Consider the following 57,830-nt stretch of genomic DNA (forward strand, 5'->3'; position numbering starts at 1 on the left):
TCTCTGTCTGTCTTGGGTCTGTTTTGTTTTGTGGACAATACTGACTTTGGTGGAATGAGGATCAGACTCAGTATGAAACAAGCTTCGTGTGTCCTGTTTTTTGTTTCAGCAGCAAGAACTCATGTTGGTTCATGAGAAGATATCCCAGGGGAATCACCGAAGGCTTAGAATCTTAGAATCCTAGAGTTGGAAGGGGCCTCCAGGGTCATCTAGTCCAACCCCCTGCACAATGCAGGAACTTCACAATTACCACCCTGTTTCATGCCCAATAAATTGAAGAAAAGGGGAGAGAAAACACACACACACACACACCAGGATCCCTGGCCAAACTGGCCTGGAGAGAAATCACTGCCTGATCCAAAATGGCGATCGGCATTACCCTAGGCTTGTAAGAAAGGACCACAAGCAAGACCCCCTCTAAGCCGTGGAGTCTTGGGAGCAAGAATTCTACTTTGTGAGCGACTGGCATTAATGTTGTGAGCTACTGCATAAGTTAGTTTGTTCTGGGCGCATTTTTCTTGCGCTAAGGCAAAAATGTGTGAGCCAGAGGCGTGAAAAGTGTGAGCTAGCTAACTAACTAACTCAGCTTAGAGGGAACATTGGCCACAAGAGCTAAGCACTGAGGCAGCCCTCCCTCTCATGAGCTGCCGAAGTTCACAGAATCGGCATTGTTGTCAGGTGGCCATCCAGCCTCTGTTGGATGTATATTAAATAACCAGGCTGAGAGAGCTCCTGATGGACTTAACCATTCTATGCGCTGTTGAATCCTGGATCTAGCCCAGCATTTGCCTACGGCGGGCCAAGTGATTTGGGGCTTGTAGGAAAACGGCTTTGGGCAGATTCTGTTTCTCTGCTGGTCGCCTGCAGTATTTTGGATTGATCTGAAACCAGTTGGCAAGTGAAGCAGTCCCCCCTGTGCAAGCACCAGTCATTTCCGACTCTGGGGTGACATCGCTTTCACGACGTTTTCTCAGCAGACTTTTTACGGGGTGGTTTGCCCTTGCCTTCCCCAGTCATCTACGCTTTCCCCCCAGCAGGAAAGGAAAGGTGCCCTGTGCAAGCACCAGTCGTTTCCGACTCTGGGGTGACATTGCTTTCACAATGTTTTCTCTGCAGACTTTTTACGGGGTGGCTTGCCATTGCCTTCCCCAGTCTTTTTTACACTTTCCCCCAGCAAGCTGGGTACTCCTTTGACCGACCTCGGAAGGATGGAAGGCTGAGTCAACCTGAGCCTAGAGTAGCCTATAAAAGGCATGTCAATGTTCGTTTCTAGAAAAGCATCTGGAATGTTTTTGGCAGCATAGCATAGTAGATGATGTGTCTCCCAGTTTGTCCATTCATGATTTGCCTAAAGTGCTTAGTGCTACAAAGTGCTTGTAGACCAAAATGGGCGAACTCTTATCTGGGAGAACTGGGTTTGATTCCCCACTCCTCCACTTGCACCTGCTAGCATGGCCTTGGGTCAGCAATAGCACTGGCAGAGGTTGTCCTTGAAAGGGCAGCTGCTGTGAGAGCCCTCTCAGCCCCACCCACCTCACAGGGCATCTGTTGTGGGGGAGGAAGGTAAAGGAGATTGCAAGCCACTCTGAGACTCTTCGGAGTGGAGGGCGGGATATAAATCCAATATCTTCATCTTCTTAAGCTCTTGGAGGATCGGCTATATCAGGGAGGTGTGGCCTAATATGCAAAGGAGTACCTGCTTCCAAAAAAAGCCCTGGTGATGTCAAAGGAGTACCTGCTTCCAAAAAAAGCCCTGGCGATGTCAGAGGAGCATAGGCAGTTCTGCAGGCAAGAAGGACCAAAGTATGTGATCATCAATGCTTCAATTAAGCCCGATAAGAACACCAATTCAAGCAGAACCACCAATTTGAGTTTAAATGAGCAAACTTTCTGTGAGATTTCTCTCTTCCAGTAAAATGAAATATTCAACGTCAGACTTTAGATCTTGTTTCAGTACAACAAACAGTGAACTCTTAGGGATAATAATGTATTTATTTAAAATTAAGCATTACACAAGCAAGAATTTGATGAACAGGTACAAGTTTATCATAGAAGGACAGCAAAATGTATGCAATAAAAATCAGGTCTAGAATTGTTTTTCAAACTTAGCTAAATACGTAAGCAGTACAATTCTCTAAGTTTTGGGAGAGTCAATTTTTAAGAGGAAGAGAAATAAAAGTTTTGAATCTGAGCATGCGATTATCCTTCAAATAAAGCTATTGGACCCTAAAGTGATTGTACAAATGAGTAACTATACTAAATGCTCCCTTCCTCTAAACCAAGCCAGCTAGGTGCTTTGAGAATGCATTTAAAGTTGCTCTCTTTCCACCTCTCCTTCCCTCCTCCATCTTCCTCCCTAACATCTGACATTCATGGCTTGTGGCTTTCAAACATCTGACATTAATGTGGCTCTCAAACATCTGACATTCATTCTATATGGCTCTTATGTTAAACAAGTTTGGCCACCCAGACTAGAATACACCCTGATAACTGCCATTAAATTCTCAAAGCAAGGCTCTAAGGCAAAAGACAGCACTTGTTCGTAATTCCAGAACAGTAAATCTCCTATTTCTTCAGTTATACCAATGAAATGTCAAAGTTGTGATGCTTTTGGTACTTTTCCTGACCAAAAATTGAACTTTACAGAGGTTGGAAAACACATAATGTATAAACATTCATAAACATAATTACAATAATATATGACATATTTCCTCTTCCCTGTGTGCGTCCTTTGATGAGAAGGAAGGTGTGCACTCTGAGGGAACCTTTTCCCACATTGCGGACATTTGTAGGGTTTCTCCCCTATGTGAATTCTTTGATGAGAAGTAAGTCTTTGTTTCACACGGAAGTTTCTTCCACACTCCAGGTATTTATATGGCTTTGGACCTCTGAAGTTTTAGATCAGGGGTGGGGAACGTCAGGCCCGAGGGCCATTCATGGCCCTCGCGATCACTTGGTCTGGCCCTTGGGCTGAGCCCCCCCCCACCTCTCTCATGGGCATTGTGAAGGACTGCTGCTGGAATATATGGGTGCCTTTAAAGGTCTGCTGGGAGCAGCTGAAGGGAGGGCTGACGGGTGGGAGCCAGCTACCACCAGTTCAATTTGCATGTGATTATCCCAGATGGTGTGGCCTAATATGCTAATGAGTATGTGACTTAGTATGCTAATATTAGGGGATGTGGTCTAATATGCCTGGACCTAGGTATTTGCCTAGGGCAGTGGATCGGTGTGTATGTGCTGAATTAGGCTCTCCTCAGGTGAATTCAAATAGTAAAGCAATTATTTGCATTAATTTTGCCGGCCTGAATCATTCTGCCTCGGCGGAGCAGTTTTTTTAGGTTGATAATTTTGTATGGCCCGTGAATGATGTTATAAATATCCAAATGGCCCTTGGCAGAAAAAAAGGTTCCCCGCCCCTGTTTTAGATGGGATAGTAAGATGCCCACTTTTCTTGAAGCTTTTTTCACATTTTAGGCATTTATATGGTTTCTCCCCTGTGTGGATTTTTTGATGGGAAACACAGGCCATGCCTTAATAACTGACAATTATTGGAGTTAATCAAAAGTTTAAGGTCTAAGAAGAAAAGCAGAGAACTGCCGGTGCAGAGCAGTTCATCTTTTTGGGCAGCTAGCCACAAGGCACACAGCCCTGATTTGCCAAATCAAGGTTCCATTTAGAACATCTTATGGTTAGCTTTGCTGGAGAAAACATGTTATTTTGCTGTAAGTGAAGCCTCTTGCCAGAGCTAAAGACCCCTGGGGGGGGGCGGTGGATGAAAATACACTATATGATGTATTGCTTTATGATAAAAACATCCAATTTAAAAGCCAAATTCATTCAGAGTAACACATTCGTTCCCATGAGTCTAAAAAGAACCGTTCCAGCAGCTCTGCCCAAAAGCCATTTCAGATGTGGACACTGCAAGTGTCATAACCGAACTCAAAATAGGAAACATTTGATCAGTCCCTTTGACAAAATGCAATACATTCTAAAAAACTTCACAACGTGCAATTCAGATATAGCTGTCGTCAGAAGTTATTGCGATAAGATCTGTGCAGGGAAGACCTCCAGAAAGTGAAAGACACAAATAATAGAACACAGGAGCAAGATACCCCACACAACAGCTGGTGTACATTTGTTACAGCATTTTATAGAAAAAGAACAAGGACCCCACCTGATCTCAATTTTGGAGGTTTATATAAATCTCACCACCATAATGAAAAAGTTAAGAAAGGAAATCAAGTAGATTTTAAGTTTGCAGATTTTGGCAACTCGTGGGTTTGAGCTGGGACTTCTGACCTTGTGCAGCCAATTGCTGCATGCATAAAAAATGCTGAGTCATTCCCCACCGCAAAAGAATTCATTTGCTGTGGACAGTTCCAGCACGAGGTGAATGTGCTGGTCAGTATTTATTTCATATTTTTATTGTCTTGCTTCATGCCCAAACTATAGTTTATTTCATATTGCCGATTGTAGTGACCTACCTCTATCTCTCTCTACCTATATCTACCTATCCACATACCTATCTATATATCTACCTACCTACTATCTATCCTATCTATATCTACTTACCTATCTAATCTATCTCTACCTATCCACCTACATCTACCAACCTATCTATCTACCTATATCTCTACCTACCTACCAAAATAACTTTGTAGTAATTTTTATTAAGAGGTGTTTTTATTATCTGTATTAAGTTTTTCCTACAGTGCAGGCATTGATATGGTTTTTCCCATGTGAATTTTCTGATGGGCACGAAGGTGTGAACTCTGACTGAAGCTTTTCCCACACTCAAGGCATTCATCTGGTTTCTCCCCTGTATGAATTCTTTGATGCAAAGAAAGATCTGTACTCATCTTGAAACTTTTTCCACACTCCATTTATATAGTTTCTCCCATGTGAATTATTTGATGGGAATTAAGAGTGGAACTCTGACTGAAGCTTTTCCCATACTCTAGGCATTTATATGGTTTTCCCATGTGAGTTCTTTGATGAGAAGTAAGCTTTCCACTCTCAGTGAAGCTCTTCCCTCACTCCAAACATTTATATGGTTTCTACCGTGTGTGAATTCTTTGATGAGCAATAAGGGATACAAAGTGACTGAAGCTTTCCCCACACTCCAAGCATTTGTATGGTTTCTCCCCTGTGTGAGTTCTTCGGTGGGAAGTAAGTTCTGTACTACTCTTGAAGCTTTTCTCACATTCCAGGCATTTATATGGTTTCTCCCCTGTGTGAATTTTCTCATGACAAAAGTGTGAACTCTGCCTGAAGCTTTTTCCACACACCTGGCATTTATATGGTTTCGCCTCTCTGTGAATTCTCTGATGGACAGTAAGACTAAAACTGTGACTAAAGCTTTTCCCACACACTGGACATTCATATGGTTTCTCCCCCATGTGCATTTTCTGACGGTCACTAAGACATGAAATGCTCTTGAAGCTTTTCCCACAGTCCAGGCATTTATATGGTTTCTCTCCTGTGTGAATTCTCTGATGGACACTAAGGTGTGAACTGTGACTGAAGCTTTCCCCACACTCCTGACATTTAAATAGTATCTCCCCTATGTTAATCTTCTGATGAATACAAAGGTGTGAACTGCAGCTGAAGCTTTTCCCACACACCAGGCATTTATATGGTTTCTCCCCTGTGTGGATTCTTTGATGGCAAGTAAGTTCTGTGCTGTTCTTAAAACATTTCCCACACTCCAGGCATTTGTGTGGTTTCTCCCCTCTGTGGCTACTTTGATGGACAGTAAGGTATGAACTCCAACTGAAGTTTTCCCCACACTCCAAGCATTTGTGTGGTTCCTCCCCTGTGGGAATTTTCTGATGACAAAAAAGGTGTGAATTCTGACTGACGCTTTCCCCACCCTCCAGGCATTGATATATTCCCTTTCTGTTACGTATCCTTTGTTGAATATTAATAACTGATATTTCAGTCAAAGTTTCCCTGCGTGCATTGCACTCATTCCTGTCCTCTGCTTGATATATTTTTTGCAATAGAGAGTCATCCCCCTGTAAAAGACTAGATTTAGTCCTCCCTTTAGTTGGGAGTTTTCCCTTCTCCTCCTTTGGTACATCCAAATATTCAAACTTCCCTTTCATAACTGAATCTGTATCCTCTTTTTCCGTCAACCGGCGTTCTCCTGCTTCATTCTCTGACTGCCAGACATCTCCTGCTGAAAGAAAGTTATACCTGGTGTGATAATATGACACTTTTCACTAATACCTTATTTTGATTCCAGTATCACCTAAAGACTAACAAGGTTTTCCAGGTATACGTTTTTGGAGTTAAGGCTCCCTTTGTTGTATTTGATTCAGTCTTTCCATCCCAGTCAGAGGGTGAGAGGGGTGCTGCGAAAGTGGAACTAAGAGGCAGAGGTACCGTACACATGGTAGTTAGTCTTTTTTTTTTAAGAACAAAAGAGAAATGCTTAGGGGAAGAAGAGGAATGCTTAGGGGCCGAAAATTAGCACCTGTGAGATAAGAATACTATGTTCAGCCCCGGAAGGTCCACTATTCTGAATTAACTTAAGAAGAAGATGATGATATTGGATTTATATCCCGCCCTCCACTCCGAAGAGTCTCAGAGCGGCTCACAATCTCCTTTCCCTTCCTCCCCCACAACAGACACCCTGTGAGGTGGGTGGGGCTGAGAGGGCTCCCACAGCAGCTGCCCTTTCAAGGACAGAGGCTCAGAGTGGCCTACAATCTCCTTTATCTTCCTCCCCCACAACAGACACCCTGTGAGGTGGGTGGGGCTGAGAGGGCTCTCACAGCAGCTGCCCTTTCAAGGACAACCTCTGCCAGAGCTATGGCTGACCCAAGGCCATTCCAGCAGGTGCAAGTGGAGGAGTGGGGAATCAAACCCGGTTCTCCCAGATAAGAGTCCGCACACTTAACCACTAGACCAGACTGGCTCTACTTAAGAACATAAGAAAAGCCATGTTGGAGCAAGCCAAGGGCCATGCAATCCAACACTGCATCATGCAGTGCCCCCCCCCCAACCCCTCCCCACCAGCTGCAATCAGGTCCACCAGCAAGTCCAGAACTCCAGAAACCCCACCACCACTGCCTCACAACCACCAAGAATACTGAGCATCACTCGCCCCAGACAGACAGTTCTGTCTATAAAGGTAAAGGTAGTCAGTCATTTCCAACTCTGGGGTGATGTCGCATCATGTTTTCACGGTAGACTTATTACAGGGTAGTTTGCCATTACTATTTCCCCCCAAGCAAGCTGGGTACTCATTTGACCGACCTCGGAAGGATGGAAGGCTGAGTCAACCTGGAGCCGGCTACCTGAACCCAGCTTCCGCCGGGATCGAACTCAGGTCATGAACAGAGAGTTCAGACTGCGGTACTGCAGCTTTACCACTCTGTGCCACAGGGCTGCTGGTTCCATATATACTTTGTGGCTAACGGCCACTCATGGACCTCCTGTCTGCTCTATATATTTATCCAATCCCTTCTTGAAGTTGTCATAGGAACATAAGAGCCCTGCTGGATCAGACCATCTAGTCATAAGAACATAAGAGAAGCCATGTTGGATCAGGCCAGTGGCAAAGTAAATTTTGCAAATGTGATTGCTTAAGAACATAAGAGAAGCCATGTTGGATCAGGCCAATGGCCCACCCAGTCCAACAGTCTGTGTCACAGAGTGGCCAAAAACATGCTTAAAACGTTAGCGCTCACTGGTCTTAAGGATGCTTTCTTTGTATTTCTCCCATGGGAGTCAGGGAACTGGGCAAAGGAAGCTCTGCCTCTTTCCTTCCTTCCCCAGGGAACCAGGAGGGGGAGAAGCCTCAGCCAATGGAGAAAATAGAGGTTTTGCTCTGTAGCTCCTGTACAATTGATCGAGCCTTGCAAAGCAAGCTGTGATGCAGAAGGAAGCAAAAAGAAAGGGAGAAGGAAGCAGATGACAGCCAGTTGCTCGGGGGCCTGATAGGAGCCCTCCGGGGGCCTGATTTGGCTCCTGAACTGCATGTCTGAGACCGCAGTCTACTCCATATGCTTATCCAATCCCCTCTTGAAGCTGGCTCTGCTTGTAGCAGTCACTGCTTTTAGTTTCAAATAGTCTCCAGGCTTTTTGAAGAGGTTTGACCCTCCTTACGTTTCCTTTCAGTTTCTTCTTCACCAGCCCTCTCAGCTGAAAGAAGTTACCCCTTTGAAAGTTAAAACCGGTTGTGTACCGTGTTCGCTATAAAGTGCTGGTTATCACCTTTAAAGCCCTATATGGCCGGGGACCTGCCTACCTAAGGGACCACCTCTCCCCATATGTTCCCCAGAGAGCACTGAGATCTAGCTCTCAAAACCTTCTAACAATCCCTGGGCCAAGAGAGGCTAGATTGAAGGCTACTAGGGAGCAAGCCTTCTCAGTAATGGCCCCTCGATGGTGGAATCATCTTCCAGAGATGGTGCGAGCCCTGCGGGACCTGAACCAATTCCGCGGGGCTTGCAAAACATTTCTTTTCCAGCTCGCTTTCGAGGCAGAACCTGACTAATCTGACGTGTAGCCATTTAGCCGTCTGTGGATATTATGACTTACAGTATTTTTAGCACCTATTTATCTGTTTTACCTAATTTAAATAACTTATTATGAAACTGACTATATTTAAAACTGTTTACATTGTTTTACTTGAATTCTGGAATTTTACTTGAATTTACTGGAATTCCATGTTTGTGAGCCGCCCTGAGCCCGCCTTTGGCGGGGGAGGGCGGGATATAAGAATAAATTTATTATTATTATTATTATTATTGTGTTGGTCTTTTTGGGCAACTCCCCAGCATTTACATCAACGTTAGGCTTAATAACATTATGAGAACAAAACAAGAAGTCAAGTTGCACCTTTTAAGGCCAGCTTAGTGTGGCCGGACCTGCCTGTCCCACATTGGTCTTGTCAGCCACCAGCGAGCCTGCAGCAAACGTGGACTATTGCACCCTTCTTAAATCTTCGTTCGCGAAGCCAAGCCGAGAGAGAGTTTTATTCAGAACGCAAGCTTTCGTGTGCTCTCTAAGCTTACGTCCTGAATAAAACTAAGTTGGTCTTAAAGGTGCCACTGGACTCCTATTTTGTTCTACTACTTCAGACCAACACGGGTGACCACTTGGACCTACCGTATATACTCGAGTATAAGCCGACCCGAATATAAGCCGAGGCTTCTAATTTTACCCCCAAAATCTGGGAAAACTTATTGACTCGAGTATAAGCCGAGGGTGGGAAGCGCAGCAGTTACTGGTAAATTACAAAATTAAAACACTGGTAGATACCAATAAAACGACATTCATTGAGGCAGTAAACTATTGTTCTGCAAGTAGAAAAGAGGGTCAACCTAAACAATATGGTATCAACAATAACTAAAAAGTACAAAACCTTAGCTCAATCAGCAACTACGGTAAGCTAAAACACAAGAGCTAAAATCCTTCAAAACTGGATTCCTCCTCATCATCTGTATGCCCAAATAGAGCTTCAGCTTCAGTCGGTGTGAGGGTATCAGCGTAGATATTGCCATCACCACTGAGTTCGCAATCATCGCCATCACTGCTGTCATTTCTCATACACAGCGCTGTCTTCACTGCCCTCCATAGCATTACTAATGCCACATTTCTTAAAGGCACGTTGCACCATGTCTTCTGGAATATCTTCCCATGCATCACGAACCCACGTTGCTATCAGTTCTATGTGGGGCTTCTTTAGATTTCCAACTTTTGTCAGTTGGGCTTGACCAGATGACATCCATTCATGCCACATCTTTCGCACACGGTCTTTGAAAGGTTTATTTAAACACACATCTAGGGGCTGTAATACAGATGTAAGCCCACCTGGAATAACGGCCAAAGTAACTTGAGAAGACTTTGCCAATTTTTTTATGTCATCAGATGTGTGAGCCCTGAACATATCCCAAACTAGCAATGAAGGTTTTTTCTTCAAGGCTGCTCCTGGTCGTCCTTTCCAAATTTCTTCCAGCCATTTTTTTTGTTCCTTGTTCATCCATCCAGCCTTTAATATGTGCCCGCACGTTTATTCGTGGTGGAAATTTCACCTTTTTAGGCAATGTCTTCCTTTTAAAAATAATGACAGGCCGCAGCTTAGTTCCATTAGCCAAACATGAGAGAACGGCTGTGAAATGGGTTTTTTCATTTCCTGTGGTCCTGAGTAAAATAGTTTTGTCTGCCAAACTTGCCACAGTTCTGTTGCTGGGAAGATCAAAGGTCATAGGTGTTTCATCCATATTCCCAATATCTCCCAAGTCGTAGTTATGGCTCCTTCTTTGTTTTATGATGAATTAATGGAATGACATCACTTTTTCATCAAGGTCTTTTGGCAACTTCTGTGCAATCTTTGTTCTTTGCCGCAAACATAGGTCAAACCTGTTCATGAAGCGGGAACACCATCCTGCTGTCGCAGCAAAATTTTCAATGCCTGGTGCTTTTAGTTTGTCGTCTTTAGCCATTTGAAGGGCACGTAAGCGAATTCCCATGCGTGTTACACAGTAGCCATTTTGACGACACTCCATAACCCACTTATGCAATTCAGTCTCTAGAGCCCCATAGGGACTCGTTAAACCACGTCGAGCTTTTTTTGCCTTTGGGATTTTTTCCAAGTCAGCTTTCATTTTCCGCCAGTCCCTCACTTGTTTTTCAGCAACACAAAATTCCCTACTTGCAATGCTGTTATTGCTTTCTTCTGCTCTTGCCACAACTTTAAGTTTGAAACCAGCTTCGTATGACCTGCGTTTTTGTTTTGATCCAGTATTAGAGGTAGTGGGATCCATTTCTAACGGAATTAAAAAAAAGCATAGCGTATATTTCCCAATATATACGGTACATATGGGCACATATGGGCATTATACACAGGACAGCGGCATAAAATTGTTTGGGTGTGAATCCAGGGGTAAATGACAACCCCTGGATCTGTCACTGAGGAAGGGAGGGTGCTTCCGCGGCTCCCGCCTATGCACTCATCTCGAGTCCCTACTGGCCGCCTCACGCCCGCCATCTCCCCGCCCGCTGAAATGGCTTGCATCTGTTTCAGTCTGAGGTGATAGGCACACCAGCCCTGCTGTTAGGCTGAAATTGATGCAAGCCATTTTAGCGATTCCTCTCGATTTCCCCCATCCCCAAGCTGCACAGACCTCCTGATAACCACGTGGAGGGTTGTGGGAAGGGTTGTTAACAGGGATGGGCATGAGCCTTGGTTTGTGAACCGCGACTCAAGACAGTTTTTGTGATGAAATTAGGGTTGTGGGGAGGTTCATGGCCATTCCTAATCTTGATTTAGTCAAAGACTAAATTAGGATGATCTTGTTAATGACAATCTTTTTGGGTCTCTCAGATCTTAAATGTTTTGATGCAATGTAAACAGAAAATGTGTCACCGTACTTATTCTTTCTACAATTTAGACATCAGAGCTAGCTAATGTTACTACTTCCATCTTTATTTTGCAGAAATGGATGGCAGAGGCAATCAGCCTGAAGAATTCCTGTCCAGTGGAAACTCTCAGTGAAAGCTTTAAACTTAAACTGAGAGCTAAAAACTAATTTATTTTTATTTAAATAGTATGGACATAATTTTTGTTTCAAAAGGGCTAATACAATTAAATTTTGTATGAGAATATTTTTTAGGAAAACTCTAGTCCTATAGAAAAAGAGTTATACTGATGTTACTTTTGTCTAGAAAGGGAAAATTTTGCCCACAAAATTCCAAACATACTCATCTGTTCTGAAAATGAACTTTAGTGTAGGTAGTAGATCCACTTAACAAACACAGAATCATCCCATTCTTAAATAGATCATATGAGTTTCTGTGCTGTCCTTAACAGTGTTGTTCACTGAACCCAAACCTGAAGCAATAACTTGTTTTACTCACTTTGTCTGTAGGAAGATTGGCTGGCCCAAAGGAGCCAATCCTGCAGGGAGAATTCTTCCTGCAGGGTGGGCTGGACCATTAACACAATTCAAAGGAGGGAGAGCAAAATAGAGGGCAGCCATTTACCGTAAACAGAAAAGCTGATGGGCAGACCCTTTCAGCTGGTAGGTTTAAATTCTTGTAAGCCATTAAACCCCCTGGTTTGCTCCCCCTGCTTTGAAGGGGGGGTGGTGGTAAGAAAGATTGCTGAAATGGCCTCACGGCCGCCATCTCCCCACCCGCCTCACGGCCGCCATCTCCCCGCCCGCCTCACGGCCGGAGGTTTGCCGCGAATCTGGTTCTGCATTTGCGTTCAGAACCCCGGGGGGGAGACCCTGAAAAAGTTACTCCCGCTGCATCTCGGGAAGGGGATTGTAGCTGCCTCGCTCACATAGGCGGAAACGTCTGCAATGCCTTTCGAAACCCTGGCTGCCGAGGAGCTGCCAACGCAAACACCGCCATCTCCCCGCCCGCCTCACGCGTGAGTCGAGTATAAGCCGAGGAGGGGGTTTTTCTGCCCAAAATTTGGGCAGAAAAACTCAGCTTATACTCGAGTATATACGGTATTTATTAACATTACGGTCACTGTTCCCGACCGGTATTATCGCATTTACATCTGATGACCCTGAAGCAGGGGGAGGGCCTCCAAACTGAGGGAACCCCTGCCCCCACCTGGGGATTAAACACAACGGGAAACCACAGTCCACAGATAATTCGAAATTTACAGAACCCACAGTGTACTAACAGGGTTGCCACTAAAATTTTATTTTTCATTTCCCGGACTTAACATAAGAGAAGCCATGTTGGATCAGGCCAATGGCCCATCCAGTCCAACACTCTGTGTCACATAAGAACATAAGAGAAGCCATGTTGGACCAGGCCAGTGGCCCATCCAGTCCAACACACCGTGTCACATAAGAACATAAGCGAAGCCATGTTGGACTAGGCCAGTGGCCCATCCAGTCCAACACACTGTGTCACATAAGAACATAAGAGAAGCCATGTTGGATCAGGCCAGTGGCCCCTCCAGTCCAACACACTGTGTCACACAGTGGCCAAAAACCCCCAAGTGCCATCAGGAGGTCTACCAGTGGAGTTAGAAGTCCTTCCACTGTGCCCCTCTCCCAAGCACCAAGAATACAGAGCGTCACTACCCCAGACAGAGTTCCAACAATACGCTGTGGCTAATAGCCAGTGATGGACCTCTGCTCCAGTTGTTGATCCAATCCCATCTTGAAGCTGGTTATGCTTGTAGCCGCCACCACCTCCTGTGGCAGTGAATTCCGCATGTTAAAAATCCTTTGGGTGAAGAATTACTTCCTTTTATCCGTTCTAACCTGACTGCTCAGCAATTTCATTGAATGTCCACGAGTTCTTGTATTGTGAGAAAGGGAGAAAGGGACTTCTTTCTCTACCTTCTCTATCCCATGCATAATCTTGTAAACCTCTATCATGTCACCCCGCAGTCAACGTTTTTGTAAGCTAAAGAGCCCCAAGTGTTTTAACCTTTATTCATAGGGAAAGTGTTCTGCCCCTTGAATCATTCTAGTTGCCCTTTTCTGTACTTTTTCCAATGTTATAATATCTTTTTTGAGGTGCAGTGACCAAAATTGTACATAGTACTCCAAATGAGATCGCACCATCAATTTATACAAGGGCATTATGATACTGGCTATTTTCAGTTCCCTTCCTAATAATTCCCAGCATGGCGTTGCCCTTTTTTATTGCAATTACAGCACACTGTCTTGACATTTTCAGTGAGTTATCCACCATGACCCCAAGATCTCTCTCTTGGTCAGTCTCTGCCAGTTCACACCCCGTCAACTTGTATTTATAGCTAGGATTTTTGGCCCCAATGTGCATTACTTTGCACTTGGTCACACTGAACATCATCTGCCACGTTGACGTCCACTCACCCAGCCTCGATAGATCTCTTCGGAGTGCCTCACAATCCTCTCTGGTTCTCATCACCCTGAATAACTTAGTTTCATCTGCAAACTTAGCCACTTCACTGCTTACTCCCAACTCCTAATCGTTAATGAACAAGTTAAATTGCTTGTTCCTGTTGGAGTTTACAGAGTACCAGCTCTCTCACCCGCTTCCTGATTTCTCCCTTGCATAAAGGTTGCAAATGAGGGTTGTCTGCTTCTCTAGATTGCAGAAACCACCTCCTTTCTTGATGCTGATCTGCTTATTACACTTTCTGGAACCTGAAAGTGAAACTTTCCCAGCTTTGGAAAGTTCCTATTTGTTAGCATTGAGAGTTTACTTGAATTGAAGTTTGTATCTTGGTGTAATTTTTGGGACAATTGCAAAACAGATGTCCCTGCAGTTAATTTTGAAAGAAGCTGATATTGAATGTCTTTCTTCGACAAATATTTTTGCAGTTGAGACCTGTGTAGTTGTAGAGTGGAACATTTCCTTAAGGCTTGCATTTATGCAACATGACCTATTCATTTTTTTTAAACTTGCTGTTATGTTTGAATGGTGGTCAGGGAAAGTCACTGCCACGGAAGGTGGTGGCGGCTGCAAGCATAGCCAGCTTCAAGAGGGGGTTAGATAAAAATATGGGGCAGAGGTCCATCAGTGGCTATTAGCCACAGTGTGTTTGTGTATATATATTGGCCACTGTGTGACACAGTGTTGGACTGGATGGGCCATTGGCCTGATCCAACATGGCTTCTCTTATGTTCTTAAGCAATCACATTTGCAAAATTTACTTTGCACAGTGCAGAGTAGAAAGTGCTAGTTGTCTGTGAAATCCAACAGCAGCGAAACCCATTTGCAACCCTCTGCTGGATTTTAGCAGGAGACAAAACATCAATTCCAGACAGAAGCATGACCCAAAAAACAGGCTTATCTTTATATGTAAGTTAAATGCAGTACTAACAGGTAGGGATGAAAACAGTTAGATGTTTAAAGTTTGTGAACTGCTAAATGCTTAAACTAGCCTTGCTTTGAAAATGCTACAGGCAGACCATGGAAATCATGCAGGGACAGAGCTCAACAAACACATTAGGCTGGTCGCTGGGGGTGGAGCTGAGAAAAAGGTGGACTGGGAAAGGGCATCATTAAGCGGCTCACAATCTCCTTTATCTTTCACCCCCGCACAGACACCCTGCGAGGTAGGTGAGGCTGAGAGAGTTCTCCCCAAAGCTCCCCTTCCAAGGACTGCTCTGCAAGAGCTATGGCTGACCCACAATTGGAGGAGTGGGGAGTCAAACCTGGTTCACCCAGGTAAGAGTCCACACGCTTAACCACTACACCAAAACAAAATGCACAATTCTATCATCCTGAAACCATCACCGCCGCCCCTCCCCCTGGTCAGTGGAAAAATTGTCTTCCACAAAACCGGTCCTTGGTGCCAAAAAGGTTGGGGAACGCTGTTCCAAGGAATAACGTTTGGCTGTTTCTTTAAACAGATGCAGTTATATGGTGCATGTTTGCTTTAACCGATACCATGTTGCATCCAGTGCTTATTACAAAAAAACGCAGGCGACGCACAGTCCCAAGAGAGATATTTTCAGCCCTTACCTGCCAATCCTTCCTCTTCATCGCAGCCCAAGAGAAACAGCCCTTCCTCCTCTTCTTCCAGCCGGGATATGAGGTCAGGTTTAGCAATCAGAGGTCCTGTTTATCACGGAAGCACACACACAAAATTAGACACCTTCTGTGTACCCATAGATTCAGCAATTCCATGCCAATAAGAACATAAGAGAAACCATGTTGGATCAGGCCAACGGCCCATCCAGTCCAACACTCTGTGTCACACAGTGGCAAAAAAATTTATATATACACACACACTGTGGCTAATAGCCAGACTCCTGTCCCTCTAGAAGAGGGGCGGCCAAACTTGCTTAATGTAAGAGCCACGTTGAATAAATATCAGATGTGTGAGTGCCGCAACGTGAACATAGGGAGGGAGGGAGGAATTAATTAATTGCTGAGCAGTCGGGTTAGAACAGATAAAAGGAAGTCCTTCTTCACCCAAAGGGTGATTAACACGTGGAATTCACTGCCACAGGAAGTGGTGGCGGCTGCAAGCATAGACAGCTTCAAGAGGGGATTGGATAAAAATATGGAGCAGAGGTCCATCAGTGGCTATTAACCACAGCATATTGTTGGAACTCTCTGTCTGGGGCAGTGATGCTCTGTATTCTTGGTGCTGGTGCGGGGTGGGGGGGCAACAGTGCAGGGCTTCCAGTGTTCTGGCCCCACTGGTGGACCAGACTGGAGGGAAGCCCCTGTTTAGATTACCCCACCATCTCCAGACTAGGCCTCCCCTGCTGGCACCTCTTCCGATGCCCTCGCTCACTCAGGGATTGCGTTTCCTGCATTGTGCAGGGGGTTGAACTAGATGGACCCTAGAGGTCCCTTCCAACTCTATGATTCTTTGACTGCCAGGCAGGGGCTCCCTCTCTGCAAAGAAGGCACAGAACCCTCCTCACATCAGGAGGAGGAGAGTGGAGGGAGGCAGAGACCAGCCACTGGGACCAGGGCAGACAGCCTGGCCACGCCCTCCCTCCTGAAGGGCTTCTTTATCCTCACTCCTCACTGCAGGAAGGAGCAAAGGATCCTCACCCAGAGAGGCCACGTTCCCATAATTCTCCAGCATGACTTCCTTGTACAGAGCTCTTTGCGTTGGACTCAGCAGGCTCCACTCCCCCGGGGTGAAATTCACGGCCACCTCTTCGAAGGACACCCCCGCCTGCAAGACAGAGAAGGAAGTGTTTCTTTACACCTGGAAAGCCGGTTCATTGGGGGCAGCCAGAAACAGAGTGAGGCAATTCAGAGGGAAAGGACGGCACAAAGAGGCGGGGAGAAGAGCCCCGTGGGGACGTCTCCCTGTTCATCCCTCCTTGGGGGACTCTTGGAACTTAGGGGGGCTGTCCTCACCCCCAGTGGGGTAGCAGCCTTGTGGGGAAGAGGCCAGAGATGTCTGGATGATAAAAGGACTAAACCATATGCCATGGGAAATTCTATATTGTTATGGGAACATTTGGAGTTTGGACAAATCAATAGTTACGTTCTAATTTTCTGGCTTCTCCACAACAACCATCCTAGACAGGAGGGGGGTGACCGTTTTTCAGCCTCCCCAGTGGGGAATGCTAGACACAATGGGAAGGGGCCTGATCCTCTGAGCATTACAAGAGAGGAGACGTCCTTACTGTCTGCTGTACGTCTCCCCAGTGATTCTGGAGAGAAGGTGGCTGAGAGGCGATATGATCACCATCTTCAAAGACTTGAAGGGCTCTCCTATAGAGCAGGGGTGGCCAACGGTAGCTCTCCATGTTTTTTTTGCCTACAACTCCCATCAGCCCTAGCCAGCATGGCCAATGGCTGGGGCTGATGGGAGTTGTAGGCAAAAAAAGCATCTGGAGAGCTACCGCTGGCCACCCCTGTTATAGCGGATGGTGTGGAATTGTTTTCTGTGGCCTCAGAAGGGAGGACTGGAACCAAGGGGTTGAAATTAAATCAAAAGAGTTTCCGGCACAACATTAGGAAGAACTTCCTGACCGTTGGAGCAGTCTTTCAGTGGAACAGGCTTCCTTGGGAGGTGCTGGGCTCTCCTTCCTTGGAGGTTTTTAAACAGAGGTTAGGTGGCCATCTGACGCAATTAAGAGCCTGTGAATTTAGGGGATGGTATTTGTGAATTTCCTGCATTGGGCAGGGGGTTGGACTAGATGACCCTGGAGGTCCCTTCCACCTCTTACAGTTCTATGATTCTTCCCCTCCACACACACACACACACACACACTCACATACCTGAGCGGACTGCATGGCGGCTCTCTTCCCTTCAGCAGACAGGGGAGACGGTGGAGGAGGCATCCAGGGAGTCCTTTTGCATGGGAGGGAGAGAAAGAAAGAGGGGGGAAACCCTATTAATCCATCCTCCTCCACCTCCCCTGGAAATGTTTCCTTCCAACCCCTTCCTGGGAGAGGAGTCCTTTTCCCTGCCTGAAACCACACTCCTCCCTCCTCCCCTCTGAGGGGGCCAAGACCTTCCCACTCCCCCCCCCCCGCAAAGAGAATGTGAGGGGAATGAGGTGAGAGAGTCCCTAGGGCAGGGGTCTCCAGCCCCCCAGCAGTGTACCGGTACTGGTCCATGTTCTATTAGCAACCAGGCCGTGAGTTGTATAATTATTACATTATATATTACAATGTAATAAGACGACATTGTCCTGCCCTCCACTTCAAATTTTAAGAGTCTCAGAGCGACTCACAATCTCCTTTCCCTTCCTCCGCCACAACAGACACCCTGTGAGGTGGGTGGGGCTGAGAGGGCTCTCACAGCAGCTGCCCTTTCAAGGACAACTCCTATGAGAGCTATGGCTAACCCAAGGCCATTTCCAGCAGCTGCAAGTGGAGGAGTGGGGACTCAAACCCCGTTCTCCCAGATAAGAGTCCGCACACTTAACCACCACACCAAACAAATAGAAATGAAGTGCACAATTGTATCATCCCGAAATCATCCCCCGACCCTGGTCTGTGGAAAAATTGTCTTCCACAAAACCAGTCCCTGGTGCCAAAAGACCACTGCCTTAGAACAGGGGTGCCCAATGGTAGATCTCCAGATGTTTTTTTGCCTACAACTCCCATCAACCCCAGCCATTGGCTATGCTGGCTGGGGTTGATGGGAGTTGTAGGGAAAAAACATCTGGAGAGCTACCGTTGCCCACTCCTGCCTTAGAGGATGGGAGGGAGTGCCTGACTGGGAGAAGCCAGCTCAAAATTCATTTCTCCCCGCACACAGAACACTAGCCCCACAAGGAAAAAAGTTCACCTGTGAGGCTTTTTTCTTGCGAGGAGATTTCCATGGAGGGAAGCCTCAAGGAAAGATGTCTTGAATCCAGGTGTGGATAAATCAGGAGAAAAGAGCATCTACTTTAAAACGTTCCTTGAATGATTATTGTCATAATAAAGCCTTGCTTCCATCATACTTTTAAAATTACTTTCTCCTATGTGGTCACAGTGGCATGACGAAGATTTCCATCTGTCTACTTGATACGTTTGGGTTATTTCCCCGTTTTTTATGGGGAAAATATGAGAAAGTTTGTCAGATCTTAAGAGTTCAGAAAAATTCTCACAGGGGGGTTGATTTAATGGTTCTAACTGTTTGTTTTATTGTTGGTTTTGAACTGCCGTATTGTGTTGTAATCCACCTTGGGCCCATTATGGGAAAGGGCAGACTATAAATTCGCAAAAATAGATTAAAAAAAATAAGCTGAACAATGGAGCCCAGATGCAAGGGGCGGGTTTGAGAAGGGGGAGAGTTAAGAAAAAAAGAACACAATAAAATTTAGAGGTTCTGAAGATCTACTCCTGTGAGCTCCTGCCCAAAAGGAGACCTGTGTAACCAGATTATAGATGCACTAGTCATTTGGCAAATTAATAAAAGAGAAGAGAGGAAGGAAAACTAGCAGCCATTGGGGCAGGCCTGGGGAATCTGAAATGGCCGCCTTCCCGCCTGGCTTGCGAAATTCAGCTCCACCCCAAAGCACCGGGCAAGATGGCAGAAAAGCCACGTGGAAACTCCGGCAGGGCCCCCAAATCCTGCAGGGTGCTGTGCAGAAGCAGGCAAATGCATCCCCCCCCCCCCCCCCAAGCATCAAACCTGGAGCAAATCCCCGGTGGGGAGAAGATCTGGCCCTCCAACTTCCATTCCCCCAGGACAGAAGGGGCACAGTCTTTGGATGCTTTAGATCTCCTCCAAAAATCCCCCCTTCTGCACTCTTCAGATTCCTCGTGTGGGTCTTCTGAGGGTCCAGTGACAAGGTCCTTCTGCCCCCCTGAGCCTTTTCTTCAGCCTCTCCGTCCCTGTCCCCCCCCCTCCCAAATCCGCTCCTCAGCCCCCCACCCCACCCGTGCCCCCTTCTCCCCACCCCAAATCTCACTCTCCCCCCCCCCAAAAAAAAACTCCTTCCTAAATGTGCCTCTGGCAGCCACTTCGACTCCCTCCAGTCTCCCAAGGTGCCGCATTCGAATCCTGCGCTCCAGTCCGCTGATGGAACCACGTGACTCTGTGCAAAGGGGACCAGCGTGGGGCAGGAGGGAGGGTACCAAAGGAGGCAAGGAAGACACTGGGGGGGAGGGCGGGTGCTCTCTTTCAACCCCACTTCTTGACCCCCCCCCCCTGCTTTAAATCTTGCATTGCAGCCCCCAACCCACATTTCCCTACCTCCAAAGGCAGCTCACCGGGTTCCCTCCCAGCCAGTGAAGCGGAAGCCAGACTCCAGGGCGCTTTCTTGCAAGGGGGCGGGGAAGGAAATAGTGCCCCCCCTTCTCCACAGCCCCGCCCTAAGTGCCTCTCTAGGACTGCCCCCCTCTCTCTTTCTCTCTGACCCTTCCAGACAGTCCTCATTTGGGGAAAAGGAAAGTTGGTGGAATTCACGAGCCGTGTTCCCTCTAAGCCAGGGGTGGCCAAATTTGCTTAATGTAAGAGCCACATAGAATACACATCAGATGTTTGAGAGGAGCAAGAAATGAACGTCAGATGTTTGAGAGCTGCAAGGAAGGCCGATAGATGTACCTGTGGTATGTGGTATGGAGGGAGAGGTGGTAAGAAAGCAACTTGAACTTTAAATGCATTCTCCAAGCTGTTGGCTGGCTTGGCTTGGAGAAGTGACTTAAAGAGACAGCCTTCTCCGAGCTGGCTGATGGGGCAGTGGGGCCTTCAAGAGCCACACGATATGTGTGAAAGAGAGCCACATGTGGCTCCCGAGCCGAAATTTGGCTACCCCTGCTCTAAACTGAGTTGGCATAAACTAGATCACAGATTTTTAGCCTCCAGCTCGCACGTTTTTGACTTCGCTCAGGAAGAATGGCCCCAGGGCGCACTAATTAATGCAGGAGCTCACCACTTGAAGGCCAGGAGCTTGCAAAGTAGAATTTTGGCTCACAACACTCTGCAGCTGAGAGGGAACATTCTTCGTGAGTCACATCTAAGGTGGCATTGAGTTCCCCCCTCAGGGACTGAGACCAACACAAAACGAAGTTGGCCTTAAAGGTGCAATCGACTCCTATTTCGTTCTATTCAGAAGGGAAGCTTTCGTGTGCATGCCCACTTCTTCAGACGAGGAATGAGGTACAGGAAGCAGAGCCACATAGAGCTGGCGGGGTTTGGAAAGCTGACGTTCTGAATAAAGGGAAGTTGGTCTTAAAGGTGCAATCGACTCCTATCCTTTTTTATGCGCTCCCAGCCGAGTTCCCGCTGCCGGCAGCGGCTCTGCCCAGCGACTCGTGACGCTTTCAAGAGCGCGTCTCACCGATTGGAGAGAAATTGCCCCCCTCGGCCAATCCCGACTCTCGCCCTGTGTGTTCCTCCCCTCAACCCCTCCGCTCCTCTCCCTGGGGCGAAAGGGCATTGCAAGAAGCGCACGGATCGAAATGGGTTTGCCCCCGAGGGGGCTGCTGCTGAGAGGCGTCGTCCTCCTGCTGGTGGCGCTGCGGGGCTCCGGTGAGTCCCTCCCTCCGCGGGTGCAAAGTGTTCCAGGAGGGGCAGTGTAGAATTTACACGGGGGATACTGTGCAAAGTTTGGGGGTCGTTGTGAAACGCGTTTCCTGGGCTCCAAAACGGGGTGGGGGAAGGAGTCTGTTTCCTTCCGCTCCAGTGTTTGGAAGCGCTCCGGGGCGGAGACCTGGCAGAAGTCCCGCCTAACTCAGAGGTGTCGAACCCATTTGTTAGAAGGGCCAGATTTGATATAAATGAGACCTTCTGGGGCCAGGGCATGTTTTATTTAAAGCTAGGTAGCAGAGATACAAACTTTATAAAGGATACAGACAATTAAATTAAATTTAAAAAAGACATTTAAAACATGCTTGAAATGTTAGCGCTTTTTGGTCTTAAAGGTGCTTGCTTTGTATTTCTCCCATGGGATCCAGGGAACTGGACAAAGGGAGCTCTGGCTCCTTCCTTCCTTCCTTCCTTCCTTCCTTCCTTCCTTCCTTCCTTCCTTCCTTCCTTCCTTCCTTCCTTCCTAGGGGACCAGGAAGAGAGGCTTGGCTCAGTAGCTCTGCTGTGTGATTGAGAAAGTATACACAAGCTCTGCCTTCAAGACTGAATCAAGACCTAGGTTTCCTGTCTCATTACCAATGCCAGTTTCTACTACCTCTCTGCATATTACATCTGATCCAATCATCCCTGTTGTTGTCATTCGCCTGCTAATCTCATCTGCCATCTGAGATCACTCCACTTTCCGCTATATAGGAGAAATGGGCTCATATTCTAGCTGCATCCGAAAAAGTGATGGACCCAGGGTCTGATTCAGTAGAAGGCAGCTTCATATGTTCATATATGTATGGGGAGGGACGGTGGTTCAGTGGTAGAGCACCTGCTTGGTAAGCAGAAGGTCCCAGGTTCAATCCCCGGCATCTCCAACTAAAAAGGGTCTAGGCAAGTAGGCGTGAAAAACCTCAGCTTGAGACCCTGGAGAGCCTCTGCCAGTCTGAGTCAACAATACTGACTTTGATGGACCCAGGATCTGATTTGGTATAAGGCAGCTTCGTATGTTCTCATAAGATGCCAAAATTTGGCCTGGATTGTGTATCAGTGATCGCCACTGTCACAGTTCCCATAATGGGCTAAAAAAAAAAAAAATCCCCATTATGATTTCTTGGAAGGCAGCTGAGATTATTTCTGCTGGGTCTGTAAAAGCCTGGCAGAAAGCTTGGTGCACAACAGGGAAGAAATCCAACAGATCAGCCATAGCACCACCGTTAAAGCTGCCCCTAATGACTTTCTACTAGGGTTGCCAATCCCCAGGTGGGGGCAGGGGATCCCCCGGTTTGGAGGCCCTCCCCCCACTTCAAGATCATCATAAAGGGGGTGCAGGAAATGTTTGCTGGGCACTCCGTTATTCCCTATGGAGACTGGGTATTCCCAAAGGGTATAATGGAGAATGGATCCATGGATATCTGGGGCTCGGGGGGATTTTTTTTTAATGTACAGGCACCAAATTTGCAGCATAGCATTCCATACCTCTTCTCAAAGTACACTCCAAGTTTCAAAAAGATTGGACCGGAGGCCCAATTCTATGAGCCCCAAAAGGTGCCCCTATCCTTCATTGTTTCCAGTGGAGTTCAATGATGCTTGTCACACCCTTGCTCCTGGCTCCACCCCACAGTCCCCAGATATTTCTTGAATGGGACTTGGCAACCCTATTTTCTACCTGTGTTTGAAGATCGGAGCGGCCCAGCCTAGAAGAATAAAAGAAAGGCACCCTGTTGTGTATGTGGGCTCACACAATACATTTTAGCAGTGTTCCTGCCTGGCTCATTGGAGCCATGTGGACTGAGCTTGGGGACTCGGGAACAATGGGCAGTTGGTTCCAAATTCTTGCTGCCCTGAACCAGTCACAGGTGCGAAAGACTGAATGAGTTTTTAACATAATTTTTTTACATAATAATGTTAAGAGCTGAACTGGCCTATATTTCACTTGTTTACCTCATCCATTGCAACACCGTCTTCTATGGGAGTTTAAAACATTTCAAAATCATACCGGAACCCTGTATTACTACCATAAGAATCTAATGGAACCCCATTTGAAATTGTAGATACTTTCTTAACATTAAGACTATAACCAGTGAACTAATCCTAATTGGTTGCCATCCTCTAAATAGGAAATTTCCTTCTGAAAAGGTTGTTCCATAGAAAAGTCTCTCAGAACTTCTATGATTCCAGTTATGACAATTCCCACATTAGAACTCTCTTAACGGGGTACAGATTGTTTCTGCTGGTGTCTTTTAAATTTTACTGCAGATAAGCAGCTCTTAAAATTATTATGTAAAAAAATATTATGGTAAAGGGCCATTCAAGTGGAGGTATTGCAATGGGTTTCAGCCTAGAAGTTTTGTTAATGTTATACCTTTAAGAAACTAATGTGTAACACACAGCTGCATGGAATCATCAGCATGGTCTTTAAAGCAGAGTTAGCGGTTCAGTTTTTTACATAGAACATTTGTTAGTAGACTCTAAGAGGTTTTTGCATTCATTTATAGAAGAGGCACAGGACTGGCCTTAAAATTATACACTTAAGTGGTTTTGAGCTGATTTGCTGTCAAAATAATGGTTTGCTCAAAATTAAGAATAAATAATAATTATAGATAGTATAAGAGAAATTGGCCATCTAAGAGAACAGCTTGCCGCTAATAAAAAATATTGCAGAGAGCTATATTGGCCAGCAAACTCCAGAAGACTTGTGCATCTGGTTAAATTAATAAGTTTGGACTGGTTTAAGCTTCTAATACAAATGCACTTAAGTGTTATCGAGTGGTAAGTTTTTTACAACTATATATAAAATTAAGCATTACCTGTTTCCATGCAGCTTTGTGGTATGTCTTCTTGTAATTACCTTGATTTATTCCAAGATGAGAAAAACTGAGATAGAAGATGCTGCAGAAGAGCATTAGCACTGGGTTGTTACAAGAAACTGGTAACCCTGGAAGAAATACTCCTGAGGAAGTCCACTGATGAAATGAGCTCGTAGGACCTTTCTTGTAATATTGGAATGTGAGAATGGACCTCTGTGATAGTATTGTTATGTGAATGGATATTGCTAGTGAAGTATACAAAGATATTGAAAAAAGGTTGTTAATGGTTTTATTAAACATTGTTAGCCAGTACATCACAGTATTTGTTTCTTTCACCGCCTCCAATCTTTCAGCACCTCACCTGTTCTCCAAGAATTCTCAAAAATATTGGCCAGAGGCTCAGAAATTACATCCACAAGTTCTTTTAGCACCCTTGGTTGCAGTCCATCTGGCCCTGCGGACTTAGTTTCACTTCACAAAACTTGGTGTTTATGTACTACCCCTATGCCGATCCTAGGCTGCAGCGCTTTTCCTTCACCACGTGTTCTGTTTTTGACATGTTAAGCACCTTTTTCCTCATAAGAGAAGACTGAGGAAAAGTGGGAATTGAGCAGTTCTGCCCTCTTCATCCCGTTACAATTTCACTTTTCTGTTCTCACAATGGACCTACCATGTCCTTGCTTTTTTTCTTGCTTTCTACATAAGAAAAGAACTCTTTTTTGTTGTTTTTAGCATCTCTCACTAGCCTAAGCTCATACTGGGCTTTAGCTTTCCTAATTCTTTCTCTACAAGCACTGGTGATTTGTTTATATTCATCCTTGGTTATAAGGCTCTCCTTCCATTTCCTAAGTGAGCCTTTTATATTTCTCAAATCCTTAGAAAACGGTTTATGGAGCCACCTTGACTTCTTTACGCTTCTCCCATTCTTCCTTCTCACAGGAATCATTTCTGATCGTGATGTTGAGGGCTTTTTTTGTAGCAGAGTTAGACTCTAACCTTTGCATATTTGGCCACACACCCCTGATGTAGCCAATCCTCCATGAACTTACAGTAGGCCCTGGAAGAAGAGCCCTGTAAGCTCTTGGAGGATTGGCTACATCAGGGAGGTGTGGCCTAATATACAAAGGAGTTCCTGCTACAAAAAAAGCCCTTCTGCAGGCAAGAAGGACCAAGATATGTGATCATCAGTTGCTTCAATAAAGCCCGATAAGAACACCAATTCAAGTAGAACCACCAATTTGGGTTTAACTGAACAAAGTTTCTGAGAGACTTCACTCTTCCAGTAAAATGAAATATTCAGCATCAGACTTTAGATCTTGTGTCAGCAGAACAAACAGTGAACTCTTAAGGATCATAATGTATTAATTTAAAATAAAGCGTTACACAGGCAAGAATTTGATGTACAGGTACAAGTTTATCAAGTACAGCAAAATGTATACACTAAAATCTAGTAATGTTTTTCAAACTTTAAAATACATTGCACATTGATTTAAATGAATTACATTAGTTTACATTAATTTACATTTGTTTAAAATACATTACACAGGAGCAACACACCCCACACAGTAGTTTGTGCACATTTGTTACAGCATTTTGTAGAAAAAGAACAAGGGCCCCCTGTGTCAGTGTTGAGTTCCTTTAAGAACTAAACTGCTGAGTCAAGGTTATGCAACTAAAACTATACAGCTGTGATAGAAGTCACGAGAAGCACAGGTGTAGCTCATGTTACCAATCAGGCTTAGGATTGGGTGGCTGCACTATATCTGTGGTAGCATTACCCACAGCACTTTGCCTTGGCTTACATGCCGTGCCTTGGCCTTGGGCGATGCTGGATGAATAACATATGTGAAGGAGAAACTCTGTTGAACTGTTACTTTGGAGGACTGACTGACTGACTACTTTGCTGATTCATGTAATGTATTGGACTGACTTTGACTTCTCTATTGGACTGTGATTTGGTGCTGCATATTGGAGGACTGCTATTCTGTGTATGACCATTGCCTGCTTTGACTGCCTCTTACGTTTAACCCAAAATATATCTGTTAACTGGCTGTTGTGGAGTCTTTGTTTTTACCACAGTGTTCTGGAGTGCACTAAACTGTCTACTCACTCAGGGGACCACACCTTCCTACGCATTCAAACTCTGTCACCCTGCTTTCAATTTTGGAGGTTTATATACATCTCACCATCATAATGAAAAAGTTAAGACAGGAAATCGAGTACCATACCATACCAAACCTTTAACGGTGTAACAGTTGCAAATAAAAATACACAGAATATAAAAATTCAAACATTGGAGATATAATCAAAATGAAACTCAAAATGGAGCTTACAGATGCATTCATACATGGTCAGATTTAAATTGAAGGATGTCAGCCAAAAATTTTGCCACTGCCTCGCTAACCTCCCCCTCAGTATCGTTCAATAAATAATAACAGGGTGGCAGAATAGACAAATCTGGGGAGAAAGAAAGCTTGCAAAATAAATCTTTACGGAGATTATGATGAAAGGAACAATCAGGCAATATGTGCTGAATGGAGTCAGGAATATTCGCTCCACAGGAACAGAGTCTGTCGCCTAAAGGGACTCGATGATATCTCCCTTGTAAAACTTTGGAGGGAAACGCATTTAGTCTAGTTAACATAAATGCCCTGTGATGACGTCGAATGGTTAAGTCTGATAGATAATGGGGCATTTTGCCGCAGAACGCATAAAGACCTAAGGAAGCTGGGGAGCAAATATAAGGGTCTGTTGGCCGTAGTTTCGTTTCCTCCAACTCCAACAGTCTCAATTTAATACATCTGAAGATATATGACTCATCAGAGGTAAAAAAATCAACCTCTATCCCCAACTGGTTAAGTTTGGACATAAGCACTGCTGTCCAGGATGAAATATATGGGTCTCTGTTCATACACTCAAGAAGGCTGTTAGGATCTGTTCTAAAGTGAATTTTGAGCCAGAATTTAAACACTGCAATCCAGGCTTTTGTCTCCACCAAAGACTGACCCACTTCAGAGCGGAGAGCAAAGTAGGGCACACATTTTGGCATACCAAGAATTTGTCTAAAGAATGAGGCTTGAATGCCCTGCTCTTTCCTGGTAAATGCTGAGATCCATATAGGGGTCCCATAGAGAATTTGGGTTAGCGTTTTAGCTTTGAACACCTTAATTGCTGCCGGAACTAATTGGTTGCCCCTTGCAAAGAAAAACTGTTTGATATGAGCAACCGAACATTTAGCCAAGTTGATGATGTTGTGACGATGTGAAACCCAGCTTGTGATTAAAAGTGATCCCCGAGTATTTAAAAAAAATTGTTTGCTCAATTGTTGAGTTGCCAATAAACCATCTCTGTGGGCGCCAGCAATTTGAAAAGACAACTACTTTAGATTTGGCATAATTGATAGAGTGAACTACAATTACAGCAGTCATAGAAGGCATTCAAATACCTTTGCAGGCCCACGCTTGTGTAAGAGAGGATGGTAGTATCATCAGCATAAAGTAATAAGGGGACCGCTCGGCCTGCTAGTTTAGGTGGATGACCATTAGTAGGGTTCAAAAATTGTACCAGGTCAGTTAAAAATAAATTTAAAAGATGCGGGGCCAGCACGCAACCTTGTTTAACCCCGGGAAATCGAGATTTTAAGGTTGCATACTTTGGCAGCTCATGAGTTAAACTCTGATCTGGGACTTCTGACCTTGCTCAGCTAATGGATGCGTACATAAAAAATGTGGGGTCATTCCCCACTGCAAAAGAATTCATTTGTTGTGGACAGCTCCAGCAGTAGGTGAATGTGCTGGTCAGTATTTACTTCATATTTATTCCGTATTTTTATTGTCTTGCTTCATGCCCAAAGTATAGTTTATTTCATGTTGTATACTGACCAATATCTCTCTCTATCCATCCATCTATATCCGTTTTTGGAAATCAATTTTGAACCTGTCTCTTAAATACTATTTTTTCTTATTCTCCACTTTTCCTAGAACAGCAGTGGCAAATTTAGCCACTTGGATACTGATATATTTTACCCTATCTGACAATAGAAAGACCAATTTCTCTTGGTCTGTTTTTTTTAAGAGAGGTGAGATATAATGGGACATAAAAACCTACTTCGTTCAGCTTCATGTTTTATGCAATGAAATACAGCATGAGGTAAGTCTTCAATGGACTTTTGATCACAAGCACATACTCTTTGCCCATATGGCAACCCTTTGTAACGACCTTCTATGGCAGGGGTGGCCAACGGTAGCTCTCCAGATGTTTTTTTGCCTACGATTCCAATCACCCCCAGCCATTGGCCATGCTGGCTGGGGCTGATGGGAGTTGTAGGCAAAAAACATCTGGAGAGCTACCGTTGGCCACCCCTGTTCTATGGCCATGACTGGTAGACTATCAAAACGAGCCCAAGTAAAGGCCTTTCTATATTTAGGATTGTTTAAATTGGCAAAATATGGAGAGGATGTCAAGGGAGATGGAGATAATTGTTTATAGATCACGGTGGTTCTCAGTTTGTCAAATAAAACCATATCAGTCTGTGCACTCTGGTCAAGCAATCTTTGTTTAATAAGAGATTTGGCATCATCATTAAGATGGACAAATACTATTTTAATAACTTTGTAGTAATTTTTATTAAGGGGTGTTTTTATTATCTGTTATTAAATACAAAATTATTTTTTTCATAGATTCCACCCCCCCCCCCCCCCGGCAAAGCCTGCATGGCGAAACACATAGGGATTCTGTATAATTCAGTCATCTATCGCCGAGTATTTATATTTTATCCCCACTGCATGTCCTTTAGTGGGAAGTGAGGTTTCCACGCTGACGGAAGTTTTTCCTGCAGTGCAGGCATTGATATGGTTTTTCCCGTGTGAATTTTCTGATGGACTGAAGCTTTTCCCACACTCAAGGCATATATATGGTTTCTCCCATGTGAATTCTTTGATGCAAAGTAAGATCTGCACTCATCCTAAAACTGTTTCCACACTCCAGGCATTTGTATGGTTTTTCCCCTGTGTGAATTCTTTGATGAGAATTAAGAGTGTGACTGAAGCTTTTCCCACACTCCAGGCATTGATATGGTTTTCCCCGTGTGAGTTCTTTGATGAGAAGTTTCTCCCTCTCAGTGAAGCTTTTCCCACACTCTATGCATTTGTATGGTTTCTCCCCTGTGTGAATTCTTTGATGAGCAGTAAAGGATCCAAGGTGACTGCTTTTCCCACACTCTATGCATTTGTATGGTTTCTCCCCTGTGTGAATTCTTTGATGAGCAGTAAGGGATCCAAGGTGACTGCTTTTCCCACACTCTATGCATTTGTATGGTTTCTTCCCTGTGTGAATTCTTTGATGAGCAGTAAGGGATCCAAGGTGACTGAAGCTTTTCCCACACTCCAAGCATTTGTATGGTTTCTCCAGTGTGAGTTCTTTGGTGGGAAGTAAGTTCTGTTCTACTCTTGAAGTTTTTCCCACATACCAGGCATTTATGTGGTTTCTCCCATGTGAATTCCTTGATGGACAGTAAGACTATAACTAAAGCTTTCCCCACATTCTGGACATTTGCATGGTTTCTCCCGTGTGAATTTTCTGATGGACAGTAAGGGTGGAACTCTGACTAAAGCTTTTCCTGCACTCAAGGCATATATATGGCTTCTCCCGTGTGAATTCTCTGATGAACATTAAAGATGCTTTTCCCACATACCAGGCATTTATGTAGTTTCTCCCATGTGAATTCTTTGATGAGAATTAAGAGTCCAACTCTGACTGAAGCTTTTCCCACACTCTAGGCATTGATATAGTTTTTTCCGTGTGAGTTCTTTGATGAGAAGTAAATTTTTTCCTCTCAGTGAAGCTTTTCCCACACTCTATGCATTTGTATGGTTTCTCCTCTATGTGAATTCTTTGATGAGCAGTAAGGGATCCAAAGTGACTAAAGCTTTTCCCACACTCCAAGCATTTGTATGACTTCTCCCCTGTGTGAATTTTCTGATGTCCACTAAGGTGTGAACTGCGCCTGAAGCTTTTCCCACATACCAGGCATTTATGTGGTTTCTCCCCTGTGTGAATTCTCTGATGGACACTAAGACTGTGACTAAAGCTTTCCCCACATTCTGGACATTTGTATGGTTTCTCCCCTGTGTGAATTCTCTGATGGACAGTAAGGGTGGAACTCTGACTAAAGCTTTTCCCGCACTCCAGGCATTTATATGGTTTCTCCCCTGTGTGAGTTCTTCGGTGGGAAGTAAGTTCTGTACTGCTCTTGAAGCTTTTCTCACATTCCAGGCATTTATATGACTTCTTCCCTGTGTGAATTTTCTGATGGACACTAAGGTGTGAACTGTGACTGAAGCTTTTCCCACAGTCTATGCATTTGTATGGTTTCTCCCCTGTGTGAATTCTCTGGTGAACACTAAGGTGTGAACTGCGCCTGAAGCTTTTCCCACATACCAGGCATTTATGTGGTTTCTCTCCTGTGTGAATTCTCTGATGGACAGTAAGACTGTAACCAAAGCTTTCCCCACATTCTGGACATTTGTATGGTTTCTCCCCTGTGTGAATTCTTTGATGGACAGTAAGGGTGGAACTCTGACTAAAGCTTTTCCCACACTCCAGGCATTTATATGGTTTCTCCCCTGTGTGAGTTCTTCGGTGGGAAGTAAGTTCTGTTCTAGTCTTGAAGCTTTTCCCACAGTCCAGGCAGGTGTATGGTTTTTCCCCTGTGTGAATTTTCTGGTGGACACTAAGGTGTGAACTGGAACTGAAATTTTTTCCACACTCGGGGCATTTATATGGTTTTTCTCTTGAGTGAATTCTTTGATGGGAAACAAGACTGGAACTATAGCTGAAACTTTCCCCACAGTTCAGACATTTACATGGCTTCTCCTCTGAATGAATTCCTTGAATGGAAGTATGGCTGAAATTCTGACTGACGCTTTCCCCACCCTCCAGGCATTGATATATTTTCTTTCTGTTACATAACCTTTGTTGAATATTAATAACTGACATTTCAGGGAAAACGTCGCTGCAGGCAGTGCACTCATTCCTGTTGTCTGCTTCATACATTTTTTGCCATAGAGAGTCATCCCCCTGTAAAAGATTGGACTTATTCCTCCCTTTAGGTGAGTGTTTTCCCTCCTCCTTCCTTGGTACATCCAAATATTCAAAATTCGCTTTCACAACTGAATATGTATCCTCTTTTTCCATCAGCCGGTGTTCTTCTGCTTCATTCTCTGACTGCCATACATCTCCTGCTGAAAGAAAGGGATACCTGAGGTGATAATATGACACTTTTCACTTATACCCTATTCTGATTCCAGTATCACCTAAAGACTAACAAGACTTTCCAGGGAGAAGTTTTTGGAGTTAATTCTCCCTTTGTTGTATTTCATTCAGTCTTTCTATCCTAGTCAGGGGGTGTTGCAGATATGGAACTCAGAGGCAGAGGTATCATACACATGGAAATTAGCTTGATTAGAACAAGAGAGAAATGCTTAGGGGAAGAACAGAAATGCTTAGGAGCAGAAAATTAGCACCTGTGAGATAAGAATACTATGTTCAGCCCCGGAAGGTCCATTGTTCTGAATGAACTTAAGAACATAAGAGAAGGCATGTTAGATCAAGCCAACGGCCCATGCAGTCCAACACTGCGTCATGCAGTACCCCCCAAAAAGCCCCCCAACCAGCTGCAATCAGGTCCACCAGCAAGCCCAGAAACCCCACCACCACTGCCCCAAAAGCACCAAGAATACAGAGCATCATTTGTCCCAGACAGACAGTTCCATCTATACCTTGTGCCTAATAGCCACTCACAGACCTCCTGTCTGCTCTATACGTTTATCCAATCCTTTCTTGAAGTTGTCATAAGAACATAAGAGCCCTGCTGGATCAGACCATCTAGTCATACTATAAGAGAAGCCATGTTGGATCAGGTCAGTGTCCCATCCTGTCCAACACTCTGTGTCACACAGTGGCCAAAACCCAGGTCCCATCAGGACGTCCACCAGCAGGCAGGGCCAGCCCTAGACTGTCTGGCACCCTAGATAAGGCTAATTTCTGCCCCTTCCCCACTGATAACATCACTTAAGTCACATGGGGGAACCCAATTCGGTGCCCCCAGAACTCCAGAAGCTCTCCCACAGTTGCCCCTCAAGCACCAAGAATACACAGCATCACCACCCCCAGAGTGCTCCATCTAGACTTTGTGACCGGTAGCCACTGATGGACCTCTACTCCATATGTTTATCCAATCCCCTCTTGAAGCTGTCTATGCTTTTAACAGCCACCGCTTGTAGTTTCAAATCGTCTCCAGGCTTTCTGAAGGGGTTTGACCCTCCTTGCCTGTCCTTTCCGTTTCTTCTTCATTAGCCCTCTCAAGTCGAGAGAAGTTACCCCTTCGAAAATTAAAAGTGGTTGTGCTGGTCTTTTTGGGCAACTCCCCAGCATTTACATAAATGTTAACCTTAATAACATTTCTGGTCACTGGTCCCAACTGGTATTATCACATTTACAGCTAATGGCCCTGAAACAGGGGGAGGGCGCCTCCAAACCAAGGGATCCCGCCCCTCTCAGGACTTCCTTGCCTGAAGCGCCCCTTTCTTGCATTGGGTTGCTTTTGAAGAAGAAAAAGAAGAAGATATTGGATTTATATCCCGCCCTCCACTCTGAAGAGTCTCAGAGCGGCTCACAATCTCCTTTACCTTCCTCCCCCACAACGGACACCCCGTGAGGTGGGTGGGGCTGGAGAGGGCTCCCACAGCAGCTGCCCTTTCAAGGACAACCTCTGCCAGAGCTATAGCTGACCCAAGGCCATCTCAGCAGGTGCAAGTGGAGGAGTGGGGAATCAAACCCGGTTCTCCCAGATAAGAGTCCGCACACTTAACCACTACACCAAACTGGCTCTCCTGGGGGCGGTGGCGGCATATGCTAATGGGCTATGCTATTGAGCTCCCCCACCTATTTTTCTACAAAACAACCCCTGGCATACTGTATGCACCAGACTCCTTCACAATCACATGCAACTTCACTCCATGCTCAGTTGCCCTTCTATCACGAGGCAGGGCCTTCTGAGTGGCAGCACCAGCAACGTGGAACACCCTCCCAGAGGCCATAAGGACCCTGCAGGATCTCTCCCAGTTTCGCAGGGCCTGTGAAACTGAACTATTTTGACAGGCCTTTAATACTTAAATGAGAGAGGACTGCTCCCCTACACCGCTGAACTACGACTACTCTAGGAGCACTGTCAGAAGAAAGAAAGTTACGATCCCGCCTATATTGAAGTTTTGAGCAGCACCATGAAAATGTATTTCAATCGTTATTTTAGCGTTTTCAGTTATAATCTTAAATGGTTTTAAATTTTCCGTTAGCCGCCCTGAGTCCGCTTGCGGATAGAAAATTAAAGTAATAAAAAAATAAAATAAAAAAGCAGCAATTCCTACAGCAGACCCCTCTGATTAAGACCAGCAGCAAGAGAGAATTACAAGAGAGGATCATTGCTAGCAAGGAATGCAGCAGGACAATATTTTTGTTTGTTTGGAAGACAGCATCGTGGGACTATTTACGGTTACTGTTATAATTTCTTGTCGGGAAGGGCATCGTAAGCCCAGGTGGCGATAAGAGCTGTATGTTTTTGTGACACTGGAGGTTAGTTTATAAAAGTCGGCATAAGAATTCTAGGTATAATGTTTGGCTTTTTCTTTAAATAGATGCAGCTGCATTGTGCGTGTTTGCTTTAACTGATACCGTGTTGCATCCAGCGGTCGTTTATTACAAAAAAAGAAGGCGAAGCACAGTCCCAAGAGAAGTATCTTTAGTCCCTACCTGCCAATCTGTCCTCTTGATTGCAGTCCAGGAAAAACGGGTCTTCTTCCAACTGGGATATGAGGTCAGGTTTAGCAATCAGAGGTCCTGTTTATCACGAAAACATACACATAAATTAGATATCTTCTGTGTACCCAAATATTCAACAATTCCGTCCCTCTAGAAGAGGGGTGGCCAAACTTGCTTAATATAAGAGCCACATAGAAGAAACATCAGATGTTTCAGAGCTGCAAGACATGAACATAGGGAAGGAGGGATAATAGATGGGGGAGGGAAGGAGAGGTAGAAAGAAAGCAACTTTAACTTCGGTTTGCCACTGCCTTCCCCAGTCATCTATACTCCCCACCCCCAGCAAGCTGGGTACTCATTTTACCAATCTCAGAAGGATGGAAGGCTGAGTCAACCTTGAGCCGGCAACCTGAACCCAGCTTCTGCCGGGATCGAACTCAGGTCGTGAGCGGAGAGGCTGGAGTGCAGTACTGCACCTTTACCACTCTGCGCCACGGGGCTCTGGCCTTACATATTTAATTTCCCATTAAAATCAACTTTCTCATTTGCAAGATTCAACTATAGTTTCCTTTGCCCATACTGGTTTGGGACAATGTGAACTAGGATATGAAATCCACTCAAAAGCAACCATTTAGTACTTGCTTACAGATCTCTCCAGAGTCTGAAGATGAGTTTTCCTTTTATAATTAACTCTGGAAATAGACCAGCTTGCTCACTTAAATGTGTTAAGATGTTTAGCCAAAGGGCATCCTTTTAAGTCTTCAGTAAAATGTGCCCTTTGTTCCCACAAAAACTAACAATTTCTTGTGCCTGGAAACAATTTCTTGTGCCTGGAATCTGAAATGATCCTAGCTAGTCACAATCAACGTTCCCTCTGACCTCAGAGCCTTGTGAGCAAAATTCTACTTTGTGATCCACTGGTATTAAAGTTGTGAGTTACTGGCATTAAAAAGTTGTGAGCTGCTGCGTAAACGATTGTGCTCTGGGGTTATCCTTCCTGAACTAAGTCACAAATGTGTGAACTGGAGGCTAAAAATCTGTGAGCTCACTCACGCTAACGCAGCTTAGAGGGAACACTGGTTGTGATCCTTTGCTTTTAAAAGGAGCTTTCTTGCAAAGGGTCATTCTGCATTTTAAAGGATCTGGGCAAGTATTTCCTCTGAATCTGATCAAACTGCTTCTTACCTTTGGGGTTTTAGGCATCTCTTCTCTGGGAATGAAGGCAAGGTACGGATGGAGAAGCTTTAAGCCAACCTTTTCCCCCCTGGCATTAGAGGGATGATGGCATAACACTGGCAGTTCTGTGCCTCTTCTCTGCCAAGCCGAGATGGAAATGCCAGCAGAGGACAAAGACGCCAGAGTTCCTCCTTCCACGGCCACTTCTCAGCCCAGGTTGGAGGGAAGGCCCTGCACAGACGACCCCACCATCTGCACACCAGGCCTCCCCCCTGCTGGCACCTCTTCCGATGCCCTCTCACTTGGCTCAGGCTCAGAAGTGCCAGGCGGGGGCTCCCTCTCTGCAAGGAGAGCCCAGAACTCCTCCCCACATCAGAGGAAATAGAGGGATACGGAAGGTAGAGAAAGAAGAATTTTTCTCGCTTTCAACACAATACCAAGAACTCGTGGGCATTCAATGAAATTGCTGAGCAGTCGGGTTAGATCGGATAAAAGGAAGTCCTTCTTCACACAAAGAGTGATTAACACGTGGAATTCACTGCCACAGGAGGTGGTGGCGGCTGCAAGCATAGACAGCTTCAAGAGGGGATTGGATAAGCATATGGAGCAGAGGTCCCTCAGTGGTTATTAGCCACAGTGTATAGATGGAACTGTTTGGGGCAGTGATGCTCTGTATTCTTGGTGCTTTGGGGGGCACAGTGGGAAGGCTTCTAGTGTCCTGGCCTCCCTGGTGGACCTCCTGATACTACCTGGTTTATTTTGCCACTGTGTGACACAGTGTTGGGCTGGCTGGGCCACTGGCCTGATCCAACATGACTTCTCTTATGTGACACAGAGTGTTGGACTGGATGGGCCATTGGCCTGATCCAACGTGACTTCTCTTATGTTCTTATGTGACAGCGTGTTGGACTGGATGGGCCATTGGCCTGACCCAACATGGCTTCTCTTATGTGACACAGAGTGTTGGACTGGATGGGCCATTGGCCTGATCCAACAGGGCTTCTCTTATGTTCTTATGAAAAATCATGGAGGGAGGCAGAGACCAACATTCAGACCAGGGCAGACAGCCTGACGACGTCCTTTCTCCTGAAAGGCTGCCTTATAGTCATTCCTCACTGCAGGAAGGAGCAAAAGATCCTTACCCAGAGAGGCCACGTTCCCATAATTCTCCAGCATGACTTCCTTGTACAGAGCTCTTTGCATTGGACTCAGCAGGCTCCACTCCCCCGGGGTGAAATCCACGGCCACCTCTTCGAAGGACACTCCAGCCTGCAAGGAGAAGGAAGTGTTTCTTTACACCTGGAAAGCCGGTCCATTGGGGGCAGCCAGAAACAGTGAGGCAATTCATAGGGAAAGAACGGCACAAAGAGGTAGGGAGAAGAGCCCCGTGGGGACGTCTCCCCGTTCAGCCCTCCTTGGGGGGCTCTTGGAACTTAGGGGGGCTGTCCTCACCCCCAGTGGGGTAGCAGCCTTGTGGGGAAGAGGCCAGAGATGTCGGGATGATAAAAGGACTAAACTGTTTGCCGCGAGAAATTCAGTATTGTTATGGGCACATTTGGAGTCGGGACAAATCAACAGTTACGTCTTTATTTTCTGACTTCTCTACAAAAACCACCCTAGAGAGAGGGGTGACCGTTTTTCAGTCTCCCCAGTGGGGAACGCTAGACTCAATGGATAGAGGCCTGGTCCCCTGGGCATTACAAGAGAGGAGACGTTCTAACTGTCTGCCGCACATCTCCCCAGTGATTCTGGAGAGAAGGTGACTGAGAGGCGATATGATCACCATCTTCAAGGACTTGAGGGGGTGTTCTATAGAGCAGGGGTGGCCAATGGTAGCTCTCCAAATGTTTTTTTGCCTACAACTCCCATCAGCCCTAGCCAGCATGGCCAATGGCTGGGGCTGATGGGAGTTGTAGGCAAAAAAAGCATCTGGAGAGCTACCGCTGGCCACTCCTGTTATAGAGGACGGTGTGGAATTGTTTTCTGTGGCCTCAGAAGGGAGGACCGGAACCAAGGGGTTGAAATTAAATCAAAAGAGTTTCCGGCTCAACATTAGGAAGAACTCCCTGACCGTTGGAGCGGTCCCTCAGTGGAACAGGCCTCCTTGGGAGGTGGTGGGCTCTCCTTCCTTGGAGGTTTTTAAAAAGAGGTTAGGTGTCCATTTGGCACAATGAGAATCCTGTGAATTTAGGGGATGGTATTCTTGAGTTTCCAGCATTGGGCAGGGGGTTGGACTAGATGACCCTGGAGTTCCCTTCCACCTCTTACGGTTCTATGATTCTTCTATTCTATGATTTCCCCTCCACACACACACACACATACCTGAGCGGGCTGCATGTCGGCTCTCTTCCCTTCAGCAGACAGGGGAGACGGTGGAGGAGGCATCCAGGGGGTCCTTCTGCATGGGAGGGAGAGAAAGAAAGAGGGGGGAAATCCTATTAATCTATCCTCCTCCTCCCCGGAAATGTTTCCTTCCAACCCCCTCCTGGGAGAGGAGTCCCTTTCCCTTCTTGAAGCCGCACCCCTCCCTCCTCCCCTCTGAGAGGGCCAAGACCTTCCCACTGTCCCCCCCAGGAGAACGTGTGGGGAATAAGGTGAGAGAGCCCTTAGGGCAGGGGTGCCCAACCCCCCAGCAGTGTTCTGGTACCGGTCCATGTTCTGTTAGCAACTGGACCGTGAGTTGTATAATTGTTACATTATATATTACAATGTAATAAGAAGACGACATAGTCCTGCCCTCCACTTCAAATTTTAAGAGTCTCAGAGCGACTCACAATCTCCATTACCTTCCTCTCCCACAACAGGCACCCTTTGAGGTGGGGAGGGCTGAGAGGGCTCTCACAGCAGCTGCGCTTTTAAGGACAACCTCTGCGAGAGCTATGGCTGACCCAAGCCTATTTCAGCAGCTGCAAGTGGAGGAGTGGGGAATCAAACTGCGTTCTCCCAGATAAGAGTCCGCACACTTAACCACCACACCAAATGAACGCGAAATAAAGTGCATAATTGTATCATCCCGAAAACATGCCCCCACCCCGGTCTGTGGAAAAATTGTCTTTCACAAAACCGGTCCCTGGTGCCAAAAGACCACTGCCTTAGAGGATGGGAGGGAGTGCCTGACTGGGAGAAGCCAGCTCAAAATTCATTTCTCCCTGCACACAGAACACTAGCCCCACAAGGAAAAAAGTTCACCTGTGAAGCTTTTTTCTTGTGGGGAGATTTCCGTGGAGGGAAGCCTCAAGGGAAGATGTCTTAAATCCAGGTGTGGACAAATCAGGAGAAAAGAGCATCTACTTTAAAACTTTTCTTGAATGATTATTGTCATAATAAAGCCTTGCTCCCGTCATACTTTTAAAATTACTTTCTCCTGTGTGGCCACAGTGGCATGATGAAGACTTCCATCTGTCTGCTTGATACGTTTGGGTTATTTCCCCGTTTTTTATGGGGAAAATATGAGAAAGTTTGTCAGATCTTAAGAGTTCAGAAAAATTCTTGCAGGGGGGTTGATTTAATGGTTCTAACTGTTTTAACTTTTAGCTGTTTTATTGTTGGTTTTTAACTGCCCTATTGTGCTGTAATCCACCCTGAGCCCAATATTGGAAAGGGCAGACCATAAATTTGCAAAAAATAGATTAAAAAAATAAACTGAACAATGGAGCCCAGACGCAAGCTGGGTTTGTGTGTGTGTGTGGGGGGGGAAGAGTTAAGAAAAAAAGAACACAATAAAATTTAGAGGTTCTGAAGCTCTACTCCTGTGAGCTCCTGCCCAAAAGGAGACCTGTGTAACCAGATTATAGATGCACTAGTCATTTGGCAAATTAGAGAGAGAGAGAGAGAGGAAGGGAAACTAGCAGCCATTGGGGCAGGCCTGGGGAATCTGAAATGGCCGCCCTCCCGCCTGGCTTGCGAAATTCAGCTCCACCCCAAAGCACCGGGCAAGATGGCAGAAAAGCCACGTGGAAACTCCCACAGGGGCCCCCAAATCCTGCAGGGTGCTGTGCAGAAGCAGGCAAATGCACCCCCCCCACACACACACAAAGCATCAAACCTGGAGCAAATCCCCGGTGGGGAAAAGAGCTGGCCCTCCAACTTCCATTCCCCCAGGACAGAAGGGGCACAGTCTTTGGATGCTTTAGATCTCCTCCAAAAATCCCCCCTTCTGCACTCTTCAGGTTCCTCGTGTGGGTCTTCTGAGGGTCCAGTGACAACGTCCTTCTGCGCTCCTGAGCCTTTTCTTCAGCCCCTCCGTCCCTGTCCTCCCCCCCAAATCCGCTTCTTGGCCCCCCCACCCCACCCGTGCCCCCCTTCTCCCCCACCCCAAGTCTCACTCTCCGCCCCCCCCAAACTCCTTCCTAAATGTGCCTCTGGCAGCCACTTCGACTCCCTCCAGTCTCCCAAGGTGCCGGATTCGGATCCTGCGCTCCTGTCCGCTGATGGAACCACGTGGCTCTGTGCAAAGGGGACCAGCGTGGGGCAGGAGGGAGGGTGCCAAAGGAGGCAAGGAAGACCCGGGAGCGGGGCCGGGTGCTCTCTTTCAACCCCCCTTCTTCACCCCCCCCCCTGCTTTAAATCTTGCATTGCAGCCCCCAACCCACATTTTCCTACCTCCAAAGGCAGCTCACCGGGTTCCCTTCCAGCCAGTCAAGCGGAAGCCAGACTCCAGGGCGCTTTCTTGCAAGGGGGCGGGGAAGGAAATAGTGCCCCCCCCTTCCCCGCAGCCCCGCCCTAAGTGCCTCTCTAGGACTGCCCCCATCTCTCTTTCTCTTTGACCCTTCCAGACAGTCCTCATTTGGGGAAAAGGAAAGTTGGTGGAATTCACGAGCAGTGTTCCCTCTAAGCCAGGGGTGGCCAAACTTGCTAAATGTAAGAGCCACATAGAATACACATCAGATGTTTGAGAGCCGAAAGACATGAACGTCAGATGTTTGAGAGCTGCGAGGAAGGCAGGCAGGCAAATAGATGTACCTGTGGTTGTACCTGTGGTATGGAGGGAGAGGTGGTAAGAAAGCAACTTAATAGCTCAGGAAAAATGGCCCCAGAGTGCACTAATTGATGCAGGAGCTCACCACTTGAAGGCCAGGAGCTCACAAAGTAGAATTTTTGCTCACAACACTCTGCAACTTAGAGAGAACATTCCTCATGAGTCACATCTAAGGTGGCATTGAGTTCCCCCATTTCCCTACTCAGGGATTGAGACCAATGCTCCCTCTAAGACAGGGGTGGCCAAACTTGCTTAACGTAGGTTTGCCAAGTACAATTCAAGAAATATCTGGGGACTTTGGGGGTGGAGCCAGGAGACACTGGGGGTGGAGCCAGAAGCAAGGTTGTGACAAGCATAATTGAACTCCACATTGAAAGGGACACCATGCCTTTTAAATTCCTACCCTCCATTAGAAATATTGAAGGATAGGGGCACCTTCTTTTGGGACTCGTAGAATTGGACCCCCCCCCCCCGGTCCAATCTTTTTGAACCTTGGAGGGTATTTTGAAGAGAGGGGTTGGATGCTATGCTGCAGATTTGGTGCATCTACCTCAAAAAAAAGCCCCCCCCCCCAAACCCCAGATATCCACAGATCAATTCTCCATTATACCCTATTGTCAAGTCTCTGTAAAACCTTGGTCAAGTCTGTACTGTACTTTGGTTCAAGCAAAGAGCCTTCTGGGTAAAGCCTTTCTGTATACCAATGCTGCTAGCTAAACCTCTCCTTAACCCCCCTCCTTTTCCTTTGTTATGTAGCCTTGCTTTGAAATGGGAATATGGGAAGCTATAATCTGTGCCTTCTCAGGCTGGGCATTGGGGGAGGTTGGAGCCAGAAGACGCTCAAGGCCAAAGTCGGCCTGAGAAAGAAATTGTAACACCAATGTGTGAATGTGCTCTGCATAGTACCCCTCCTTAAGAATCCCTTTGAAGTGTACCTTATATGATGGCATTGTACTGAATGATCTTTAGTCTTTCAATTTGAATCTACCCAAGGGCATCCTTATCAATAAACTAGCAACTTTGTTTCAACAACTTGAATTTGGAGACTTGACACCTATGGGAATTGGTCTGCATAGGGAATAATGGAGTGCCCAGCAGACATTTCCCTCCCCCCACACACACACACTTTCTGATGACCCTGAAGCAGGGGGAGGGCCTCCAAACTGGGGGATCCCCTGCCGCCACCCCCACCTGGGGATTGGCAACCCTAGCTTAATGTAAGAGCTGCACAGAATAAATGTCAGATGTTTGAGAGCCACAAGACATGAATGTCAGATGTTCGAGCACTGCAAATATGAACATCAGATGTTTGTTTGAGAGCCGCAAGACTGGAGCAAATAGATGGGGGGAGGGAAAGAAGTGGAAAGAAAGCAACTTTAATTTTACATGAATTCTCCAAGACAATGGGCTGGGTTGGCTTGGAGAAGTGATTTAAAGAGACAAACGCCTTCTCCAAGCCAGCCAATGGGGCCGTGGGGGTTTCGAGAGGCACACAATATGTGTGAAAGAGCCACATGGAGCTGTGGAGTCTTGTGAGCAAAAATTATATTTTGTGAGCAACTGGCATTAAAGCATTGACCTACAGCATGGGTGGCCAACGGTAGCTCTCCAGACTTTTTTTGCCTACAACTCCCATCAGCCCCAGCCACTATGGCCAATGGCTGGGGCTGGTGGGAGTTATAGGCAAAAAACATTGGGAGAGCTACCATTGGCTACCCCTGAGCTACAGCATAAGTTACGTAGTTTGCTCTGGGGCCATTTTTCCTGAGCTGAGACAAAGACGCGAGAGCCAGAGGCTAAAAAACTGTGAGCTAGCTCATGCCAACTCAGTGTAGAGGGAACACTGATTGAGACCCCCCCGTCCTCAAAGGCGCCGGCACACCACGCTGGTGAGAAATGCCACAAAAAGTCCCCCAAACAACTTCTGCTTAGAGAGCATTTCAGCCCTTCAGGTGGGGGGGGGGGGCAAACAGATGAAATAAGCGATGATATCATTCTGCAAAGGGTCGAGTCTATTTTAAAGGGATGGATATTTTTTAAAACCTCTCGTGTGGGGCTTGCCTCTGCCAGCCTCCAAGTGGGATGTGGGGATCCTCTGGAATGGCCGCTCATCTTCAGACTCTAGGGATCAGTTCCCCAGGAGAAGGAGACCAAAAGCTACAGGCCATGGAGGGAGTGAGTTTCTCTGCCAGCTCTTCCTCCAAGGAACTGAGGGTGGTGTGTTGATATTTCTATGTATATCCCAACCTCTTCTAGGGTTGCCAAGTCCAATTCAAGAAATTAATAACTTTATTAATTACACGTTTTATACGAAAATTTCCCAAGAACTTATAGGCCAGTTTTTTTAGATGTCTGTGGTAAGGGTAAGTTCTTGGTAGGTAGGAATACTGTATCTCCTACTTTAAAATCCCAAGATGGAGCGTGATGTTTGTCATACGGTGGCTCAGTGGTAGAGCATCTGCTTGGGAAGCAGAAGGTCCCAGGTTCAATCCCCGGCATCTCCAAAAAAGGGTCCCAGCAAATAGGTGTGAAAAACCTCAGCTTGAGACCCTGGAGAGCCGCTGCCAGTCTGAGAAGACAATACTGACTTTGATGGACGCAGGGTCTGTTTCAGTATAAGGCAGCTTCATATGTTCATAATGTTTTTGATACATCTCTTTAGCCAATTCTAGGTTCTCTTGGATGTTTCTGTCAGACAATGGGTTTGCAAATCAACCAGACCTTGAATTGTTGCAAAGTTAGGCTTTATTCGATAATCCATAAGTATCTGAGCGAAGGAAAATTGGAACTGATACACTGTGACATTAGGAGGCTGGCTATATTAGAATACATCAAAAGGAACTACACAAAACCACTATTCTAAACATTGTAGAGTGGAGGTGTAAAGATTTACACAGTCTTGCTCTCTTATTTTATTATCACCGCTAGTCTTCCGGGGACATCCAAGGAATTATCTTCAAAGAGGGGAATTTCTTCCTTTGTTAGTATCAAGGGAAAGAAAGGTTCACATTAAACATTGGTAACATCTACATTCTCTACTTTGATATGCAAGGTCTTTTCTCATGGTTAGTAACAGGGTTCAAAGATGGCTTCAGTTCAGCTAAGCATTTTATTCAGTAAGGTTACATCAGCTGACAGTTTCCCCAGGCTTTCCCCAACTTCCCCCACCACTGTTCAAAAGTAGATGGTCTGTCTGTGCCCCTATCCTTCAATATTACTAATGGAGGGAAGGCATTTAAAAGGCATGGTGTCCCTTTCAGTGTGATGGCCAGAACTCCCTTTGGAGTTAAATTATGCTTGTCACAACCTTGCTTCTGGCTCCACCCCCAAAGTCCCCAGATATTTCTTGAATTGGACATGGCAACCCTACGTTAAGCAAGTTTGGCCACCCGTGTCTAAGAGGGAGCATTGGTCTCAATCCCTGAGTAGGGAAATGGGGGGAAATCGATGCCACATTAGATGTGACTCATGAGCAATGTTCCCTCTAAGCTGCAGAGTGTTGTGAGCACAAATTCTACTTTGTGAGCTCCTGGCCTTCAAGTGGTGAGCTTCTGCATCAATTAGTGCGCTCTGGGGCCATTTTTCCTAAGCTAATTCAAAAATGTGTGAGCTGGAGGCTAAAAATCTGTGAGCTACTTCATGCCAACTCAGCTTAAGAAGATAAGAACATAAGAGAAGCCATGTTGGATCAGGCCAATGGCCCATCCAGTGCAACACTCTGTGTCACACAGTGGCCAAAATTGTGTATATATATATATATATATATATATATATATATATATATATATATATATATATATATATATATATATATATATATATATATATAATAAACAATTTTGGCCACTGTGTGACCATACACACACACACACACACACACACACACATATATATATATATATATACACACACACACACACGGTGGGTAATAGCTACTGATGGACCTCTGCTCCATATAAGAACATAAGAACATAAGAGAAGCCATGTTGGATCAGGCCAACGGCCCATCAAGTCCAACACTCTGTGTCACACAGTGGCAAAAAATTTTATATACACACATACACTGTGGCTAATAGCCACTGATGGACCTGTGCTCCATATTTTTATCTAAACCCTTCTTGAAGGTGGCTATACTTGTGGCCGCCACCACCTCCTGTGGCAGTGAATTCCACATGTTAATCACCCTTTGGGTAAAGAAGTACTTCCTTTTATCCGTTTTAACCTGTCTGCTCAGCAATTTCATCGAATGCCCACGAGTTCTTGTTTTATCTAACCCCCTCTTGAAGCTGTCTATGCTTGTAGCCGCCACCACCTCCTGTGGCAGTGAATTCCACATGTTAATCACCCTTTGGGTGAAGAAGTACTTCCTTTTATCCGTTCTAACCTGACTGCTCAGCAATTTCATCGAATGCCCACGAGTTCTTGTATTGTGAGAAAGGGAGAAAAGTACTTCTTTCTCTACTTTCTCCATCCCATGCATTATCTTGCCAACCTCTATCATGTCACCCCACAGTCGACGTTTCTCCAAGCTAAAGAGCCCCAAGCGTTTTAACCTGTCTTCATAGGGAAAGTGTTCCAACCCTTTAATCATTCTAGTTGCCCTTTTCTGGACTTTTCCCAGTGCTATAATATCCTTTTTGAGGTGCGGTGACCAGAATTGCACACAGTATACCAAATGAGACCTCACCATTGATTTATACAGGGGCATTATGATACTGGCTGATTTGTTTTCAATTCCCTTCCTAATAATTCCCAGCATGGCGTTGGCCTTTTTTATAGCAATCGCACAGTCTTGACATTTTCAGTGAGTTATCTTCCACGACCCCAAGATCTCTCTCTTGGTCAGTCTCTGCCAGTTCACACCCCATCAACTTGTATTTGTAGCTGGGATTCTTGGGCCCAATGTGCATTACTTTGCACTTGGCCACATTGAACCTCATCTGCCACGTTGATGCCCACTCACCCAGCCTCAACAGATCCCTTTGGAGTGCCTCACAATCCTCTCTGGTTCTCACCACCCTGAACAATTTAGTGTCATCTGCAAACTTGGCCACTTCACTGCTCATTCCCAACTCTAAATCATTTATGAACAAGTTAAAGAGCCTATTTGCCTTCCTTGCAGCTCTCAAACATCTGATGTGTATTCTATGTAGCTCTTACATTTAGCAAGTTTGGCCACCCCTGGCTTAGAGGGAACACAGCTCTGAATTCCACCAACTTTCCTTTTCCCCAAATGAGGACTGTCTGGAAGGGTCAGAGAGAAAGAGAGAGGGGGGGCAGTCCTAGAGAGGCACTTAGGGCGGGGCTGTGGGGAAGGGGGGGCACTATTTCCTTCCCCGCCGCCTTGCAAGAAAGCGCCCTGGAGTCTGGCTTCCGCTTCACTGGCTGGAAGGGAACCCGGTGAGCTGCCTTTGGAGGTAGGAAAATGTGGGTTGGGGGCTGCAATGCAAGATTTAAAGTGGGTGGGTGTTTGTGTGTGAAGAAGTGGGGATGAAAGAGAGCACACCCCCCCCCCCAGGGTCTTCCTTGCCTCCTTTGGCACCCTCCCTCCTGCCCCACGCTGGTCCCCTTTGCACAGAGCCACGTGGTTCCATCAGCGGACTGGAGCGCAGGATTCGAATGCGGCACTTTGGGAGACTGGAGGGAGTCGAAGTGGCTGCCAGAGGCACATTTAGGAAGGAGTTTTTTTTGGGGGGGGGTGGAGAGTGAGCTTTGGGGTAGGGAGAGGGGCGGCACGGGTGGGGTGGGGGGGCCGAGAAGCGGATGGGGGGGGGAGGACAGGGACGGAGGGGCTGAAGAAAAGGCTCAGGGGGACAGAAGGACCTTGTCACTGGACCCTCAGAAGACCCACACGAGGAATCTGAAGAGTGCAGAAGGGGGGATTTTTGGAGGAGATCTAAAGCATCCAAAGACTGTGCCTCTTCTGTCCTGGGGGAATGGAAGTTGGAGGGCCAGCTCTTCTCCCCACCGGGGATTTGCTCCACGTTTGATGCTTTGGGGGGGGGGGGGTTGCATTTGCCTGCTTCTGCACAGCACCCTGCAGGATTTGGGGGCCCCTTTGGGAGTTTCCACGTGGCTTTTCTGCCATCTTGCCCGGTGCTTTGGGGTGGAGCTGAATTTCGCAAGCCAGGCGGGAAGGCGGCCATTTCAGATTCCCCAGGCCTGCCCCAATGGCTGCTAGTTTTCCTTCCTCTCTTCTCTTTTATTAATTTGCCAAATGACTAGTGCATCTATAATCTGGTTACACAGGTCTCCTTTTGGGCAGGAGCTCACAGGAGTAGATCTTCAGAACCTCTAAATTTTATTGTGTTCTTTTTTTCTTAACTCTCCCCCCTCTCAAACCCGCCCCTTGCTTCTGGGCTCCATTGTTCAGCTTATTTTTTTATTATTTTTACGAATTTATAGTCTGCCCTTTCCCATATTGGGCTCAGGGTGGATTACAACACAATACGGCAGTTAAAAACCAACAATGAAACAATTAAAAGTTAAAACAGTTAGAACCATTAAATCAACCCCCCTGTGAGAATTTTTCTGAACTCTTAAGATCTGACAAACTTTCTCATATTTTCCCCATAAAAAACGGGGAAATAACCCAAACGTATCAAGTAGACAGATGGAAATCTTCATCATGCCACTGTGACCACATAGGAGAAAGAAATTTTAAAAGTATGGTGGGAGCAAGGCTTTATTATGACAATAATAATTCAAGGAACGTTTTAAAGTAGATGCTCTTTTCTCCTGATTTGTCCACACCTGGATTCAAGACATCTTCCCTTGAGGCTTCCCTCCACGGAAATCTCCTCGCAAGAAAAAAGGCTCACAGGTGAACTTTTTTCCTTGTGGGTCTAGTGTTCTGTGTGCAGGGAGAAATGAATTTTGAGCTGGCTTCTCCCAGTCAGGCACTCCCTCCCATCCTCTAAGGCAGGAGTGGGCAACGGTAGCTCTCCAGAATTTTTTTTTTTGCCTACAACTCCCATCAACCCCAGCCAGCATGGCCAATGGCTGGGGTTGATGGGAGTTGTAGGCAAGAAAACATCTGGAGAGCTACCGTTGGGCACCCCTGCTCTAAGGCAGTGGTCTTTTGGCACCAGGGACCGGTTTTGTGGAAGACAATTCTTCCACAGACCAGGGTGGGGGGATGATTTCGGGATGATACAATTGTGCACTTCATTTCTATTCGATTGGTGTGGTAGTTAAGTGTGCGGACTCTTATCTGGGAGAACGGGGTTTGATTCCCCACTCCTCCACTTGCAGCTGCTGGAATGGGCTTGGGTCAGCCATAGCTCTCGTAGTTGTCCTTGAAAGGGCAGCTACTGTGAGAGCCCTCTCAGCCCCACCCACCTCACAGGGTGTCTGTTGTGGGAGAGGAAGGTAGTGGAGATTGTGAGTCGCTCTGAGACTCTTAAAATTTGAAGTGGAGGGCAGGACAATGTCGTCTTATTACGTTGTAATATATAATGTAATAATTATACAACTCACGGCCCGGTTGCTAACAGAACATGGATCGGTACCGGTACACTGCTGGGGGGTTGGGGACCCCTGCCCTAAGGACTCTCTCACCTCATTCCGCACAAATTCTCTTTGCGGGGGGGGGGGGGGAGTGGGAAGGTCTTGGCCCCCTCAGAGGGGAGGAGGGAGGAGTGTGGCTTCAGGCAGGGAAAAGGACTCCTCCCAGGAGGGAGTTGGAAGGAAACATTTCCAGGGGAGGTGGAGGAGGATGGATTAATAGGGTTTCCCCCCTCTTTCTTTCTCTCCCTCCCATGCAGAAGGACCCCTGGATGCCTCCTCCACCGTCTCCCCTGTCTGCTGAAGGGAAGAGAGCCGACATGCAGCCTGCTCAGGTATGTGTGTGTGTGGAGGGGAAATCATAGAATAGAAGAATCATAGAACTGTAAGAGGTGGAAGGGACCTCCAGGGTCATCTAGTCCAACCCCCTGCCCAATGCAGGAAATTCACAAATACCATCCCCTAAATTCACAGGCTCTTAATTGCGTCAGATGGCCACCTAACCTCTTTTTAAAAACCTCCAAGGAAGGAGAGCCTAGCACCTCCCAAGGAAGCCTGTTCCACTGAGGGACCGCTCCAACAGTCAGGAAGTTCTTCCTAATGTTGTGCCGGAAACTCTTTTGATTTAATTTCAACCCCTTGGTTCCGGTCCTACCTTCTGAGGCCATAGGAAACAATTCCACACCATCCTCTATAACAGGGGTGGCCAACGGTAGCTCTCCAGATGATTTTTTGCCTACAACTCCCATCAGCCCGAGCCATTGGCCATACTGGCTAGGGCTGATGGGAGTTGTAGGCAAAAAAAAACATTTGGAGAGCTACCGTTGGCCACCATTGCTCTATAGGAGAGCCCTTCAAGTCCTTGAAGATGGTGATCATATCGCCTCTCAGCCGCCTCCTCTCCAGAATCACTGGGGAGACGTGCAGCAGACAGTAAGGATGCCTCCTCTCTTGTAATGCTCAGAGGATCAGGCCCCTTCCCATTGAGTCTAGCATTCCCCACTGGGGAGGCTGAAAAACGGTCACCCCCCTCCTGTCTAGGATGGTTGTTGTGGAGAAGCCAGAAAATAAGAACGTAACTGTTGATTTGTCCAAACTCCAAATGTGCTCATAACAATATAGAATTTCCCATGGCAAATGGTTTAGTCCTTTTATCATCCGGACATCTCTGGCCTCTTCCCCACAAGGCTGCTACCCCACTGCGGCTGAGGACAGCCCCCCTAAGTTCCAAGAGGCCCCCAAGGAGGGCTGAACAGGAAGACGTCCCCACGGGGCTCTTCTCCCCGCCTCTTTGTGCCGTCCTTTCCCTACGAATTGCCTCACTCTGTTTCTGGCTACCCCCAATGGACCGGCTTTCCAGGTGTAAAGAAACACTTCCTTCTCTGTCTTGCAGGCGGGGGTGTCCTTCGAAGAGGTGGCCGTGGATTTCACCCCGGGGGAGTGGAGCCTGCTGAGTCCAACGCAAAGAGCTCTGTACAAGGAAGTCATGCTGGAGAATTATGGGAACGTGGCCTCTCTGGGTGAGGATCCTTTGCTCCTTCCTGCAGTGAGGAGTGAGGATAAAGAAGCCCTTCAGGAGGGAGGGCGTGGCCAGGCTGTCTGCTCTGGTCCCAGTGGCTGGTCTCTGCCTCCCTCCACTCTCCTTCTTTTGATGTGAGGAGGGTTCTGTGCCTTCTTTGCAGAGAGGGAGCTCCTGCCCGGCAGTCATAGAATCATAGAGTTGGAAGGGACCTCCAGGGTCATCTAGTCCAACCCCCTGCACAATGCAGGAAACGCAATCCCTGAGTGAGTGAGGGCATCGGAAGAGGTGCCAGCAGGGGAGGCCTGGTCTGGAGATGGTGGGGTAATCTAAACAGGGGCTTCCCTCCAGTCTGGTCCACCAGTGGGGCCAGAGCACTAGAAGCCCTGCACTGTTGCCCCCCCCCACACACACACACACCAGCACCAAGAATACAGAGCATCACTGCTCCGGACAGAGAGTTCCAATAATACACTGTGGCTAATAGCCACTGATGGACCTCTGCTCCATATTTTTATCCAATCCCCTCTTGAAGCTGGCTATGCTTGTAGCCGCCACCACCTCCTGTGGCAGTGAGTTCCACGTGTTAATCACCCTTTGGGTGAAGAAGGACTTCCTTTTATCTGTTCTAATCCGCTGGTTCAGCAATTAATTTATCCCTCCCTCCCTATGTTCACGTTGCGGCACTCACACATCTGATATTTATTCGACGTGGCTCTTACATTAAGCAAGTTTGGCCGCCCCTCTTCTAGAGGGACAGGAGTCTGGCGTGGAATTGTTAAATCTATGGGTACACAGAAGGTGTCTAATTTTGTGTGTGTGCTTCCGTGATAAACAGGACCTCTGATCGCTAAACCTGACCTCATATCCCGGCTGGAAGAAGAGGAGGAGGAAGGGCTGTTTCTCTTGAGCTGCGATGAAGAGGAAGGATTGGCAGGTAGGGGATGAAAATATCTCTCTTGGGACTGTGCGTCGCCTGCGTTTTTTTGTAATAACCACTGGATGCAACACGGTATCGGTTAAAGCAAACATGCACCATATAGCTGCGTCTGTTTAAAGAAACAGCCAAATGTTATTCCTTAGAACAGCGGTCCCCAACCTTTTTGACACCAAGGACCGGTTTTGTGGAAGACAATTTTTCCACTGACCAGAGGGAGGGGTGGCGGTGATGGTTTCAGGATGATAGGATTGTGCATTTTGTTTTGGTGTAGTGGTTAAGCATTCTTAACTGGGTGAACCAGGTTTGACTCCCCACTCCTCCAATTGCAGCTGCTGGAATGGCTGTGGGTCAGCCATAGCTCTTGCAGAGCAGTCCTTGGAAGGGCAGCTTTTGGGAGAACTCTCAGCCTCACCTGCCTCGCAGGGTGTCTGTTGTGGAGGTGGAAGATAAAGGAGATTGTGAGCCGCTTAATGATGCCCTTTCCCAGCTCCACCTTTTTCTCAGCTCCACCCCCAGCGACCAGCCTAATGTGTTCGTTGAGCTCTGTCCCTGCATGATTTCCATAGTCTGCCTGTAGCATCTGCAAAGCAAGGCTAGTTTAAGCGTTTAGCAGTTCACAAACTTTAAACATCTAACTGTTTTCATCCCTACCTGCATTTAACTTACATATAAAGATAAGCCTGTTTTGGGGTCATGTTTGTGTCTGGAATGGATGTTTTGTCTCCTGCTAAAATCCAGCAGAGGGTTGCAAATGGGTTTCGCTGCTGTTGGATTTCACAGACAACTAGCACTTTCTACTTTGCATTGTGTAAAGTAAATTTTGCAAATGTGATCGCTTAAGAACATAAGCCCTGTTAGATCAGGCCATTGGCCCATCCAGTCCAACACTCTGTGTCACATAAGAGAAGCCATGTTGGATCAGGCCATTGGCCCACCCAGTCCAACACTCTGTGTCACAGAAGAACATAAGAGAAGCCCTGTTGGATCAGGCCAGTGGCCCATCCAGTCCAACATGCTGTGTCACACAGTGGCCAAAAACCCCCAAGTGCCATCAGGAGGTCCACCAGTGGAGCTAGAAGTCCTTCCACTGTGCCCCCCCCCCAAAGCACCAAGAATACAGACCGTCACTGCCTCAGACAGAGTTCCAACAATACGCTGTGGCTAATAGCCACTGATGGACCTCTGCTCCAGATGTTGATCCAATCCCATCTTGAAGCTGGTTATGCTTGTAGCCACCATCACCTCCTGTGGCAGTGAATTCCGCATGTTAAAAATCCTTTTGGTGAAGAATTACTTCCTTTTATCCGTTCTAACCTGACTGCTCAGCAATTTCATTGAATGTCCACGAGTTCTTGTATTGTGAGAAAGGGAGAAAAGGACTTCTTTCTCTACCTTCTCTATCCCATGCATAATCTTGTAAACCTCTATCATGTCACCCCGCAGTCAACGTTTCTGTAAGCTAAAGAGCCCCAAGCGTTTTAACCTTTCTTCATAGGGAAAGTGTTCTGCCCCTTGAATCATTCTAGTTGCCCTTTTCTGTACTTTTTCCAATGTTATAATATCTTTTTTGAGGTGCAGTGACCAGAATGTTTTAAATGTTTTGACTATTCTAACTGTTTATATATGCATATGTTAATTCAAATTGTTTTATTATCTGTTGTGAGCCGCCCTGAGCCATCCTTGTGGGAAGGGCGGGATACAAATCATAAAATAAAATAAATTAAAAATTGTACACAGTACTCCAAATGAGACCGCACCATCGATTTATACAAGGGCATTATGATACTGGCTGATTTGTTTTCAGTTCCCTTCCTAATAATTCCCAGCATGGCATTGGCCTTTTTTATTGCAAACGCACACTGTCTTGACATTTTCAGTGAGTTATCCACCATGACCCCAAGATCTCTCTCTTGGTCAGCCTCTGCCAGTTCACACCCCATCAACTTGTATTTATAGCTAGGATTTTTGGCCCCAATATGCATTACTTTGCACTTGGCCACACTGAACATAATCTGCCACGTTGACGACCACTCACCCAGCCTCGACAGATCTCTTCGGAGTGCCTCACAATCCTCTCTGGTTCTCACCGCCCTGAACAATTTAGTTTCATCTGCAAACTTAGCCACTTCACTGCTCACTCCCAACTCCTAATCATTAATGAACAAATTAAATTGCTTGTTCCTGCTGGAGTTTACAGAGTACCAGCTCTCTCACTCACTTCCTGATTTCTCCCTTGCATAAAGGTTGCAAATGAGGGTTGTCTGCTTCTCTAGATTGCAGAAAATCCACCTCCTTTCTTGATGCTGATCTGCTCATTACACTTTCTGGAACCTGAAAGTGAAACTTTCCCCGCTTTGGAAAGTTCCTATTTGTTAGCATTGAGAGTTTACTTGAATTGAAGTTTGTATCTTGGTGTAATTTTTGGGACAATTGCAAAACAGATGCTACTGCAGTTAATTTTGAAAGAAGCTGATATTGAATGTCTTACTTCGACAAATATTTTTGCAGTTGAGACTTGTGTAGTTGTAGAGTGGAACATTTCCTTAAGGCTTGCATTTATGCAACATGACCTATTCATTTTTTTTTTTTTTTTTTGCTGTTATGTTTGAATGGCGGTCAGGGAAAGTCACTGCCACAAGAAGTGGTGGCGGCTGCAAGCATAGCCAGCTTCAAGAGGGGGTTAGATAAAAATATGGAGCAGAGGTCCATCAGTGGCTATTAGCCACAGTGTGTGTGTGTGTATTGGCCACTGTGTGACACAGAGTGTTGGACTGGATGGGCCATTGGCCTGATCCAACATGGCTTCTCTTATGTTCTCCCTCCATACCACATACCACAGGTACATCTATTTGCCTTCCTTGCAGCTCTCAAACATCTACCTACCTACTGGTGGACATCCTGATGGGACCTGGGTTTTGGCCACTGTGTGACACAGACTGTTGGACAGGATGAGACACTGGCCTGATCCAACATGGCTTCTCTTATGTTCTTATGTGACACAGAGTGTTGGACTGGATGGGCCACTGGCCCGATCCAACATGGCTTCTCTATGTTCTTAGGTGACTCAGAGTGTTGGACTGGATGGGCCATTGGCCTGATCCAACATGGCTTCTCTTATGTTCTTATGACTAGATGGTCTGATCCAGTAGGGCTCTTATATTCCTATGACAACTTCAAGAAGGGATTGGATAAATATATAGAGCAGACAGGAGGTCCATGAGTGGCCGTTAGCCACAAAGTATATATGGAACCAGCAGCCCCGTGGCACAGAGCGGTAAAGCTGCAATACTGCAGTCGGAGCCCTCTGTTCATGACCTGAGTTCGATCCCGGCAGAAGCTGGGTTCAGGTAGCCGGCTCCAGGTTGACTCAGCCTTCCATCCTTCCGAGGCCGGTAAAATGAGTACCCAGCTTGCTTGGGGGGAAATAGTAATGGCAAACTACCCTGTAATAAGTCTGCCATGAAAACATCATGATGCGACATCACCCCAGAGTTGGAAACGACTGACTACCTTTACCTTTATAGACAGAACTGTCTGTCTGGGGCGAGTGATGCTCAGTATTCTTGGTGGTTGTGAGGCAGTGGTGGGGGGGTTTCTGGAGTTCTGGACTTGCTGGTGGACCTGATTGCAGCTGGTTGGGGGGGGGGTTTGTGGGGGGGGGGCACTGCATGACGCAGTGTTGGATTGCATGTCCCTTGGCTTGCTCCAACATGGCTTTTCTTATGTTCTTAAGGAGAGCCAGTTTGGTGTAGTTGTTAAGTGTGCAGACTCTTATCTGGGAGAACCGGGTTTGATTCCCCCACTCCTCCACTTGCACCTGCTAGCATGGCCTTGGGTCAGCCATAGCTCTGGCAGATTGTCCTTGAAAGGGCAGCTGCTGTGAGAGCCCTCTCCAGCCCCACCCACCTCACAGGGTGTCTGTTGTGGGGGAGGAAGGGAAAGGAGATTGAGGCCGCTCTGAGACTCTTTGGAGTGGAGGGCAGGATATAAATCCAATATCATCGTCTTCTTCTTAAGTTAATTCAGAATAGTGGACCTTCCAGGGGTGAACATAGTATTCTTATCTCACAGATGCTAATTTTCAGCCCCTAAGCATTCCTCTTCTTTCGCTAAGCATTTCTCTTTTGTTCTAAAAAAAAAAAAGACTAACTACCATGTGTACGGTACCTCTGCCTCTGAGTTCCATTTTCGCAACACCCCTCCCACCCTCTGACTGGGATGGAAAGACTGAATCAAATACAACAACGGGAGCCTTAACTCCAAAAACGTATACCTGGAAAACCTTGTTAGTCTTTAGGTGATAACTGGAATCAAAATAAGGTATTAGTGGAAAGTGTCATATTATCACACCAGGTATCACTTTCTTTCAGCAAGAGATGTCTGGCAGTCAGAGGATGAAGCAGGAGAACACCGGTTGACGGAAAAAGAGGATACAGATTCAGTTATGAAAGGGAAGTTTGAATATTTGGATGTACCAAAGAAGGAGGAGGGAAAACTCCCAACTAAAGGGAGGAATAAGTCTAGTCTTTTACAGGGGGATGACACTCTATTGCAAAAAATATATCAAGCAGAGGACAGGAATGAGTGCACTGCACGCAGGGAAACTTTGACTGAAATATCAGTTATTAATATTCAACAAAGGATATGTAACAGAAAGGGAATATATCAATGCCTGGAGGGTGGGGAAAGCGTCAGTCAGAATTCACGCCTTTTTTGTCATCAGAAAATTCCCACAGGGGAGAAACCACACAAATGCCTGGAGTGTGGGAAATGTTTCAAGAACAGCACAGAACTTACTTGCCATCAAAGAATCCACACAGGGGAGAAACCATATAAATGCCTGGTGTGTGGGAAAAGCTTCAGGTGCAGTTCACACCTTTATATTCATCAGAAGATTCACACAGGGGAGATACTATTTAAATGTCAGGAGTGTGGGGAAAGCTTCAATCACAGTGGAACATTTACTGCTCATCGGAGAATTCACACAGGGGAGAAACCATACAGATGCATAGAGTGTGGAAAAAGCTTCAGTCACAGTTCACACCTTAGTGTCCATCAGAGAATTCACACAGAAGAGAAACCATATAAATGCCTGGACTGTGGGAAAAGCTTCAAGAGCATTTCATGCCTTAGTGTCCATCAGAAAATGCACACGGAGAAACCATATGAATGTCCAGTGTGTTGGAAAAGCTTTAGTCACAGTTTTAGTCTTACTGTCCATCAGAGAATTCACAGAGAGGCGAAAACATATAAATGCCAGGTGTGTGGAAAAAGCTTCAGGCAGAGTTCACACTTGTTTTGTCATCAGAAAATTCACACAGGGGAGAAACCATATAAATGCCTGGAATGTGAGAAAAGCTTCAAGAGTAGTACAGAACTTACTTCCCACCGAAGAACTCACACAGGGGAGAAACCATACAAATGCTTGGAGTGTGGGGAAAGCTTCAGTCACTTTGTATCCCTTATTGCTCATCAAAGACTTCACACACGGTAGAAACCATATAAATGTTTGGAGTGAGGGAAGAGCTTCACTGAGAGTGGAAAGCTTACTTCTCATCAAAGAACTCACATGGGAGAACCATATAAATGCCTAGAGTATGGGAAAAGCTTCAGTCAGAATTCCACTCTTAATTCCCATCAAAGACTTCACACGGGAGAAACTATACAAATGTCTGGAGTGTGGAAAAAGTTTCAAGATGAGTACAGATCTTTCTTTTCATCAAAGAATTCATACAGGGGAGAAACCAGATGAATGCCTTGAGCGTGGGAAAAGCTTCAGTCAGAGTTCACACCTTCGTGCCCATCAGAAAACTCACATGGGAAAAACCATATCAATGCCTGCACTGTAGGAAAAACCTAATACAGATAATAAAAACACCTCTTAATAAAAATTACTACAAAGTTATTTAGGTAGGTAGGTAGAGATATAGGTAGATAGATAGGTTGGTAGATGTAGGTGGATAGGTAGAGATAGATTAGGTAGGTAAGTAGATATAGATAGGATAGATAGTAGGTAGGTAGATAGCTAGATAGATATATAGATAGATATAGATAGGTATGTGGATAGGTAGAGAGAGATAGACAGAGGTGGGTCACTATATGATATGCAATATGAAATAAACTATAGTTTGGGCATGAAGCAAGACAAAAAAAATACGAAATAAATACTGGCCAGCACATTCACCTCGTGCTGGAACTGTCCACAGCAAATGAATTCTTTTGCCGTGGAGAATGACTCAGCATTTCTTATGCATGCCGCAATTGGCTGCACAAGGTCAGAAGTCCCAGCTCAAACCCACGAGTTGCCAAAATCTGCAAACTTAAAAATCTACTTGATTTCCTTTCTTAACTTTTTCATTATGATGGTGAGATTTATATAAACCTCCAAAGTTGAGATCAGGTGGGGTCCTTGTTCCTTTTCTATAAAATGCTGTAACAAATGTACACCAGCTGTTGTGTGGGGTATCTTGCTCCTGTGTTCTATTATTTGTGTCTTTCACTTTCTGGAGGTCTTCCCTGCACAGATCTTATCGCAATAACTTCTGATGACAGCTATATCTGAATTGCACGTTGTGAAGTTTTTTAGAACGTATTGCATTTTGTCAAAGGGACTGATCAAATGTTTCATATTTTGAGTTAGGTTATGACACTTGCAGTGTCCACATCTGAAATGGCTTTTGGGCAGAGCTGCTGGAATGGTCCTTTTTAGGCTCGTGGGAACGAATGTGTTACTCTGAATGAATTTGGCTTTTAAATTGGATGTTTTTATCATAAAGCAATACATCATATAGTGTATTTTCATCCACCGCCCCCCCCCCCCAGGGGTCTTTACCTCTGGCAAGAGGCTTCACTTACAGCAAAATAACATGTTTTCTCCAGCAAAGCTAACCATAAGATGTTCTAAATGGAACCTTGATTTGGCAAATCAGGGCTGTGTGCCTTGTGGCTAGCTGCCCAAAAAGATGAACTGCTCTGCACCGGCAGTTCTCTGCTTTTCTTCTTAGACCCTAAACTTTTGATTAACTCCAATAATTGTCAATTATTAAGGCATGGCCTATGTTTCCCATCAAAAAATTCACACGGGAGAAACCATATAGATGCCTAAAATGTGAAAAAAGCTTCAAGAATAGTGGGCATCTTACTATCCCATCTAAAACAGGGGCAGGGAACCTTTTTTTCTGCTAAGGGCCATTTGGATATTTATAACATCATTTACGGGCCATACAAAATTTGGATATTTATAACATTCACGGGCCATACAAAATTATCAACCTAAAAAACAGTGCTCCGCCGAGGAAGAATGATTCAGGCCGGCAAAATTAATGCAAATAATTGCTTTACTATTTGAATTCACGTGAGGAGAGCCTAATTCAGCACATACACACCGACCCACTGCCCTAGACAAATGCCTAGGTCCAGGCATATTAGACCACATCCCCTAATATTAGCATATTAGGCCACACCATCTGGGATAATCACATGCAAACTGAACTGGCTCCCACCCCTGCCAGCTCTCCCTTCAGCTGCTCCCAGCAGACCTTTAAAGGCACCCATATATTCCAGCAGTAGTCCTTCACAATGCCCATGAGAGAGGGGGGGGGGAGGCTCAGCCCAAGGGCCAGGCCAAGTGATCTCAGCCCTCGGGCCTGATGTTCCCCACCCCTCATCTAAAACTT

General features: G+C 46.0%; 4 protein-coding genes across 4 annotated transcripts; 1 reads left to right on the plus strand and 3 right to left on the minus strand.

The window, feature by feature from the left end:
* Positions 1 to 4,012: 4,012 nt before the first annotated feature.
* On the minus strand, positions 4,013 to 20,144 carry LOC132571677 (zinc finger protein 557-like). The gene is made up of 6 exons (XM_060238469.1): positions 20,090 to 20,144; positions 17,677 to 17,749; positions 16,492 to 16,618; positions 15,445 to 15,540; positions 5,858 to 6,181; positions 4,013 to 4,050 (listed from the first exon to the last, which is right to left on the minus strand). Exons 2-6 carry the CDS (start codon positions 17,737 to 17,739, stop codon positions 4,013 to 4,015), a joined length of 648 nt encoding a protein of 215 aa, XP_060094452.1. The 5' UTR covers positions 17,740 to 17,749; positions 20,090 to 20,144.
* A 9,811-nt stretch (positions 20,145 to 29,955) lies between these two features.
* LOC132571678 (zinc finger protein 664-like) lies at positions 29,956 to 31,272 on the minus strand. The gene has a single exon (XM_060238470.1). It carries the CDS (start codon positions 31,270 to 31,272, stop codon positions 29,956 to 29,958), a length of 1,317 nt encoding a protein of 438 aa, XP_060094453.1.
* Positions 31,273 to 31,412: 140 nt separating this feature from the next.
* Positions 31,413 to 39,906, minus strand: LOC132571679 (zinc finger protein 517-like). Its single transcript, XM_060238471.1, has 5 exons — positions 39,814 to 39,906; positions 37,534 to 37,609; positions 36,354 to 36,480; positions 34,027 to 34,113; positions 31,413 to 31,477 (listed from the first exon to the last, which is right to left on the minus strand). Exons 2-5 carry the CDS (start codon positions 37,594 to 37,596, stop codon positions 31,413 to 31,415), a joined length of 342 nt encoding a protein of 113 aa, XP_060094454.1. The 5' UTR covers positions 37,597 to 37,609; positions 39,814 to 39,906.
* An 8,109-nt stretch (positions 39,907 to 48,015) lies between these two features.
* Positions 48,016 to 56,308, plus strand: LOC132571680 (zinc finger protein 239-like). Its single transcript, XM_060238473.1, has 5 exons — positions 48,016 to 48,030; positions 49,089 to 49,149; positions 50,053 to 50,151; positions 54,525 to 54,625; positions 54,878 to 56,308. The coding sequence occupies exons 1-5, from the start codon at positions 48,016 to 48,018 to the stop codon at positions 55,646 to 55,648; spliced, it is 1,047 nt and encodes a 348-aa protein (XP_060094456.1). The 3' UTR covers positions 55,649 to 56,308.
* Positions 56,309 to 57,830: the final 1,522 nt, after the last annotated feature.

Source organism: Heteronotia binoei, chromosome 5, assembly GCF_032191835.1.
Source record: "Heteronotia binoei isolate CCM8104 ecotype False Entrance Well chromosome 5, APGP_CSIRO_Hbin_v1, whole genome shotgun sequence".
Taxonomy (NCBI): Eukaryota; Metazoa; Chordata; class Lepidosauria; order Squamata; family Gekkonidae; genus Heteronotia; species Heteronotia binoei.

Coding starts and splice junctions, on each gene's coding strand:
- LOC132571680 (XM_060238473.1), top strand. Junction 49,150..50,052: donor GGGGGAGTGGAGCCTGCTGA/GTCCAACGCAAA, acceptor CGTGATAAACAG/GACCTCTGATCGCTAAACCT. Junction 54,626..54,877: donor GGAAGTTTGAATATTTGGAT/GTACCAAAGAAG, acceptor TTTTGTCATCAG/AAAATTCCCACAGGGGAGAA.
- LOC132571679 (XM_060238471.1), bottom strand. CDS start 37,596: ATGCCTCCTCCACCGTCTCCCCTGTCTGCTGAAGGGAAGAGAGCCGAC. Junction 36,481..37,533: donor CCGACATGCAGCCCGCTCAG/GTATGTGTGTGT, acceptor TTCTCCTTGCAG/GCTGGAGTGTCCTTCGAAGA. Junction 31,478..34,026: donor TCAAGAGGACAGATTGGCAG/GTAGGGACTAAA, acceptor TTATCACCTCAG/GTATCCCTTTCTTTCAGCAG.
- LOC132571677 (XM_060238469.1), bottom strand. CDS start 17,739: ATGCCTCCTCCACCGTCTCCCCTGTCTGCTGAAGGGAAGAGAGCCGCC. Junction 16,619..17,676: donor CCGCCATGCAGTCCGCTCAG/GTATGTGAGTGT, acceptor TCTGTCTTGCAG/GCGGGGGTGTCCTTCGAAGA. Junction 15,541..16,491: donor TGGGAACGTGGCCTCTCTGG/GTGAGGATCCTT, acceptor CGTGATAAACAG/GACCTCTGATTGCTAAACCT.
- LOC132571678 (XM_060238470.1), bottom strand. CDS start 31,272: ATGTATGAAGCAGACAACAGGAATGAGTGCACTGCCTGCAGCGACGTT.